This window comes from Ixodes scapularis, unplaced genomic scaffold, assembly GCF_016920785.2.
Source record: "Ixodes scapularis isolate PalLabHiFi unplaced genomic scaffold, ASM1692078v2 PGA_scaffold5__190_contigs__length_132052651, whole genome shotgun sequence".
NCBI classification, from domain to species: domain Eukaryota; kingdom Metazoa; phylum Arthropoda; class Arachnida; order Ixodida; family Ixodidae; genus Ixodes; species Ixodes scapularis.
The window spans coordinates 94,811,995-94,872,942 of NW_024609880.1; the positions used below are offsets into that span (position 1 = coordinate 94,811,995).

Genomic DNA, 60,948 nt, shown 5'->3' on the forward strand with positions numbered 1-60,948 from the left:
CAGTATTCCAGCAATGAGGTTGAGGGAATGAAACATTAATGTTTGAAATGGCAGGGTTTTTTGTTTTGTACTTTTTATTTTGGTGGCACTGTTTGTCACAATATATTTTTCCCTTTAGTTTTAGGCATTTGCCAGAAAAGTGGTGTGTCAACGAGCCCATGTTCAGGGAAGTATAATGTGTGCAAAAGAGGGCTGTTTTTGCGAGCTTGTTGTTGATTGTTACTGGCCGAACCGCTCAGCTGAACTGATAAGGCTCAGTGTGGCAAATTCCACTGTCTCCCATCTGCTTCGAACATGTGCATCCACTCACATAACTGTTCTATTGTCTTGGCAGTAGTTGTTGGAAAACTTGGAATCTGGTGATGTTTGGCGATTGTGTGCATTCTCCAGTACTTTTTCTATGGGTTTCAAATGCTTAACAAAAGTAAATATCGTAAACAACTTAATTTTTTGCAAGGACCTAATTTTCGTGAACGGTGGGTCGCACAAACAAATTGTGCAAAATGTCAACATTTCGGAAACAATATTTTGATGTGCTCCACTCTGTTCAGCATGAGCATAATGTGAGGTAGAACACACAATAATGGGTTCACAAATGATCCAATCATTGTGCTGATGTGCAGTTTATATTGATTATGTACTCGAAAACCATGACTCGTAAGCCTTCGTGACCAACCTATGCTGCGCCTTCATCGACTATTCCTGCAGATGTGTAGCTGTAGCCGGATTGTAGTGTGTATTGACGCTTCTCTGAGCCCTCGGTGATAACTGCTACAACCACTCCTTCGTTTATTAACAGAATTCATCACCAGTACATCAGGCAGTCCCGTAATTTTAAGGAGGTCAGCTGGGGCTGTGCTCGGACACAGAATACTTTGGCCCTATCACTTCGGGCCATTCATTGTTTTGTTAAAAACTGAACCTGGGAGCGGAGTTGGTGAAGTGGAGAGGACAAAGTCGGATGCGAGTGCTAGTCCCTCTTTAGGCCTTCCAAAAAATTATTAAATTAAAAGCTCGCCACACTAGCATGGAGGTTTTCTTCTTCTTCTCTGTTGTGGAGGTTGGTCCCGATGTAATATCCTAAACATTAGCTAAAGTCGAATGTGCAAGATATCATGATTGAAAAAAAAAAAAAAAATAGTTTGAGAAAAGGATTTTTTTTTTTTTTTTTGGTCAGTTTCCTCGATCATATGTGAAAATTTTTAAAGCAGAGTGATTGTTGAAGGGCTTTGTTTCTGGGTGGGAACGTTACTAGGAACCAGAATGGTACTGATTTTTTACAGATAGTGTTTTGTAGGCCGCCTTCAAAGGCAGTGATATATCTCCAGATTAGGTGGAGCCAACAACTGCACGCCCATGTCACCTGGCGTGTCTCTGTGTCTCTACTTTCTTGTGTTTTCCATAATTGCTTTGACACTAAAGTTGAGCATAGCTTTATTCACATTCATGATGTAAGAATAGGAGAACTTTTTTTTTGTGCAAGTTTAAGAACGAAAGGTAGAAAATCAGGGTACGAAGAATACCATAGTGCTATGCTTCATTTGACCATGAGAACTGGAAAGAGATCTTGATTCAACTGCACTGCTATGTATTAAACGACACCGGGACGAGAAAAAACGAAACATGTACACGTAAGTGGATTCTGAAATGGCGAGCAAGCCGGAGTGAATGAGAAGCATGCTCCAGCTGCGTCCCAGTTTTTCGGTGCAGCGAGTACTGTGCAGCAAGGCAGAAGAATGTAGAGGTTGAATTTCGCAAATGGCGCAGCATGCTAGTTTACTTGAATTTTAAGAAGGTATTCCATGTTCTATTTTTCCCTTCAATTGTGCTAGCGAAACATTGAGCGACTATATTAAAGAACAAATATGTGAAACAGATCCAAAGGATGTGACGCTCATTCCAACTGCGGTTAATTGCAATGAATGAGACCAGCTGCTGTGGAAGAGCTTTGAACGAGAAGAGGAAAAGTGGGAAAGGGAGCACCGGAAAGGGAGGGTGGGCAATATTTGATCCCAGCTCGAACATTGCTTCTTGAAATGTCGTCATGCATCAGCTCGACATTGAAACATGATTGAGGTTTCAACATCAAGTTGAATTGACGTGCTCGGAAAATGTCAGTGACTAATTTTATGTTTATAAGTTTTTATTTTACAAATTTATTCTATTAAATATTTATTTATTTATGAATACTGTCTACCCCTAATAGGAGCTGTGACCGGTATGGGGTAGAATTTCACATGCTCAAGTTTCACATGTTACAAGTTTATATAAAATATACAATAGGGAGCAAAAAATAACCGGAACAATACCACCCATTAGACCTACAATAAGTGTGTAAAATCAATAAAAAAAATTAAACACTCTTCACTTTTATAGTGCAAAGAGAAAATTAAACCCAAACAGTCAACACTAGTTATCACCTCTTGCAATGAGAACAAGAACAAAACAACATATTTAAAAGATACATAAATTTGAAATGGCATATTTGCAAATTCCCATGGGACCGTCTATCGACACAATATTCTGCAGATGGTTATTCTAGTTGCGTATAGGTCTAGTGGAAAACAAACACCTATATGCTTCAATATGATATTTCGGGAATTTACATTGGTTCTCTGGTGCCTATTTTCAGTGCCAAACAAAAACATTGGTGTTCATCTAAAGCTTATCTCGAACAAAAACGTGACACAAGGATGGGATTCCCCAACCTCCGAGGAACTTGCGTACGACTCCTTGAACACGTCTTGGCACTAATAAATGAAAGGACTGAAGAAAGAAAGCAGCTTTACAAACAGTTCAATGCAGCTGTCCTAGGTCAACAACGGAATGAAACTGTAGATAAAGTGTTTTTTCCGCAAAGTTTGTTATAAAAGGTACAGCCATTACCATCCATCTATCCTGTTTTTCCCGTTCAGGGACAGCTCCGATTTGGGGTTTGCCGGTTTTCTCATATTCTAATAAAACCAGTTTAGAGGTTGATTTTCGAGGTTTATCAGTATACACCGAAAATGCTGAACACTATCTATAATTAGGGTTCCGCATTTTCGGTTTTTATTTTTTTTTCAAAATTCAGCATACTTTTTTTGGTGTTTATTTTAAGATTCAGTTTTCGTTTTTTTTTTTTTTTTTTTTTCGGTGTATATTTATGCCTACAAAAGTTTACCTTTTTTTTTTTGTGAATATGAAAGAAACATTATTGGACAGTGGATCAGATGATCCTTGTAACTCTGATATTCGTGATCCCTCAAGAAATAACAGCACAAATACATTGAAAAAAAAAAAAAAAAAAAAAGTACATTGACATTTTATTTGGCAAATATGTGCAACTGTAAAAAAAAAAAAAAAAAGAAACACGGAAGTACAAGCAAGTCAGTGCCCTAAAAACATGCAGCTTCACCTTCTGTACATCAGGATTACGTGATCTTATTATAGTAAACACATATACATACTTTCTCAGGTTCTCCCCGTTGATCCACGCTCATTCTTTCCTGTTAATGACCCTGGCCTTGGAGAATGCCCTCTCAAGAATAACACTGGACTCTGGCAGGCTTAGGAGATGAAGCGCTGTCTGATCCAAAATCGGCCAGTCAACCAAATGGGACTACTAATAAAGACATGGTGCGACGCCTTGAAGCACAACATATTTCGTGTACTCACTAAACTCTGGCTGCAGATCTTGCATGAAGCTAAAAACCTTATACTAGCCCACACCCAAACTTTTTTTTTAGGACCGGGAACTTGATACACTAAGCCCGATCACAGAAAGGACGCAGATGTCTTGCGAAGGACAATCCAAAACCTCTTTTGTTGGATGTTGAACCTTGAAAGAGGGCCCCTTCCCACCTCCACGCTCCCCCCGCCCATCTCGATGCAACTCTAAAAAAACTGACCATTTTCGGTCAAAATAAAATTTTAGAGAGTGGATTCAGCTTACTTTTATCGGTTTATACCGGAAACGCCAAACCTAAAAACAGACCTTTTTCGGACCGAATTTCCAAAAATGGATTCGGCATACTTTTATTGATTAAAACCGAAAACTCCGAACCCTATCTATAACTTACAAGGTGGCAGCCTATGGACTTGCAACAGTATTTTGTTTACTGTAATTTATTTACAATCAGTTTGACTGCGGCTGATCCAAATAGGAGAGCAGATTCACAAGACACTGCCAAGACCGGTTATAATAAAGTTGGTATTAACGAAAAAGCGGCTACAGCAAAGCGATCACGATTTCCCATTCCCTTTTGCACTTCGTTAATTGAAGTCAGTCATTACGAAATAGCAGATATAGTGAAGTGATTTCCGATTTCGTTGACTTCGTTATAACCGGTCTCGACAGTAACGCTTTTGTTTGAGGGCACATGCGAACGACACTGTTCCCGACAGGTGGCCGGAGGCGCTGGCTTCGTGGGCAGTCACCTGGTGGATGTGCTGATGCAACAGGGTCACCAAGTCACGGTGCTGGACAACTTCTTCACTGGCAGCAAGCGCAACATTGAGCACTGGTTAGGACACCACAACTTTGAGCTCATCCACCACGACATTGTCAACCCTTTCTTCATCGAGGGTGAGTCAGGAGCAGACGTGGCCCCCGAGTTGTGCTCCAGACCAGCTTTTCATGTCCATGTAGTGAATGGTTATGTGCCGGTGTGGAGGTTTGAAAGTGCTTTGATTTCTTCTGTAACAGAAGTGTCTCTAAATCTTGTAAAAATGTGTAAACATATTTGCACTCATGCTAGAGTTGTACATGAGAAAAGTGCTTCAATGGACATTTTTGCTTTTCTTATCTACAATTTTGGCATGAGCACAGATATTGTTATGTATTCTTACAAGCACTTCAAGGGGGTATCGGAGGTTGAGTGGCGTTATTGCGCTGAAACTCGGAGCACGTTGAGCAACCACTCACACTGCCCCTTTTGTTCTGGATCAGCATCACACCAGCATGCATTTGCATAATCACTACTGCGTGAGGCGCATTGAAGACCCCCAGGAGGGGCTAGCAGTCGTACTGCACTGGCTAAATTTCTCATCAAAAGAGGAAACGCCAGATGCCGGATGACTAACTCCCTGCCGCCTAAACAAACACACAATCCAATTACTTTTACATCTTTGCTGTTGGTGTCGACATTGATGGCCATGCTGCTCATGAAGGATTGCAAAGGGAAATACATCCGATACTTTTAGAAAGAGAGTGAAGCATAAAGAAATGTGAGCTTATTAATGTTAAATTACTTTCAATGCAGAAGACTAACATGCGTGCCTAATATTTGTTTTATATTTGAATGTTCTATCTGTTCTTGTTTGTGGAGTCAGAACCCTGTTTGATAAAAAACAATTGTGAAAAACTCAATGGTACAAATGTGGAGCCCATATTGACGGCCGATTGATCGGTTTACCCCCAACAAATAATTTAATTCCTGCATGATATCTCAAACATTAACACTCATGTATACTAAGCCTGCGAACTGAATAGAGTACTGTCGTTTACAGTATTCTATTTTTTTCTAAGCCTCCTTTGAGTCTGCCTTTGCTAGTATGATACCAGGCAATTCATTGCTTAGATAAGGTCTTGAAACTGCCCTTAGCCTAGTCTCAGTTTCGGTAGCAAAGGCAAAGTGCTCAATGTAAAGTTACAAAAATAAATTGCAAAACGCCATTTTTTTTATTTTTTTTAAAATATGAATTGAATAAAACAAAAGACGAACTGTGTTACAGTGGACTTCATCTATAACCTGGCATCGCCCGCTTCACCTCCTCATTACATGCTGAACCCTGTCAAGACAATCAAGACAAATACCTTGGGCACGATCAACATGCTCGGTAAGTTGAAGGGCGATTTTATCTAAGCTTAGCTTGTGGCTCAAATGGCATGCCTGGGGGTGATGGAAATGGTGACTATGCCCTAAATAATGATGGTCCCTTTTTTGTGAATGAGCACTTAGTTCCAAGTTTCAGACAGGTGCTGAAAATTCCCATTAAGGTGAAAATTTTCGTTAAGCTCCAATTGGAATTTTCCTATTGGTACCAATTGGTCACTGCCAATGGGAATCAATGGGAGCCATTTGGAACCTATTCAGGTTCCAACTGGAAAAATAATTTCAATTGGTGAGACCCATTGGTGAGACCCATTGGTGAGTGTGCTTCCAGTAGGAACCCACTAAAACCAATTGGTTCCAGTTAAAACCAGCTGGAATTCCAGTTGGATTTAATGGGAATTTTTAGCTGGGTATCCACAACCATCTCTTAAAAACTCCAATTTGGCCGGCTGTATGTCTGAACACAGCGCCATAATTTTCGCACACACGTCTGCTAGTAGAGACCAGTGAGGTTGTTTCTGATGTTGGGACCTTTCTAAAATTGTGATGAATCTGGTCCTGACCAAGTGGTAGCCGGTATATCACCAGTTAGTTCATGCCAAGTGTGAAAGGGATCTGGTCTCTGCTCTTCATTCGAATATTTATTCTTTAGCTGGAATCAGTTCACTTTGTTTGTTAGCCATTTAGTTTTAGATTCTGTATTGTCATGCTCACTGAAACAATTTAACTCAATCGGTGATGGGCTTTGTTTAGACATATGAAACGGAAGCTCAGGAAAAGAATGGAGTTTACTTTCATGCACTTTGTTTTTACAGTGCAATCCACTTATATCGTTAATGAGACAATCCTAAAATTCAATTGATATATCCAATTTTCATTGTATCTGGACTAGAAACTCCAGAAACTGATTATTATAAGCAGTCACATTGTTTTACGTGGTATCGTTACAAGTGGATTGAACTGTGTCAGTGTGGGCAGTAGGCATACCTTTGGGAAGAGAAGACAGGATGAGGATGGCAGGGAGATCTTTCAGCTATCTCGCCTCCAGCGCGACCTTACCACCTTTGATAACACTCCGACAACTCATGAGCTTCAAACATGCACACGCAGCCAAAGTAAGACGGAAGGCAAAAAGCTTGTGGTGGAGGCCGGGCGACGGGAAGAGGCGCCCCTCTCACCCTGTTCATGACCGTAGTAGCATGGCAGATGGATGTGAAACAATCTAACCAACTGCATGCGTATGTGCCCACAGGACTGGCGAGGCGCGTAGGCGCCCGCCTACTGATCACTTCGACGTCCGAGGTGTACGGGGACCCCGAGGTGCACCCCCAGCATGAGGACTACTGGGGCCATGTGAACCCTATCGGCCCCAGGTCCTGCTACGACGAGGGCAAGAGGGTGGCTGAATCCCTCTGCTACGCCTACCAGAAGCAGGTGGGCACGGAGATAAAGGGGTTGCATCCAGATTTCTTGGAGCTCAGGCTGAAGCAGAATTTGGCACACTTAACAAACGTGTTCTCCACTTTCCAGGTGCCATATTCGCATAGAAGTAACATGCGTGTCATTTATGAGTGGGGTATGTGTGCCTGCTCTTCGGCGGAGCACGTATATAGTCTGCCGTCACGACCGACAGAAGACTGACGTAAGCACCAGCGCCAACAGTAGTCGCGTTCAAGTGTAGGGCAGTCTACTTCCGGTATGTGTATTGAGATACGACCAGAAGTACACCGCCCTAGACTTTTCTACACTGGTGCAGGAGGTGCAAGTAAATCGAACACAGCTAGTGTTGCAGTGTCGACAGCACTTGTGCTGGAAAGTGCCGTTGGCTCCGGGATGCTGTTGCGTTTTACATACGCAAGGTTTGGTGCAGGTTGCTTTGTTGTAGAGGAGGGTTTTCTTGACCTTGTCATCCACTACATTTCTTAGCTAGATTGAACTCAATGATTTCCTGCGTGAGCTTGGCGAGCTTCGCAATATACACAGGGCTCATAAACGTTGTAGCTGTTTCTCTAGTGAGTACTGTGTTGTGTGCATAAAACTTCTGACTGGTTGCAACTGCGTTGCAGCCACTTCTTGTTGGTTACTACACGCACTGGCAGGGTGGTTATCATTTGAGCCTGTTCTCGTTTCGACCTTCTCACTTGGCCCTTCTCAAAACAACCATTCTCAAAAGGATCTTCTCGCTTTGACCCGTCGTATTTGGCCCTTTCCCGTTTCGTCTTTCGCATTCCAACCCTCCTCATTTGGCCGTTCTCGTTTCGCCCTTTTCACCGGGCCCTTTTCAAAACAGCCATTCTCAAAAATATCTCGCTATGACCCATCGCACTTGACTCTTTCTATACAAAAATTGTTTTTTAGGGTAATATTAATATATTGATATACTTTGTGTGTGTGTGTGTGTGAGCGCATGTGTGTGTGTGTGTGTGTGTGTGTGTGTGTGTGTGTGTGTGTGTGTGTGTGTGTGCGCGCGCGTGTGTGTGTATGTGCGCGCATGCCACACTAGAGGCATACTCTCTCTGCTAAGGATTTTAGCAGTGCGTCGAGGTCGTCGTGAAAAGCTACTAGCTGACAAAGCTATTTATCGCAGCCAGATCATATTCCGAAATGTCACGTTGTTTGAGGTCTTTCGACTTGGGACAATGCCACCACTTCTATAATGCAGTGGTTCTCAAAAGGGGGTCTGCGAAGACATCCTAGGGGTCCGCAAAGCCCTGTCTTATCAGTCAGGCACGGCAATATTAGTTGTCTTTCTTCACATTGAAAAGAAACGTTCCAATTTTCGGGAGAGTACTCTCATGTGTATATCCATGAGATAAGTCTACTTTACACTAGCAATTAGTTATATCCATTTATTAAATCATTATCATGCTAACCTATACCTTTCTATGCCCCTCACCCCGAACGGGGTCCTGCATCATCTCCGCCTTTCTACAAGGCGTCTGCGAAACATCAATGGTTGAGAACCACTGCTAATATATATGCTATTTCTGTTCAAACAAAGTTTCCAAATTAAATTTTCATCGCTTTTTTTTCTTGTTTGCTTAGAGGAAGGCAAGCAGGCGTCAATGTATGATTCTCAGTGCGTACCTCTACACATAACATATATCTGATGGTCTGTTGGGGGTCCAACTAAGGTAAGGCTCATCAACAAAGCCGCGAAGGCATAATGACGTTAGAAGCATGCCGAACTAGTGTCATTCGGTCGTAGCGCGAACGGGCGAAATGAGAATGGGTTTAGTTGTAAAAACACGATTCGGATCTTATGAGAAGGTTCAAACGAGAAAGACCAAATGAGAAGGGGTCGAAATGTGCACGGTTCAAATGCGAATGGGACGTTTTGAGATACACTCGCACTGGCACACCGGTACCAGCTAGCCCTGGAGCACTTTCGATCTGCATGTAATTATAGTTGGTGACAGGTTGTAGACAAAGAGTGTTGCACTTGTTTTTCCGAGATCAAATCGATGCACTATCTATGAGAATTGGTCGCTCGTAACACTATCAAAATTAGGTCGGACTCTTGGTGAAAGAGCATTCTGTAAAACAGTGAGGAAATGTGTGAAGATCGGAAACGTTTCAGAGGTATCGGTTAAGCGGCGACGGGGTGGTCTCTCATCTTAAGTGGTTATGAGTGGTTGCAACGCGGTTGGTCGCACTCAACTATGAATGCGTGAGCCATCTTTTTTCACGACTGCAGCAGTTGAGGGAGTGCGCACCTGGAGACTCCGGAAAATACAGTCTCGCGTCTTGTTTCTTTAGCTTTTCTGCGTTTGTAATCTCGGAGCTTTTCATTTCCTCGACTCAGGAACACCTGGACATCCGCGTGGCCCGAGTGTTCAACACGTACGGCCCCCGGATGCACCCCAACGACGGCCGGGTGGTCAGCAACTTCATCCTGCAGGCCCTGCAGAACGAACCCATTACGGTACGTCAGCGCTTGGAGCCCGCTCACCGCCTAACCTTAAGCTCTCCTCCTTTTTAACGCAGAATGCATTTGACCGAAAGTGAGGTCAGCATTTCTGTAAACATCGCTGTCACACTGCCATAGCATGCCGTCACCTTGGCACACAGTTGCACACAATTACAGGGTTACCCGATAGATGGCGCAAGTGTGCCAGTGTGTGCTATCGTGAGCGGTTAGAGGAGAAAGCGTCGTGCTCGAGCGCACCCAAACGCGAGCGTGTGAATGAGCCTTAACTTTTTTTGTAAGCATAACGACTGTATTTGCACTGCGCTCACGTGTGCACATACATCGCGATTGCATTCTACAAAAGTTTACCGATGGTAAGTTCAACAGACTTATGGAGCCTTGTATACATATTTGTTGCTAGATATGTCAAGACATGAGTTTGTGCTCCTGCCTTCAGATTTACGGCAGCGGCAAGCAGACGCGCTCCTTCCAGTACGTGAGCGACTTGGTCGACGGCCTGGTGAGCCTCATGAACTCTAGCTACACGCAGCCGGTGAACCTGGGCAACCCTCACGAGCACACCATAGAGGACTTTGCCAAGATCATCAAGACTCTAGTCGGTGAGGAGGCTTTTCTCGTGCATTATAAATGTGCTCACTCTTGCTCTTCTTCTCCCATTGCACTTTGCCTGCTCGACCCCTTTTTCACCACAAACTAGATGATTGTGTCGTGATTGTAAACTGTTGCGGGTTTATATTGGCAGAATCAGCCATTTCCACGAAGCTCTCTGCTCGCCATGATTGGTGGTTTCCTCCTTTCCACTTGCCTCCTCTCCAGCATTCGCTCTGCTAAAGTGGAAAGAGTGGAGGGCTTTGTGGGAGGATCTTTTCCTGCTATCCTTGACCTACAACAGACACAGCCACCTGGTGATCACTTGCCCGATTGCTGTTTTGTTTGATCATTCCTTGGTCCACAGTATTCTCTCGGGGGCTTTTGATGCTGTGATGCATGGGTGACTAGTTGCTGTGTTCTCTTCGTAAAGAGGCAGGTGGAAAATTTATTAGAAATAGTGTCAGATTTGTTAGGGGTGTGTACATGTAGTACTACAGTCGAACCCGGATATATCGAACATAAAGGGGATCGTAAAATAGTTTGATATATTAAATTTGATATACAAAAATATGTTAAATTAAGCTCTAGTAGAAATTTCCTGGCGTCTCTGCTAATACCGAAGGTCGCGACAAGCGGGAGCCTACCAAATAGAGCATCCAAGAGCCGCTAAATACAGTAGACCGTAGTTGGCGGAGACTGGGAGCACCGCCGTGCTTACACTCGTGCCTGGACGGGACCTCCACACAGCATAGGCGACAAAACACAAAAATAATAATTAAAACAAAATGAAAGAAAAACGAAAAAGCGAGACTCATAAAAACAAAGCATAAATTTAAGCAAGCAACAAAAAAGAAAGTCACTAAATTCAGGCAGCAAAAAAAGAAAGGCAAAAATAAACGGGCAAAGCAATAATGGCAAAAGAAAAAGGTAAACAAAGATAAGGTGTTGGAAGGGCAATTGCACAACCGTTGTCGTCGACACTTAACTTACCTAAGATCGTTTTTTTTTTGCTCATTTTGGGGCAGCATTAGCAGTGCTTAGGGAAAGGGTGCAGTTTACCGTTCAGACAGCGGACACTCCCTGCTCTCCCTACGCGCGCACGTGCCCTTCCCCTTGCTTTTGCCATCCTCTACTTCTTTTTTTTTTTTTTTACCGCATGTATGCTGGCTTGGCGTTGTGCCAATCCGCAACTCAAGCGGGCAGCAAGGCTTCGTTTGCTATATCGAGTGTCCCGCCATGAGAGTTTGATACATAAAGACAATACTCCTATAGTATCACATGTGATTTCCAAGGGGATGTTTGGACAGTTTGATATAAACAACAATTCGAAATACCCGAGTGTGATATAACCGGGTTCGGCTGTATGGCATAAGGGAAAGCTAGATTTTTTAACCTAGAGTTCATGCATTGGGCGAGACATGTTCTCTCTCTGTTGTGCGTAGAAATGAGGACTATATTTTCAGTGTTAGGTTAACTCCCTTGCATAATATAAAAGGTGTGGCATGCTTTCTGGGGCCTTCTTGGGGAACAGCAGCATAAATCTAGATCAGGAAACATTTATAATTGTGAAACCTCTTTGTTACTCTTTGAAAGAATGAAACACAGGAAAAGTTATGTCCTATTGAAGAAAATTGGCACCCTGATTTAGCACATTTCTTACATTAGAAGTACAAACAGAGGGTGAAATTGAACCTTCATATGATTTGTTTTATCCAAATCAAACAAAAAACATAGGTAAGTCTGTATCTGCACAACGAAAGGCGTGACCAAATTCCTAGTAAACACTTTCAGGAAAAAAATATTTTCTTAAGTGGTTTGTTTTAGAGGACAGATTCCTTTCACTCCCTCGTCACGCAGATCTACCTCTGTGTGGTGCCTATGAACAACAGTTTCTAAGTATCATTTTTTATTCACTTTGGCTATCCAATATAAGTAAGAAGCATAAATCCACTTTCTAGGAGGAACCAGTAAGATTGTTTATACCGATAAAGTGGAAGACGATCCACAGAGGAGAAGACCTGACATCACGCGGGCAAAGACCGAGCTCAAGTGGGAACCAAAGGTGAGTCGGCGTTCCTGTCCTGAATTGGCTAGTAGTCCCTTTGCTAGTTTTTGTGTTCCCTTCAATTCAAAGTGCATTCCAGCCAGACATTTGCTTTTGGCCATGACCGACTGCATTATGACAGCTTGCGGCTGCTTATGACAAAAGAAATCTAGTAAATGCACTGGCGCACTGGCACTGTATATCGGGGGCTCTGGAAACGCTTCTGACATGAAGATAGTGCGGAAATTGTGAGATTAAATCTATGCGCTGTCTGAGAGAAACTGTAGTTTTTCACGCTGTCAGAATTGTTTCAATGTCACGGTGAAAGACTAATCCCTAAAAAGATAAGAAGTTGTATGCAAATCGAATATGATTCAAGACTACCCCATAGGTTGCAGTTCTTGCGTCTATTCAGTCACAAGCCGTTGCAACTCAGTCACTGAGTGTCTACTGTTACGTTCAGTCACAGTCGAGCACAAGCGTGCGGACTAGCCTTTAACATTGATACTGTGCTGAGCAACATAACTGACATTGTCACGTTTTCAATTCGCAGGTTGAGCTGCAGGATGGCCTGAAGAAGACGGTGGAATATTTTAGAGAGGAGCTGAACAAAAATAGCAAGTCTTTCAGAAATCCACCATCAGTGGGTCAAGCTTAGTCATTCGAGAGTTAAAAACTGCCTTTGAAGAAGTGGACAATTGGTGGTGGGTGTTTCGCTTGCATTTTGAACAGGTATTTATAGGTGGAGCAAGTTTTCAATATCACATTTGTCCTCGAAGATTGCCCAAGCAGCTTTGGAGAGCAAGGTTTATTTTACTTTCAAGTACTGTGCATAGATGACCCATTGAGGCGCACATCTTTCATTAGCATTTTAATATGCAGCATTCGATCATATTCCTTCCCCTAGCAGCATATTGTAGATTTTATGTAAACAAGTGATGACTTTTTTCATGAACAAGAATTGCGCGAGTTTGATTCTGAATTGTAGTAAATACTGCTTTATTTAAGTGTCTTCTGCTAAAGATGTGCACCAACCTGCTTGGTGCAAGTATTGACGCTGAGTATTTTGCACTTGAAACTTAGGCTGTACCTCTCTTTTTTTCTGTTTCGGCAGTCTTTTGGGGCAGAGTGGTTAAATCTGTAACCAAGAAATGCTTAAAGAGCAGGAGTGGGCCAGGGTGCTCTGAAGCACCTTCTTACCATACCAGTGCTTGGTATTGTGTGAAATGAAAGGAGGGTTTATTGAAGCGGCACATTTAGTATGATAAGCTTGGCTCTAGCCACATACTTATTTGTTCTGCATTTTATTCAGAGTAGTTTTCCCCTCTATTTTATCTCCATGAACAAAGCAGTTCTGAGGTGGCGCTCATCTGTTCCACTCTTACGTTTTCTGGCAAAGTCTTAGTCCACATCATCTTGTGTTGTGAGCTTGTCCAGGGATTTCAAGATTTGACAAGAGAGCTCGCTGTTTTTGCTACTTTAAATTGTCTGAGCCGATTCTTTTTTCTTTTTTTTGGGGGGGGGGGGGGAGATATTTTTTATGGAGTGTTTGATTTGCATTGCTGTGATATTTGTGATACAGTATTTCACACACTGTCATTTGGAACAGGGTAATGAGTGTCCCCTTTCCAGGCAGAGTGGCCGCAGCGGTAGTCATAGACACGGTACAAAGCTCGACGTTGTTGCCTTTGAAACTTCGCAGATCTACGAATCATTATAAACATGAGACAAATAATTGTCAAATATATTTTTATATTTAAAAAACAAAAAGCGTCTGTTTTTTTTGTTTTTTTTCTGCAGCGTGGGTTTTTGTAGTAGTATGGTGCCCGGAGCACGTCTCCGCGGCTCGTATGTTTAGCGGGTCCTCAAAAGTGGTTCCTCGATTTTCGCCTGATGACGGCATAGATCAAAGTGTCATGCTCGCCGCAATTCTGGCGATGGCACAGCAGCTAGGTGGGTGTGGCGGACGCCTGTTCTGCTAACTTTCCAGCTATTGACTCGCATAATGAAGCAATCGATAAAATCAAATTTCGAAATAGTCCTGCTTTCAAGTTCGTTTGGTGGAGCTGCGACCGGGGCCAACGACAGCCTGCCCTTGGCAAGTGCACCAAGTGACGACGTGGGCGGGGCTTGCGGCACCCTTTTTTCACGCAGTCTTTTTTTTTTTAATTCAGGCTAAAAACGTTAAAATTGGTAGATTAAATTCAAGAAATGCCTAAGAACAATTACATTTTTGCAAGTTCTTTTTTCAATTGGTCTGGCCTCTGATCATAACTGCCTTCAACACTTCAATTGCAACATGAACTGCAACAGGGTGTGTAGTTGGGCTAGTTTGTTGGTCATGTTGCGAAGTTAATAAAACAGCGGGAAAAAAAAAAAGACGATAGACCAGTGGAAAGAGAACACAGACCTCTAAAACCAATAATTACCCAAGTTACCATGACTATTTATTCCTTCGTCTAATGTCCGTCGAGCCTGGTAGATACATGGCGACAACAACAATCGTCTCGCACTTTCTTTTAGAGCGCAGCTCTTAGGGGCCCGTTTCCGGCTTGAGCGGCGTCGGCGTCGCCGTCGCCGTTGGCGTCGCCGTCGGCGTTACCGCGCGGTGCATCATGGGAAATGTCCCATAATGCACCGAGCGAGACCCCACCGGGGTCACGTGACCTCGTGGGGGGCACGTCACCCCCCCCCCCGAGGTCACGTGACCCCGGTGCATCATGGGAAATGTCCCAGAATGCACCGCGTGAGCTCCCCACTGGGGTCATGTGACCTCGGGGGGGGGGGGCACGTGACCCCCCCGAGGTCACGTGACCCCCCGATGACTCCCCTGAGGTCACGTGACCCCAATGACGTCATCGTCACTGATGACGTCACCGGCATCCACATCGTCATCGTCATCATCACTGATGACGTCACCGGCATCCACATCGTCATCATCACTGATGACGTCACCGGCATCCACATCGTCATCGTCATCATCACTGATGACGTCACCGGCATCCGCATCGTCATCGTCATCATCACTGATGACGTTACCGACATCCGCATCGTCATCATCACTGATGACGTCATCAGTGACGTCACTGATGTCGTCACCGGCATCCACATCGTCATCGTCATCGTCACTGATGACATCACCGGCATCCGCATCGTCATCGTCATCATCACTGATGACGTCACCGGCATCCGCATCGTCATCGTCATCATCACTGATGACGTTACCGACATCCGCATCGTCATCGTCATCATCACTGATGACGTCATCAGCGACGTCACTGATGACGTCACCGACATTCGCATCGTCATCGTCATCATCACTGGTGAAGTCATCAGTGACGTCACTAATGACGTCATCGGTACCCGCATCGTGATCGCCAATGATGACGTCATCAGTGACCTCAGTGATGACATCATCGGCATTGGGGGTCACGTGACCCCCAAGGTCACGTGACCCCCCCTGGTTAGTTTAACCCCCCCCCCCCAGTGCCCTTCCCTCCTCCTCAAGAGCTGCGCTCTAATTTGGCGTTACAGGGAGTTGTAAGCAGCTTTCACTTTTTTTTTTTTTAAATCTGATTGAATTAAAATTAAATACCCTGTATGATAGCCTCCTTTATTCTTCAAAGCCTGTCAATTTTTTGACGGAGCCACATGAAGCACTTGGCCGCTGGAAAAAGGCAAGGGGCAACGCCGAATGGTTACCGACACTTGTAGAGTGCCCCCTCAGCCAGCGCCACGCGGCAGCCTGCGGCTTCTGCGCGAAACATATCTGCATTTGGATGTTTGCATTGCCTCTGAGACCCTATTGGGGGGGGGGGGGGGGGGGGCAAGCTTGCCCGCGCGCCCCCCACTCTGAGAATTGGGGAAGTGTGGGGGGGAAGCAGGGCATGTGTTTTGCCCCCCCCCCCTCCCCCCCTCGAAACTGCCGCCACTGGGCAGGGCAACCACTGGCCAACTGCCGCCACTGGGCAGGGCAAACGCTGGCAGCGCCCAAGGGTCCGGCCGCGGGGGGGGGGGGGGGGGGGGGGGGAGGGGGGGAGTCTGGTTTATTCTCCCCCCCCACACACTCAAAGACAAGTTGGTACGCCACTGCCCTATTAGTCTACCCCTAGGCACAGTCAGCGCGGGGGGCACGCTAATCGCCGAACGCTCAAGGCACAAAATTCTTACCTTTCAACCGAAAAAGAAAAAAAAAAGAAAAGGAGCGCGTTCGGGTTACCACATCTGCAGTTCTGGCGATGCCTGAGCGGGCCCCCTTTCTAGTCTGTGTTGTTCCTGCTCGTTCCCCCTTCCTTGTTTTCCCTTTACAGCGGTCAGATTCTTTCCCGATTTGACAGGCTTTGTAGAATAAAGGAGGCTATGCCGTTCTAGTTCTTACCAATTAGGTGAAAAATGCCGAGTCACTGGGTTGTGGGTGCTTGAGCTGCGCCTGCTCCGAACGCAGCCCAGTAGACACACGGTAGCTCAGAGAATGCCATGGGACGCACACGGCCGATGTGTGCTGTTCCGTCGCCGACGTTTTGGCGTGGCCAGCTGTTGAGGAAAGCAACACGCGAGAGACGATGAAATCTCGCTTTATGCGCAGTTAAACGAAGAACTGGTGTTTAGGCTGCGCTGATCCATTCTCCCACAAGTTGTGCGATGCGTTCTCTTGCTTCAGTGAGTTCCGGCAAGTCCTTGTCTGAAGGTGGGTACATGTCGGCGCAGTGAGCTGTTCCTGCGATCAGATAAAAAATTTCCAATTTATTAAATGAAATGTAAATGTACGTAAGCACATGGCGCGCTGAACGCCGTGGTGCTATATATATGTGCCTTGCTGAGTGCCTATCTAGCTAATTGAAGCTTTATTTATTTATTTAATATAAAACAAAGCGCCTTGTTAGGGCATTATTTACGGTCCCTATTTCTAAGTAAATATATAAATATATAGCGTTCGCTTAGGAAATAGAGCTTCAGAAAACGGTAAAAATATTTTTATTCGGCCGGAACCGTATTACAATTTACCTTCGATTAAAATGTTAAAAAAAAATCGTCATATGGTCGGTAGGGACGGGACTTCAACGTGCTTTGCTGTCAATGCATTAGAGGCCAGCGGCTGATAGTCTCTTAAAGGGATACTTCAACAATATTTGAAATATTCCCGTCGTGTTCAAAAATAGGTTGAATATGGACCACAATATCCGTAAATGATTATCGCACGTTTCTAATCTTGAGCCTGGTGGCTGTATTTTTAATTGTAAACGGCCCACTCTGGCAAGCGCTCGGAGAAGGCCCAGCGGAGACCACGTGACATCTAACGCAATCGTGACGTAGGTCGTCTCAAGACGAGCAAAGCTACAGCGAGGCTGACGTCGAGAGGATGGCCTGGTCGTTCCAGCCACCGAAGCGGCTGCTTTTGCACGAATTTTGAGTGACGGGTTAATCTTCTATAATCTTGTAGGGGGACAATAGCGACTTCTGCGACACACAAAAGGCATTCTCGGGAAGAGGGGAGTTCCTCGTTCCCCTCTTCTCTCGTCATGGCCGGAGGCGAGACAACCTCCGTCACTAGCTGTCAAGGTTCATAGACGGGCATTTCAAGCGAGGCGTTAGCGACATCCACCAGGTGCTTTTTGCTAATCGTTTAATTCGTTTTAAAATTCCTTTTCGTGACTTTTTTAACAAGATATTGGTAGTTTCCATGTGATACTGCTCCTTTGAACATATATAGACCAAAGAATGTTTCGAAGTTTCGAAGTTTTATTCGACGATTGAAATGGATGTCAGGGCTAGGGATGCCGCGAACCGCCCCAGGTTCGATTTCGAAAGGTTTCGATATTTGCGAAGCAAACTGAAGTTCGATATCGAAAAATTTCGATATTTTCGTATTGACCGAGGTTCGCATTCGAAAAATTCGCAACTTTCGATCACAGTGAAGTTTCGAATTCGAAAAGTTCGAAACTTTCACGGTTTCTAAAATTTCGGATTCGAATATTTCGAATATTCTTTTACTTCAGGTTCGATAAATTCGAAGATTTCGATATTATTTAGAAATAAAATTCGAAAATTTCGAACGCTTCGAATTTTTATAGACATGAAGTTCGAACAATTCGAAGATTTCGAATTTCTTTCTGCATAAAGTTCGAAAAGTTCGAAGGTTTCGATTTTCTTTTAACGCTAAATTCGAAAAAAAACAAAACAAAAAAAACTTCGAAGATTTTGAATTCCTTTCTAGTCCAAGTTTACAAAGTTCGAAGTCCGGTTTTCAAATTCCTCCACAGTTTGTTTCAAATAACGTTTTCACGACTCACTGGTTTCCACCAAATCAAGTTTAGAAAAGTTAGGGTGTGATATCTAGATTCTGCGAAGTTGGTCAGGCAATTAAATGAGACGACGAGTGTCCCGGATGTGCTGGAATATTTGCCAGTGCAGAGTGACGTGTGACCATAGATCAGTAATTGGGACCGCCAGCCCGGGGGGGGGGGGGGGGGATCGAACGCCGCCCGAGTGACGCTGGCATATAGTAAGTTAAGTTTGTAATTGTCCTGGGGGTTTATTTTCTGGGACGGAGGAATCGCCTCGCAAAAGCCGACACAACTCGAGGTTCAGGAGCGTTCTACCATACAAGTGGCGTCGGAAGAGGAAAAACGGGGGTAAAGAGTGTAGCGGGGGGGTCTTCAGTTCCCTTCCCCCCCCCCCCTTCCAGATATTTCGGACTCTTAAAGGAAACAATACGGGAAAGAGGGCGTGGTCGAGCTTATTTTAATCTGAAATTATTTATGCATATGTATAGCTACTGTCGCTCTTCACTGCATAAAAGATCGCGTAGATGGTCATTGTTAGAAACTCGTTGTCAGAAGGCACTACTCGTCACATGCTTAGTGGTTCGGAAGTTCAAAGCTGTCTTTTCAACCTAAATACTTGTGCCAATAGTAAAAAAAAAAAAAAAAAAAAAAATGCAAGGATAAAAAGCTGGAAAAAAAAAACTATCAAGAATTTGCCGGAAGTGTTGTATTCTTGCATATTCAGAGGTTCAGAACTTCGAAACAAGTTTCTTTTACCAAAATGTGTACAGGCTAAAAGAAACACGTCCCAGGAACGTGAAGCGAAAAAAAAAGAAGTTTTCTTTTAATGACGTGCTGAACTTGAACACTATTAGAAATCTTCTCAAATAAGTTAATTAATTCCTTAACGTGAAAAACCAATAAATACATTATTTTGTATTCTGCAGATGGTAATGATATGTACTGTATGTAGTGTTAATTTAAATGCGATACCTCAAACAACTTAGACAAAAATAGATATCAAGTTTAGGGCATAATTGCATGTAGATACATGTTTGGACATTTCTTCGAAACTCACGTTGTATAACAATAATCGCATCTTAAGACGGCACTTACCTAGGCTATACATAGATCGTTCTTAAAAAAAGTATAACATCTCTACCATAAATAGCTTCGGCTACAGCGCGCTTCAAATCTGGCACAAACGATAATCGTCAAAAACCCGTCGTCCTTCCTCGCTTCTTCGGGAATTTATTTCTTTAAAACTAAGCATGCCAGAACATTGAAACAAACGGCATTGTCTTTCGTAAGGAACGCAGCACCGCGTGTAAACGTTAGAGAAAAAAATATTACGAATGTACCTCACTACTTGAATTCAAATGAAGCCGTCCGCCGGTCATTCGAAGTTCGACGAACGTCGAACTTTTACCCTAAAAGTTCGAAGTTCGTCGACCTTCTGACTTTTCAGGATTCGAAAGTTCGAAGCTTTTCGAATTCTCTTGATAAATAAGTTCGAAAGTTCGAAATTCATCGAATTTTTTGGTCAGTCAAGTTCGGAAGTTCGACAAGCATCGAACTTTGAGGCGCAATAAGTTCGAGAGTTCGTAAAAGATCGAATTTTTTAGCGTAATAAGTTCGACGGTTCGAAAAACGTCGAACTTCTTAGCTTAACAAGTTTGAAAATTCGACTTCTGTCGAATTTTACGATGTAAACAATTCGAAAAATCGAAATCTTTCGAACCTTTCGAACCGCTTGATTCGATCATCGAAACTTCGATTCGAAAAAAGTTCGCGGCATCCCTAGTCAGGGCACGTCTCAGATACTGTTGACCAAGTTCTAGCCCGAACAGAAGTTTGGGTGCCGCACCAATCGAGCAAACAGGCGCGGTAATAATAGCGCTGGGAATAGAGTTCCTGTATAGGAACTCTATTCCACCGAGGCGGCGGCAGAAAGGTGAACTAAACTGCGCCGTCGAAGCGTGACGACAACGGGCTCCTCGTCTGGCGATTGGTTCAAACGATAGACGCGCTCTTGGTTTCGATTTCGGTGGTGAGATGTGATGAAATTTTTTTATTTGAACGTTGGATAATCTTTTGAAGTTCCTAGTTGGGAATTAATAGGTTTCATACCGTGTATAAAAGCATAATCTGAAGCGATCCCTCCGTTTGTCACTGGTCGAACGCATCCCGCAATGCTACCTCGGGCGCGTAACAAGCATCGAGCAACCATGGACAAAGAAAAAGGTACGAGCGCCGGGGGCGGCGGACTTTTGGTTTTGGTTTTGTGCGTCGTCTCGTGTTCGCTTTGCGAACTGGTGTCTCACCAATCATGCCACGTTTATGTGCAGTAGTAGGTTGCGCGAAAGGTCGGCTAAAGACGTGCGGTCGATCGGGCGACGTTAGTTTGCATAAACTGCCGACCGATGCAGCAATGCGCAGCATTTGGTTGCGCGCCGTCGCCTTGCGTAGAGCTGTGGACAGCGGTGTCAGGATTTGTTCGTTGCATTTCCGACCAGAAGACTTTGGGCAGCACCTTCACGTCAGCCGGCGTCTGGGTAAAAGTGGGGCGGGGAGTCGCTCTAAGGCGGCGACCGAGGAGTTGGTGATAGGTCTTGGGCGCCCTCGTAAAGCGCCAATCCAGAGTTCTGCGTCCTTAGCAGCATCTCCCGTTCAGTCGGCGTGAGGTCGCTGAACGGGAGCTCAAACTCGTTTGCGAGCGCGCCGTTGTCGTCCATTTCTTCCAGGTTTTCTTCACAGACCGCCGTGCACTAGAGCCAGCTAGAGCCATGGAGAACGAACCACGGGAACCACACTGAGTGTGCACTAAATCCTACCGATGCCGACAGTGCTCCCTGACGTCACTTCTCTTTACAGAGACGAAAAAGGGAAGAAATCTGAATGTTTGTTTCGGTTTCGCAAATTTATTTGCAGGTACAGAAATAAGAGTCACAACGTTCTAGAAAAAATTGTGTGGCATGCCAGGACCCCAATGCTTCCGAAAACACCTTCTTTAAAAAAAAAAAAAAAAATTAAATTGCCTTCATGGTCATTTTAAAAATATTCACTCCCTTTCTCCTGACATCAGGTGAAACCATAATGATTTTGAATGCAAGTATTCCCAGCGCTGCGGGCGATGTAGCTAAATCGAGAGGCGTGTTGACTCTCGACCGTGGCCTTCACAAGGCGCCAAGACGCAGCTGGACCGAAAGGCGAAATCAACTTGGAAGGTGTCCAACTCTGTTTAAAACAAACTCGCATAGTATTCCCGCATGGGAATACTATGCGAGTAGTGGACACACCTTTCCCGATTCTTTAGCTTTACCGACCTTTGATGTAGATGGAGGTGACGTCCTCGGCGAGGTCTTTGGTGATGCCGAGGGCGTGCCAGGGGTCGATGGAGCCGTTGGGGAAGGTCACGTTGCGGACGCCGGGGTGCAGGCCTCCGTAGAAGGTGTTCGTGCGCTCGACGGCCCTCTGCAGCAGTGCCTCGTCGAAGTGCGCCCCGAAAATGTCCCTGCACTGCTGCACGAAGAACCTGGGGAGGGATGCGCAAGAAGGGGATGTGGTTATCTCTCATCTTCATGCAAGTTTCATAGCTTTCATTATCTATTTGTTTACTTTTATTATTAAATCCGTTAGCATTTATAGCCCCGGTACATGCAGCCGCCTTTCGTTTGGACGGTCGTGGTTTCGACTCGACTTGTTTCGTGAGGCTGCGGCGCGATTCCCGCCATGCTTTTTTGCTCTGCTCGTCCACTTTGCTTCTTACGTAAGGGGAAAAATGTCATCTGGCACGCGTCCAATGACGTTCTGGCACGCGTCCAATGACGCGCCGCGGGAGCAGAACAGAAGTGGATCGAGCGGCCGTGCCATTGGCACGGCCGCTTGTTATTTAACAACACTGCATAACCCCCAAGGGTTTGCAGCGTTTCTTAAGTTATCAGCAGACGACAAAATATCATGTTTTTGAACATGCGATAATAACATATGGTCATACCATAATGTTATTATGGTCATACCATAATAACATTATGGTCATACCTCTATTCCTATTTGTTTGTCAAAGTTTGGATTTTGCGGAAAGAGAACTCTACATAAAAGTTCTGCTTAAAAACATTAAAAAAAAAAACAAAAAAAAAACGGCGGACGATTGTGAAGGTCAACCATTTCGTCGTTTACCCTGAGACTGGGTTTTTGTTTGAAGAGCAGAAGTAACAGAAAAAACAGACAAGTCTCAAACTCAGCTATACGTTTATTCCAACAACTTCCTCTTATATAGTTCGTTTTCGTCGTCAACAACCAATCACATACGACTTGTCCTTTGCACCGTGACTTTACAGGTTCCACTATATCACAAAAGAAGCGGACACTCCCAACGTTTCCAAGTGAAAAGGTTCTAGCAGAAGATATGCCTCACAACATACACAACATATGCCAAGCAACTCTTTTGTGTCCTCACAATAAACAGGACAACAGCCCACAACAACATCCCACTCAAAACTGGTCACCTCGAAAATTGTAGAAAACAGACAATACACACCAGTACACACCACAGACAATACACACCAAAGAAGCCTTTCAGGATGACTAACTTTTTTTTTTTTTTAGTTAGTCATCCTGAAAGGCTTCTTTGGTGTGTATTGTCTGTGGTGTGTACTGGTGTGTATTGTCTGTTTTCTACAATTTTCGAGGTGACCAGTTTTGAGTGGGATGTTGTTGTGGGCTGTTGTCCTGTTTATTGTGAGGACACAAAAGAGTTGCTTGGGGCTTGTGAGGCATATCTTCTGCTAGAACCTTTTCACTTGGAAACGTTGGGAGTGTCCGCTTCTTTTGTGATATAGTGGAACCTGTAAAGTCACGGTGCAAAGGACAAGTCGTATGTGATTGGTTGTTGACGACGAAAACGAACTATATAAGAGGAAGTTGTTGGAATAAACGTATAGCTGAGTTTGAGACTTGTCTGTTTTTTCTGTTACTTCTGCTCTTCAAACAAAAAAAAAAAAAAAAAAAAAAAAACAGTCTCAGGGTAAACAACGAAATGGTTGACTTCCACCAGCTAGCCTGTACTTTGACTCTTTTCTCGTTGATTGTGAAGGGTGTGCGTGTATACACTGGAGTTATCGGAAGAACTTAAACTTACTCCACCGGGAACAGAGACCCAAACGGCTGATTTCGGAGGTCCGAAGACTGGAAATACCCGAACTCCACGCAGGTCTGGTAGGTCCACTGACGTCCTGGAAGACATGTCGTTCGCCAAAGTTCCATTATTCCCTCAACACCCACTTCATTCGGACTTGAAATCTTCGGAAGATATCACGGCGAAGAAAAATGTATGTGGTTTACGTACTTAACCAACGACTCTGGAAGTGCTTCACGTTGTGGTCACTCTGGCGCCTCGTGAGCGTGTACGCACAGCCAAAGCACGACTGAAGGCAACAAGCGCGTGCTGAAGGCGTCCGAAAAAGAAGCCCCGCCGTTTTCATCTCTGTTTCATCTTATGATGTACCGCAGGAAAGGCTACAAGCGCGAGCTCCTTGCTCTAGTGCAGCTTTCAACGCTATGAGCTCGCGCTTCTAGCCTTCTCTGCGGTACAGCATAAGGTGAAACGCAGTATAATATAGTTAACATAACTTGTTAGCGGCGAGATGTTTTGGTGGCGCCCTCCCACGGTTCCCCCTTGTGACGTCATTACCTTGCAAACAACAAGTTCGATGGTGTTTGTTATTAGCATGGTGCAAGCTTGAAATCATTGCGCTCTCAAAGGAACACGGCCAACACCGTCAAAATTAAAGTTCTTTCATTCCTCTTATTTCCGTCGATGATAAATCCCCTTTCCGACGTCATAGTCAGCGTTCGGCCAATCGTGGAAGGCCGACCACAGCGACGCTTTCAGTCGCGCACGGGGCTAATAGCGGTGCAAAGAAGATCGTATACACTTCGGAGTGGTTTACCTCCAGCGCCTTGGGTGCTGTTGAATTCGATCTCGCGCATAGAGTTGATGAAGGTGTCGTAATCGTAGTCCAGGCATTTTTGACCCGTTGCATTCAGGAGCAGGCTGTTGACGGCCGCGAACTTTTCCAGCGGACTCAGCTGATCGTGCGGGTCGGTCATCTTGTCGCAGAGCGTGTCGATGGTGATGCTTCCGTTTCCCCCCTGTCAAGAAAACAACGACAGCAACAAAAGGAGTCATCTTGATGACACAATGAGTGCTTGCACGATTCGCGTTAATGACAGCCAGATCGTGAAGAAGAAACATTTCAAAGCAGACTCATAAAAACGGGCGAGCAAGTGTTCCAGAATGCGTCTTCGGTGCATCGGAACGCGAGAAAGGGCGTGCCAATGCAGCCAAGTTCGCACTGTCTATGGTTGAAGTTAGGAAGGGGGGGGGGGGGGGGGGGGGGGCAAAAGCACGTGGGCGAATTCAATGGGTAAACAGCTTCAAAATGGCGCGCAAGGCAGTGGAGACATATATACAAAAATGGCCTTTAAATGCCTATATATAGTGGCATTTCCTCGTTTCCTACAATTAAAGTAATTATGTGCTCGGGGCGTGGCCTCTCCTTATTTTTTTCTGGCCAACTTAATCTCACCTCGAATTCCCTGGCGTCTTTGTTGTACTGCACGATGCCTTCGAAATTGCCAGCCAAGCTTTGGAAGAAGTTCGCCACGTCATTGCGGTTGTATCCGTTGAAGTAGGTACACAACCTGCGATTGACGATCGAGTAATTAGCGGTGAGACTTCAGAATGAACTGCTGAGCAATCGCAATAGTAGCTCGCGCCATTTGCTTTTGCATTACAGGAGGGCATATTCATCAGGTGGCCAATTAGAAGTATACGTAATTCTGGACGGAAATGTCATGATGGTGTACGCGGTATCTCTGGCACTTTGTTGAGTAGTTGAGGTGTGGTGCACAGAAAGGAAACATGGTACATGCACGCTCACTTCACAGTTTTGTTGGGACTGGAGGCCACTGGGGGCTTTGCTGTCCTTGTTTCGTTTATTTCTAATGTTCGGAGCTCGTGCTCTCAGACCTACGAGCTTGTCAGTAATGTTAGGGCGTATTTTGGGGTATCGTAATAAGCATCCCCAAATAGTAATCTTTAGTTTTGAACTTAAGATTCACTCGTTAAACTGTTCAGCGCAGTTGGCCACCACAATACCTGAATACAATTACTTCAAACGGAGCGACCTGAAAGGAAAAAAAAAATTAAGAAAGGAGAGGGTGAGGGTACTGGTTGACATAACTAAATCGGAGGCGAAGGAAGAAAAAAAGGTTCAACCAGTCATGTCAAGTATTCACCAGCTCGCATGCACGTTCACTCTTCTGTCGGGTTGCACTTTTCGTACAATTAGTTGTTTTTGTTATTTTTAAAACCTGACCCACACATTATATCCAGACGCGGCGTTCGAGGACGTAACCGTTCGTTTACTTGAGTAGTAGTTGCGTTGAGAAAGAGGAAGGTAGATGGTTATTATGGTACCGATAAGCCGGGGTCACCCTGCTTATACATTATACACAAGACAGTCTGCATACGGATTCGAACACGAGTCACGGCGAGATCCATGCTTCGAATGCCGCATGGCAGTGAGTTCAAGGAGAAAACTTGGCATGCGGCATTCGAAGCACGGATATTGCGGTGACTCGTGTTTAAAGACTGTCGTTTGTATTATGCATGAGCACTGACCCCGGCTTTAAGTTCCGCTTACTTGAACAGGTCCTTGAGCTGTGGCCAGTTTTCCGGTTGGCTGGACAGGTAGGTGAGACGGTCGACGGCCAGCTCGATCTGCTTGTTGCACTCAGGGCCCGTGGTAGCCAGAGAATCCCGGACCACGCGCAGGTAGTCTGAGAGCAGACGGCATCTAATAAGTCTCGCTTTGCAAATATCAACAGCGTGAAAGAGTATACATGGCTTGTACGTGACGCCATCGCACCATGCTGGTGGTTATTCCTACTTGTTCTTGTGTAGAAAAACAAATTCGGGGGTAGTGCGAAATCTAGGATGGAGAGAGAGAGAGATAAAATATTTATTTTAGCACGCCTAGTCTGAAGAAGTTAGGAGCTGAGCAGGTGGATCTCCACGATGGCCGTAAGTGTGCCGTCAATGCAGGGCATGTATGGTGGTGGGCGATATGTTCGTCGGTATCACATTTATGTCACCGCTCTCTAAATGCATTTCTACATGCTCTGCAGCAGAAAATCCGCGCGCTATGTTTCCTAATTTCTGTGGTTCCGTTTTGCGTATTTCTATTAGTATAATGTATCAGCTGCACTGAAAATAGATCTTATACAGCCTTGGTTTCCTGTTCGATAAAAATAGTGCTCGAGATATGACATACATGTCCCCTTCTGCCCATTAGAGCCCGCCTAGATACAGGCCCATTCATGAGGGTGAACCCACATGGGGACCACATGGGGAAACCATATGGGTCATTGTGTAGACTCATTTCCCACATTGGTGGCAATTGGGGCTACTTTGGGGCTATTGGTGCCCAGAGTAGCTACAATTATAAGGCTTGTTGTTGGGCTATTAGCGGCGAGATCTTTTGTTGGCGCCTTCATATGGTTACCTTTCGTGACGTCATTACCTTGCGACCAACAAGTTCGATGGTGCTTCTAATGAGCATGTTGGAACCTCGAAATCATAGAACTCTGAAACCAACACTGCCAACACCGTCAAAATTGAAATTCTTACATTACTCATATTTCCGTCGATGACAAATCCTTTGCCGACGTCATAGTCGGCATTCGGCCAATCGTGGAAGGCCCACCACAGCGATGCTTTTGATTGCGCACGTCGCAAATATTCGGTGCATGATGCACAGGAAACTTGTAAGCACAAACAGACGGGCACGAAGAAGGGGACACGGACAACCGCTTGTTCGTGTCCCCTTCTTTGTGTTGCGTGGTGCGCAGCGATTGCGACGTCACCTTTAAAGTCAATGATTGCAAATAGGGGGGCACTGGACGCGACGGCCCCGACGGCCAGGTGCGGGTACTTGAGCTTGAACCAGGCGGCCAGCGACCCCGAGTACGAGCCGCCGAAGACGACCCACTTGCTGTCTTTCTTGAGCGAGTGCTTGCGCACCATGGCGTCGCGGAAGGTGGCCGCATCAGCCAGCGCCTGCTCGCTCGTCAGGTGGGCCAGGTTGTCTACAGACATGTCCCTAGAACACAGACGACACGATTTGTAGGATAAAAAGAAAAGCACGATAAGTTACGGAAATAGGAAGGGAATGTATTTAAAAGGTTGAGTTGAATTTGCTAAATCATCAAGCGAACTGATCTTTCGGCAATCGAATAGATCGATCCTCCCGTTGTGCCAGCTCTGTCGCCTTGCATGCATCATGGGAACTGTATTGGTTTTCTGCGCGTGCGACAACCCCGCTTCGGATTTGGGCGAGCAAACCACGAGGTTTCATGATCTATTTCGGTGTCTGCTTCCTGTGGACTACAGTTATGCCGGCGTCACGCACGCGTAAAACGCTTAGTGAGATCGTTATGTATATTCAATATGTAAATGCAGCAACAGGAACCTTCTGAGAATTATACGAACTCATAAATTTTTATTATTGCCCAGTGGAGATGGTCACATCCACCATAGTCACACTTCTCCTGGCTATATTCATTTCACTGAACGCACATACACATACACGCGGAAACATGGTTAAGATGGTTTCCTTCGGAAGTCGAGGTGCTGGAACAAGGTCGTTGGCGGATTTTTGGTGTTGAACCAGAAAAGGTCCGGAGACACTTCCATTATTACAAGCAGGTGCATGCAAAGCCAACCTTGTATGCACTGATGAATGTAAACCTCAGCACGTAAAGAGCCCTTGTACCTCAGGAAATTAGATTCGTTAAAGCGCTCCCTATTCTCCATCAGACGGAATATTTCAGTTCACGATGTTCTGGTAGCACTTTAGTACTACGTTTCCAAGTAGTGCCACTATGGCACTACTTGGAAACGTTCAAATATTTACATTTATTGTCACTTTTTGTAAGTAGTCGATTAGCTAGTGATATCGAAAACCTTGTTCAATGGCATGGAAACGTGGTTTCATTTGCCCATGTTTTTTTGTAAGCCAGGTGGAGATTTTCATGTGTCGTACACAACGGACGAAGGCACACAGACTAACAATATCTAACACAGGAGAGGCTAGCTAACGAGCTCTTCGGGACTTATAAGTGCCCACGTGCTTTAGAAGCTACTTCCAGCGAACGAGCTAGCGCGAACATTACACGTGCAGAGAAACCCATTTTTTTAAAGTAAAGATACATTTTCGCTTACTATGTTCGGCAGCGTGATGTCATAACTTGAAGTCATTGGAGTCGTTGTCGTCTCTCTAATTCTTTATTGCAGATTTTACAGATTTTTCACCCTTAACGAATGTAAAATCTATAAGAGAAACTCTCTCGTCAGGAAAACACCACCGTGGTTGACATGCCGATTGGCGTCACTGCAACCGCGAACCAGTGTCGGTACCTTTAGTCTGTTACAGGTTAAGAAACCAATGTCAATTTAGCTCCGCTTACAAAGCTCTCCGCCCTTTCCTCTTTAGCAGAGCGAAAGCTGGAGAGGAGGTGAGGAGGGACTCAATCGCTTCCTCTTCAGCATTCGCTCTACTAAAGCGGAAAGAGTGAAAGGATGGAGCCTGTCAGTTTGCGCGCTTACTTGGTGGGCAGGCTGCGGCCGTAGAATCGGTGTTCGAGCTGGAAGACGAGGGCGCCGTATTGTTTGGCGAGCAGCATGATGTGGGTGGGCGCCGACAGCCAGCGGGCCGACGCCGCTCCCTCGCCGCCCAGCAAGAGGAAGACGGGTCCGCCTGGGCGGTAGAACTCGTCGCTCACGAAGTACCGCTGCGGGATTAACGTCGAATCTTAACGCCTGGGTGAATGCCCCGAATGAACACATTCCATCACGCTAGTTACATCAAATGATTCCAACCGGAACGCATAAAAGAAGCAAATCCTAATAATACGAGGAACGTACCATATTTATTTAAAATTTAAATTTTTGCTGCAGATCCCGATCACTGACAAGTCTGTACATAATTCCACCTTCTCGACGACAGACCCCTCCGTTGCCGAATGCCCTTGCTGCACCTGTGTGGCAACCTGGAACCACTTTTTGCGAGTGCCTCGCCCAGGCCTGGACAGCTGCATCCAGCTTATTAATGACCACAAAATGGCGTCATCCCAAACATTTATTTTCGCTCCCAGCAGGTGATAGCCATTGGGGGCTTGGTAAGGCTATACCCATGCGTGATGAAACTTCTGAATGGTCGTACGCCGTGCCGAAAAGACGGCCCAACCCGATTAGACAACCGCCCAATCACAGCCTCGCGTGAACAAACACCACGCAGCGAATAGCCGGCTTCTGATCGGGTTCGGCCGTCTCCTTTGACAGTATCACCACTCGAAGTCCGCGCTGCTGCTATTGACAGTATCACGAAGGAGGAGAAAAAGGAAGGCTCCGGCGAGCAGAGCCTCCTCCAGCGAGAGTCCCTCCTGGCCGTTGGATTTGGCCATCTTATATAGCCTGCGGGAATGGACGCGTCTGGGGTGGGATTGGCTCCCGGGGAGGGTGGAAGGGGGGGGGGGGGGGGGGGGGGGCGGGGGCGAACGCGTACAAGTATCAAGATCCCGAAGGGTGTTAGGCAGATCACCCGAGAAGGATGAGAGAGAGCCGTTTGCATGGGAATACGGCCTCGCCTCGCATCTGGGACATGCCCCGAGATGGCGACGCCCCACACACTAAAAAAAATCAGTTCGAAAAAGAACTTTTTGGAGTTCTTCGGCTTGTCCATATTTTGCACCCTAAAAGGTTCTTTTAAGCACCTTATAAAAAAGTTCTTCATGAAGAACCTTTAAGGAGTTCTTTTAAGTTCTCTTTTCAATGAAACAGTTCTTTGGGAGGAACTTGTAAAAAGTTCTTTTCAGCCCTTCTCTCGCTAAAACAGTTCTTGGTGAAGAACCGTTTAACAGTTCTTTTAAGTTCTCTTTTCAATGGAACAGTTCTTCGTGCGGAACGTTTAAAAAGTTCTTTCCAGCCCTTCTGTCGCTGAAACAGTTCTTTTTAGTTCTCTCTCGGATAAAGCGATTTTTCATCAAGTACCTTTGGAAGGTTCTTATAAGCTCTTTTTTAATTAACCAGTTAATAATATGAAGAACCTTTATTGAGTTATTTTAGGGTCTAAGGAAATAAGTTCTAAATAACCTTTCAAGGGAACTTTTATGTTGGGTGTGCGAATACCCCCTCGGTTCAAAAAGAAGAGCGATATTTCTAGGTTCAACACTGCAATGAAAGTCATTGTGTACAGTGGACTTCTTGAATCTAGAAATATCGCTGCGCTATTTGAACCGAGGGGTATTCGCACACCCCAACAGTAAAGTTCCCTTGAGAGGTTATTTAGAACTGTTATTTCCTTAGACCCTAAAACAACTCAATAAAGGTTTTTCATGATTTACTGGTCAATTAAAAGAGCTTATAAGAAGCTTGCAAAGGTATCTGATGAAAAACCGTTCCATACGAGAGAGAACTAAAAAAAAAGCTACAAAGGATTTCTTTTCAACCACTACTTGCTCACCCCTAACTTTTAAGTTACTTTTCACCGAGAGAGCTTTCTATTATGAACCTTTTCAATGGAAGGTTTGTTGCAAAAACCATTTTCGAGTTAACTTGAATAACTTATTCGCAAAAAGCGACTTGGGCAACAATTTTAGGTGTACAGTAGCTTTTTTGTAAACCACTCTTTATTAACTGTCTCGAACTGTTCAAAGACGCAATATACACCACCTAGACGTTTTGCAAACGTCAACAGACGTGCAAAACAGGCTTTGAACGACAAGGCTCCTTTTCTGGGGCACTACATCTACTGCAGAACCACTGGCTTGAATTGGTATTCAAGTACACATTCATCGTTGATATCAAGACCAAGTATGAGGTATAGGGAATAAAGGTAGGAGAAACAAAAGTGATGCTCTGCAATGTCCAACCTGTCAATGGTGAAATGAAGACAAGATACCGCGGTTCACAAAAAAAAAACTGACGTTTATTGAACATGACTAGATTGAAACTTAGCACATGAGTAGAATTCTTCTCCGCCTAAAATATAGATCAAATATGACACGGCCTAGTGGAACACTGAAATGAGACACTGAAATTTTGGCCTTGAGAAAATGGAGACAACGTTCTAGATGTCTGATTTCATATATGGCACGTTAGCGAGCTCAGATCTATTATTTGACCACTAACAAAAGAAAACAAAAACTGACTTGGAAAAACTTCAAAACCCTTTCTTGTTGAGGTATACTTTATGGATAAAAATGCTATCTTGGAGACGAGATGGACGAGGCAACCACTCAGGTGTGGAAGCAGGAAAAAGGGAATTGCGGCAAAACAAGACTTCTGGCCCCTTCCTTCTCATGATGCCCCTCTCCAACCACACACTGCGAGGGCCCATGGCACAAACAGGTGTTAAACCCAGACAAAGAGCACAACGGCACTGCAAGTAGGCAGCTGCAAACCAGGCTGTTAGCTGAATTTAGACAGTGCCTAAGTCTCTTAGTATACCCTTTTTAGGTTTGAAGTAACTCAAAACCAGACAAAACTGATCCACCATTCAGGCTGTCTATTGCTTTGAAAGTTTAGTGGAAAAGGTGTTAAAATTACCACTTCGGGAATGCAGAGGGCCGGGTACAGCTAAATAACATCAGTGGTGGTCTTGCCAGCAATGTCTACCCTCCTTGCCTGTTACGTCTGTGCCATTATTTGAAGTAAGAGCTTCACATCTGTTGCAGCCTTGGAGCATTCAGCAGCCATAATCACTAAGTGGTCTGCACAGTTGTCGGTACCTTCTACGTCATGATGTGGAACCTGAAAAAAAAAGTGCCATGCACAGAATATGAGATTTGAAGAACAAAGTTGGTGTACCAGACGAACTCCAGCAAGTCTTATTTTATGTTATGTAAAAAAATTGTAATTTAAACAGCGGGTGCACGGGTCCAAATAGATCAAGTTATATGCACTCTATATTTTAGCTATAATAAGGCAGTTCAATGCAACAAAAGAGATTTAACCGAGAGACAACCAGAGAGTATTTGATATATCTGACAAGCCATGCAACTGTGACTTTTAGAGATTACATTTACAGCAATGTGATTCGTTCAAGTCCCTTTGGAGCACCTGTTGCAGTAGTCAGAAGTCCATTTAGGAGTAGCCAAAAGTATGTTTAGGAGCTGCTAAAAAATGTATTGGCATGTAAGCAAAAACTTCGTCTTTATTCTCACCACTGTGAATATTATCATACGGTTAATGTGTTGGCACGCTCAACTAAAACTCTATCTACTTTTCCCTCCCACTCCTGTGCAACCTTTTGTTAACATCAATTGCTTGACAAGTTTGATTCTCTCGAACAAAGCACTATCTGCTTAGTTGCACATAGAAGCACCAGACATGGCAACAACAGTCTGAGTGATGATGGATAGTATGAACTTCTATGAATGGTGGTTTTAGGTACGGAATCAAAGTAAAGCAAACAGTACGTACCACTAAAATAAAATAATGTAAAAATAGAAACATTTTGAGTACTCAAAGTGATGTTTTGTTACAGTTCTAAAGGTTATAATAAAACAAAGATTTCGTCATTTGATTGTGAATATCAATGTCGTATATTTAAGACTTCATAACAAGAATCTGCATGCGAACAATAAATATGCCTTTTAAAAACAATCAAGCCGAATTTGGTAAGGTCATTCCCAAGCTTCTAACCATTCCTCTGGACGGGCAAATGAAAACTGTATAAAGATTCCTCTCATTTTTGCAAAATGTAACAGGCTAAGCACTTTGAAGCATGTGGTGCAGCAATTACATAACTGCATTTAGCTGAATAACTATTTAAGAACAGTTCCCGCTTCCAGGTTAGTTTTATTTCTTTTAACTGTATCAGAACCAGATTATAACAAACTTATCATGGTCCTTTTGTATTTTTGAATACAGTCACTGCGTTGGCGTTTTTCCTTTCGCTTTCGCCCACCACCTTTGCCATAGTTTTCCTTGTTTTGCTTAACTTCTGGCAGATGCATAAGAAGCAACCTTTCTTTTTTCGTTTTGTTAATAAGGCTGTGCCGCAGTGAATCCTGCAGTGAGACTGACGAGTAGCGAGCCTGTTACAATGCAGATAATGAACTTCGAGACAAGCATTTCAATTGTCAGAATGAAAACAAGTTCTTGTAAATCTTACGCAGCGTCCAGTGGAGTCGGCCAGGAAGGGGTATGCCGCTTGGAGGGCACGCATGACATCATCTAGCTAAGACCGACTTGGCATTCTGGAAAGAAAAAACAACAAATGTTAGCCTCTATTTTAAGATATATAAGTGAGGACTTCAAATGCTGCTGCTTTCGGAGTTTTGCTCAGAATGTCGTCTGCCAACGCAACGACCAACTTTGTTCGTGCTTCATTTCGCTGTGGTTGAAGAAACAGTTCACTCTTTTCACACAGCCTCTGTAACAGTAGCGAGGGAAATTATGGGAGATTATATATCTGTGGCCATACATCCATACAACCTCTGTAGACCAAACTGAGGCTGCTGTGTTACTAGCACGAGGCACATTGGAGGGTTTAGGCAAGCTGAAAAATAACAATGTAATTAGTGCATCTCGAATTTCACAAATGGAACGCAAATTTCGAATTGAGTAACGTGCCCCACCTTTCTTTTATGTCTCCTTTTAGCTGTTCAATCAGTTTTAGCAGTTTGACTCGCAGTTTCATAGCAGGGAGCAACTGCTCAACCATCCACACTGACAAGTTTAGTAACGTCTTCCCATCAACCTCCTCTGCATAAAAGGAGATAAAATATTGCACATACAGTTTATATCATACATATATGTTATATATGTTAATGACAGAAGTTATACCACATTTTTCTACCCTTTTATTCTGATGGTGTACACAAATATAGTATAAAGAGAGTGAAAATGGGGGGGGGGGGGGGGGGGGGGGGACAGCCATAAAGCAGTGGCATGCCTCACCCACACACTGCTTCCATTTTCTGGTTCCCCAGATCCTCCCTCCACATGTTTACGTTTCATGTGCTTCCTGAACCTCTCAAATGCATTAAAATATCGTCCTGACGGAGAGTACTCACCCAACTTGCAAACAGAGTTAAAGTCCGGGTCACCATGAGCTATCAGGACATGATTTGTCAGATAACTCCCGATGTGGTAGCACTGCGAAAACTTCGAACACTCGTATCCGCTCATGCTGAAATCGCACAAACGACGACAAATCTCACCAATCGCCGAAAGACCCGGAAGCAGTTCCTCGCTCACAAAACATGTCCAAATATCCACACTGCACTACGAGTTTCATAAAAAAATATTCGCGTGTACATGGAAGTATGGAAGGATAGTACCATCGAGACCCCGATCAGCCACCGTTACCGGCGTTACCCTCAACTTGGAAACTGAAAACGCGAGACGAAACCGACGACGCCAACCAACACAAACAAAGAGGACGGAGCATTCTGCTTACCTTCGAATCTCTGGGCGAAGTTTCCAAGGTTTTGCTTTGTCAACCAATCTGACACGTCCTGGAGCTTCCTTCTAGACACATATGTATGTTCTCGCACCGTGACCCCATCCATTGAATGCCGCCGACAGAACCAGATCGAAACAGTAAACAGCGAACACCGAATTGTTGGCCGCCGTTACTTTCGCCTTTACAGAATCTCACGCAGGCAAACGGCGCGGCGCAGCGGCACCACCGGCACTCCTTCGCGCGCAACCGCTTCTTCTAAAACAAAACAAAAAACAAAAAACAAAAAAAACGTTATGAAGAACTTTTTTCCAGGCAAACGTTCTTCATCGCCCGGTCGCCTTTCTGCTGCGCCAGGGAGCGACACTGTTTGAGCGAAAACAGTTCTTCACGAGGAAAAAGAGTTCTTGGGGCGGCGAAGAACCTTTCAAGAACGGATTTTTTTTAGAGTGCACGGCCTGCGTGAGCTAGGCCTAGATAGGGATGTGGGGAACACGTGGTTCCCACACAGTCTGTACATCCAGTCAAGCATTTGGTACCGGGCCCCCAGTGGCCATCACCTGTTGGGTGGAATAAAAAAAAAAGCTTTCAGCCTTTCCCCTTTGGTGAAGAAGGAAGACCAGTGGAGCTGTGCAATGCATGGAAAGTAATGGCCGGCCGCAAGTCGGCAAGCAAGAGTAGAAAGGCTGCCGCCATCTATGAGCGACGGCGGCAACCAGATACGTGGCTTGCCGCCGTCGCTCATAGATGGTGGTAGGTGTCCAGAGTTCGGTGTCTTCATTTCTTTGCGGGGGACGCGATCCTGGGCAAACTAGCCCTTAACAGCTCTGCTGTAAAAAAAAACCCGCGAAGTCGCCATTTCGCGGTCGCTGGAAAGCTGGAAGGAGCTGCCCAGTTGTGGGAATGAGACACTCCCAAAAAGTGGTTCCAGCAGTCCATGGAGAGGCTGTGCCACAGAGCTGGTGCATGAGCATTCGGCTCGAGGGGGAGGCTGTAGAGAAGGTACAAGTCGTGTACAGACCTCTAAGTGGCCTCTAATAGACCTGTACTCATGTACAGACCTCTAAATGACCGGTATCTGCAGCAAAAAAAAAAAACAAAAAAACTTGTAAATCATTATGAATCATGCCCCGACATGGCGACGATATAATGAATTAAGATACATCAGATGAAAAAGAAGCAACAACGCGCAAGTTCATATGAACATTATCCCACATGATGGACAATCAGAAAACATGGAACAATCGGACACTCAATTCAGACATAGGCGAGCCTCTCGAATGCCCGCCCCGGCCACACGCACACACACACGCACACGCACGCGCCCACACACACACGCACACGCACGCGCCCACACACACACGCACACACGCACGCGCCCACACACACACACACGCACGCGCCCACACACACACACACACGCACGCGCCCACACACACACGCACACACGCACGCGCCCACACACACACACACGCACGCGCCCACACACACACGCACACGCACGCGCCCACACACACACGCACACACGCACGCGCCCACACACACACACACACGCGCACACACACACACACACACGCACACGCACGCGCGCACACACACACACACACACACACACACACACACACACACACACACACACACACACACACACACACACACACACACACCTTTCACCCACCCCCACCAGATATTTCAGGGAAATAGGGGGGGGGAGCTTTCCCGAAAAAGACGTTTTACTATGTACGACACTGGTACCTGCAGGGAACCATGGGAACCAGGCTATCCGTAAAGTGAAATTAGTCTGACATAGTGTTGCAAAGTGGTGAAATACGAAACCATATATACATTTTTTTTAATATGATGAATTTATTTAGTTTGTGACGTCCTGGTTAGTAAACCACGACACCAGACAACATTTGGCTGAAATGGCAAAACTGCCTCGTGAACTGAAAGCGGCCAGTGCTGCGTTAAAGTAGCCAGGGCTAGGTGGCGCGCTGCGCTTGGCTTGATTGAGGTAGACATGGAGCAGTAGAGGGAATACAGTCATGGGGTGATTTCAGATAAGATCGACCAAAGGGTGGCTGGTCGACATTTTTAAATCAACTGATGTTTTTATATGACATTGTCTAGTGTCTGGTATAAACGAATCCACACTTAGTTTTGACCAGAAAAAAAAATTTGGAGACAAGAAAAATCGTAAGGCAGGGAGAGGTGGACAGTTGCAATAACGCGCACTGATGGAGGGGGCAAGTTTGAAAGTGAATAATTAAAACAATAAAATTAGGAGAATTTTAAAACTTTTTACAAACAAACTATGGGTACAACTTGCTTGTAATATAAAGTAATAATATTTATTAAAAATTTATTTAGTTTTCTAAAAATTGCCAAACATGCCTGCTCGAAAGACAAATGGCAAACTTTGGAAATCTGTATCTCATGAAATAATTTAGTCATTGTTACATAACTTGCAGACATTATTTTACTAATATATGGCTATTATTGAAAAAATAAATAAGGTATCTGAGTGGCACAATAGTTACAATATATTTAGGCAAACATGGGAAGAAAATCAAACAAAGAAAAATTCCAATGCGAATAAAAAAACAAACACCACCTTCGATTTTTTTTAAAATTTGGGTACCCTGTTATACTCTATTTCGGCATTAATTTCTATTAAAACATGTTGCATCATTGCACTGTGAAAGAAGAAACAACTCCCCAAAGTAGGGTCCTTTTTCAAAGCCTACACTTAGCAGTGTCCTATACAAGAAGTGACTCTGAGTTCCAGTTTCATGAAACTTGCACAACTCTTTTATATACATTTATTCAGATGAGGTCATTGATAAAAAGAGCGTTCGGTCACACAGTAAAAGGGAGGAGAAACTATATACAGCATTTTACATAAGCGTACAAAGTGGTATCATATTAGAGACTAATGATTTGAGAAAAGATGATGCAGTGTGAAGTTGTACCTTCCGGTATATTTTACATCTAGAGTAAAATAAATAACTTTACTTCCACACACAAAAACAAAGATATAATAGTAAGATATTTAGGTTGGCTGTGTATTTACGATTACAAACAATTTCGGGTGACGGATGCCATAGTGCCTAACTGCAGCAGCTTCGATGCTCTCGGTGTATGAATGAATCGTGGCAAGCCGATATATTTTATCCTGCTCGAGGATGACATTTTGGGATTTTTTTTATAGTGATCAGATAAAAATTATTAGTAACCACCAAAAAAAAAAAAAAAAAAAAACAGTAGGTTAAATACCCCGTGAAGAAAAATGTGATAAATAAGATGTCCCTGCATTCAAAATGAGCAGTCCTTGGGAAATCAAATTCGGCACTTTACGCTAAGGTTTTCCTCGCTGTACCTATTTAATAAAGTTGCTTCCAAGCAGATCCGACTGTCCGTGCTACATATACGTCACAGGTCCCTTCTGTTGATGACTTGCTGAGCCGCCACGCGTGCCAAGACTGAATGCCAGGGAAGGCGCGCACCGTCAGCCACTCTTCTTTTTTTTTTGTTCACGATACCGAACAACCTCATTTTCGTCCAGATATACAAGATGCACGCCTTTCAGTTTCTTTGATAGAACGCTCACCATTGTCCTGGCCGTCTGAATTGCGCTTACTGAACGTTCTCTCAGGTTGTTCAGCGTGGCCTGGTGCTTCACGAGTCCGCCAACTCCGTCACATGCATTTTTCCCATGTCCAGATGCAGAAAATAACCACTGGGCTTGTGGGCAATCGTCCTTTGCAAATTGGTGAAGCTGGTAGCGATTCTTGAAATGACTGGCGGCGCCGTCACTTACGTACGTCACGTACGAGTATACCGCAACGTTGTCTTCAACCCACTCCTTCACTTTTTCTAGAGCCAAGCAAGCGTGAGCGGCGTCGTGACACAGGTCCTCACTGATGATGGCAAAGCTGTTTGTAGATTTTCTTGTCGTCACTACACATGTAAATATCAAAACTTGTTTTTTTTTTCCAGTGATATGCTTGCACTTCGTCAGGAAGCACGATGGTCCAGTTTTCAGCAAAGTCAAAATGAAAGACAATGCTCCCGCGTTGTATGCACTGTTTTTCATCGTAGATCGCTTTACCTTGCGTTTGCCGGATATGGTTGTGAAGTACCCAACTTCCAACCGTCACTTGGATGACTTTTAGGAAAGTCTCAGGTTCCAAAGTTTTTTTTCACAAGGTCGCCGGACTCCCATGTTGCAAGCACAATCTCTTCATCCTCCGGGATATCAAGTTCCTGGAGTGTAAGAAACTGGCCTTTTGGGCAGTGATCACAGTCTCCTTGAAGGCACAGTTCTGTTGCTGGGTCGCACAGAAATGCCGAGTTCATTTCACCAGTGTTGAATGTTGAGCCTGTAACGTTCTCTAGAGCGGCAATACAAAGATAATAATTGGCGCAGCGCACACAAACGCACACTTCCTGGTGTGGAATACATTGGACCCATCTAGGGCGCAACGAATAAAATTTCGTTAGCCCAACGCCGGAATCGGGATGCTTGTCTTTGTATATACGGAAGGCCTCTCGTATTGAGCGTGTCATGAAGCGCTTTGGCACGAACGTTTCCTCTCCGTTGAGCATGACAGAGATGACGTCCTTCTGGTTGGGACTTTGGCGCGAACATTGTAGCTCGTCTTTCGTAAAGTACTCTAGGGCAGCAGACAGGTTCTCAGGGCTCACCTTGCACCTCGTGTAAGGATCCGGCTCATACCACACGCCATGATTTTCCTTGAGTTTTCTGGATTTACGGATGAGGTACATTGAGGCCTGTGGAATCATCTTTTGAACCTCATTCTTCGTCAGTGTTGACGGCAGGAGTGTAAGCAGTTGACAACGTTCCCGGAGAGAGGTGGCGGTTTCAAAGGCCTGCCGAAAGTTGTCCACCCACTCAGTGCATGTGGAGCATGTTGGTTCGGACGACCCCGATGGTGCGTCCCTGTCGTACGCAATACGTAGCCTTGAGCGTATATTCTTGACAGCAACCTGCTCCAGTTCTGTCTGCTTTCTCTTGACATAGGCAGGCCTGTCCCAACTTCTTACGACGCTTGGTTGTCTCAGCGGCGACACATCTGTAGGTAGTATGCTGCGATTTAGATCTTCAATTGCTTCTTCAGCTGGCACAAATATGTCAGGGCACTGCGAATTCGCTTCAACGAGTTTAGGTCCAACTCGCCAACACTTCGAAAATTCCGCTGCTTTGGTATAGTCTTTTTGTGTTTGCAAAAGTAATCTGCACAAAACACTCGTTCGGAGCTCCAGGACGTCTTCATAATGTATACATAAATAATATAAATTAAACCCAAACTGGTGGCATATAATTGCCAAGTGAAGGAACTACTGGGTGCACAAGTGACAAGTCCGAGGCTGAGGAGCTCACTCACTGCAAACGTACATTTGAAAAGAGAGGTCACAACTGAGGCTGTCGGCAAAGCTTGATCCACGTCAAAGGAAGAAAGAGGGAAAGTCTCCAGACAAAAAATTGTGGTCAGCGGCCTTCAAAAAAGACGTTCCGGAATCGCAGTGTCGTCCCTCCACGCGCTGATATGAAAGCACCCGAGCTTCTACCACGTGGTTCATGACACAGCCTGAGCCATGTCGGCGACCGGTTCGCGAGGGGTTGGCGGTGGGGTTACGTTGATGGTCACTCGGATTAGCCCTTGCTGTACTGAGCTACCGCCTGCAGTGCCTTATCGCCGGCTGGTGTCAACAACGAGAACACACAACCCTGTCTACACCAAAACTACAAGCGTTCACCGCACACGCGTCGCCGCCGCTTTTAAGCTTTTGTGAAATTGCTTTCTTTTGCCGCGGAGAACCGCCTTATCTTAACTGCGCGCCTGAAATCCTTCCAGGCGGGCGTACACAATATCAAGCGTTTCGAGAAATGCCCGTGGAGTAGAACTATGGGAAAATTCGGAGCCCGCGATGTCGATATCGTCGCCGTTGTGTTAGTACGCCGTCGCGTACTGCAGTCCCCCGTTGGGGGAGGGGGGGGGGGGGCGGTCTTACTACGATAACATGGCCACAGCGTTTACACTCTATGTATTTACGCGAGGCTCGAGTATTTGGGGATAATGCTGCCGGTTGGTGTGCCCCTTTGTGCCTGATATTATCGCCCGTGACGCCAGCGAGTGAGATGGCGACAGGCGTGACTGCTCAGTAAACAGGCGTCGGCGGCCATGTTTTGCTGGTTGAAGCGAACCCCCTTGTCCTTGACAGCGAGCGGGAAAATGCGAAAAAAAGATTGTATCGGCCGTTTTGCCAGAACTAGCGACGAGTGTCGTCTGCGGTTTCCGGCAACTATTTTGCCATAATCGTGAGCTTAGCGAGGAAATGATTTTTGCTAGCCACAGAACACTACCACGCAGAAAGGGAATGCTTGAACATGTTTTTGTTCTGGATATATATATCAGGGATATATATGAGAGAGAGAGAGAGAGAGAGATGAAGGTAGAGCGGAAGAGGGAATAGCATATAGTGTCGCAGGAGAATAAAGTAAACAAAGTTCCTAGTGGCCGATGGCTGCATGATCTTTTCTCGGATCACTAGTCCGTAATATGATACCTCTTTGTACACAGTAGTTTCTCCTTAATTTAAGTGTGTGAACGATTTCTTTAGTTATCATTGGCCTCATCTGAATAAAAATATATAAAAGATGTGTGTTGGTTTCATGAAACTGGAACTCCGAGTCAGTTCTTGTAAAAACACTGCTAAGTGTAGGCTTTGAAAAAGGACCCTACTTTGGGGAGTTGTATCTTCTTTCTCAATAAAATGATGCAACATGTTTTTAATGGAAATGATTGCCGAAATAGAGTATAACAGGTTACCTAAATTTAAAAAAATCGAGGGTGGTGTTTTTTTTTTATTCGCATCGGAAGTTTTCTTTGTTTGATTTTTTCTCCATGTTTGACTAAATATATCCTAACTATTGTATCACACAGATACCTTAGTTATTTTTAAATATTAGCTATATATTAGTAGAATAATATCTGCAAATTATATCATAATGATTAAATTATTTCATGAGATACAGACCTCCAAAGTTTGCCATTTGTCGTTCGAGCAGGCATGTTTGTCAATTTTTAGAAAAATAAATAAATTTTAAATAAATATGATTACTTTATATTACAAGCAAGCTATACCCATAGTTTGCGCCTAAAACGTATTAGAGTTCTCCTAATGTTATCGCTTTAGTTATTCACTCTCAAACGGGCCCCCTCCATCAGTGCGCGTTAATGCAACTGTCCACCACCTCATGCCTTACGATTTTTCCTGTCCCCAAGTATTTTTTCTAGTCAAAACTAAGTTTAGATTCGTTCATACCAGACACTAGACAATAACATATAAAAACATCAGTTGATTTGAAAATGTCGACTAGCCATCCTTTGGTCGATCTTATCTGAAATCACCCCATGGGCGTACCAACCCCCCCCCCCCCCCCCCCCCCCCCCCCCACCTCAATTCTCAGAGTGGGGGGGAAAGGCACGTGTCTTGTCCCCCGTAACCAGCCGCCACTGGGCAGGACAAACACTGGCCGGCGGCGCCCAAGCGAAACCAAGGGCACCGCCCACCGGTTCTGGTTGCAGGCACGTAGCCAGGATTTTGTTTCGGGGGGGGGGGGGGGGGGGGGGGGGGGGCCGCCGCCCCATGACAAAATGCTGTATGAGTGGGAGGGGGGAGAGGAGGCTCCAGCAAAATGGGAAGCTTTCGGGGGGAGCCCGGCACCCATGGGCCTCCCCCCTGGCTACGTGCCTGTCTGGTTGGGTATGGTTTGCACCTCCATTCAAAAACAAGTTGGTACGCCACTGAGTACAGTACAGTAGCGCTCCAGCTGGCGGATAACTTTCCGACCTGTGCGATGACGACTATATTTTTGTGTGCTCTTAAGATTGGCTTTTTGTTAAGTTATTTTATCAAAAAGTGCATGTTTCAAGTCCAAGAAAGATTACTTTTTTCTCGCTGACGGCCAAATCATATAAAAGCTGTATATTCCGCCTAGTGATGAACTATGCCCAAGACTTATGGTCATACTGCTACTATTTATACCCTATAGCTGCTGGCCCGTTTCGTTTCACTGCAGCTCCGTATCGTTGAGCACGTTGATCAATGTGCATATATATGTACCTGATTGGGTTAATTTATTTATCTATAAAATTTGTATTCTGAATACGAATGCTTGATTTATTTTATGGTGTTCTTGTGTTCATTTTGATGTCTGGTGAACTCTGGTGACATTTCAATCAGAGTCTGGTATCGCGACCACTTTTTGATCTGGCGGCGCTGTGCTGACCTTGGGTAGTGAATATAATTTTCTCATGATTTGTGGGCGCCTATTTCAGTATACTATTACAGCTCTACGGTTTGCAGAATTTTCTTCGCTTCGGATGGTACCAATATATGCAACTGCTTGGGTGCAACTCTCATAAAGACTAATGGTCGGACTTTAGCGATCAGATCAGTCAGTAACTGAGAAGCTCAGATCGAGTGCTAGACTGCACTTTAAGGGCTACGTAGATGAGAAAAAAAAATCATTCGCTTTTTGATAATCCAGCAAACCAAACTTATGTGACATGCCGTCATCGTTTCGCTCGCTACGCTTCTTTTTTTTTTCTCTCGCTATTTCAAAATTTACGCATTTTTTTAATTTTTCGAACATTCTCAGGACTTTCAAAGAAACTTCAACATAAAATAAATGAAACACACAAAAAAAAACTAGCTAACTAACTTGCTTGAATGTTGAAAGACAGCCAAAAAAAAAAATAAAACTAAAAAGAGTTTTTTTTTCTTTTTGTTTTTTTTTTGCTTATCGTAATATCTTGAACTCTATCTTGAGTTAATTTTTTTTTCTTTTTAGCGTCAATGACTTTAGCTGCGTAGCATATATTCGGGCCCCTTAACTCGTCTTTATAAATGCAATGTAGATACAACAGCTCGAGAACCGCATTCAGTGTTCCTTTCTGACGACTATCGGCGCTGCTACTCGTTTCACGACAAACACACGTATTTTTGGCGTATATATACCTGCTTCCAAGTGTCCGTGTTGGCCGGATCGAAGTGACACAGGTTTTGGGTGAACCACAGCTCCTGCGGTTCCTTGCTGGCAAATAGCAACTGGGACTTGGGCAGCCCCAGCATGCCGTAGCGTCCCCTGGGCCTACCGCGATGCATCAAGGACGTTCCATCCACGGTCTGGCTGGCTAGGCTTAACGCCACGACTGCGACCACCAGCAACATCTTGATTCTGACCACGACGACGGCTGGTCTGGGCGAATCGCTTTCGCTGGCCGACGTTGCCCGATCGTCCCGTGTTCCCTTTTATCGAGGAGTTTATTTAGTTCTTTTTTTCTCTTCTGGTCACTCTTGTCGCGTTGGGACAAGATAGTTGGCACGGAAGCCGCTGATTAGGAGTCGGGTCTGTCGCGGTCTCTCGGACGATGGGACGACGCTATATATCGGCGTCTATCAGCTCATGTGACCGAGCACCCTCCTGGAATGAAGATCGCCATTGTTTCAAAATCGCCCCCCCCCCCCCCCTTTTCCAAAAAAAAAAAAAAAAATTGTCGGGGCAGATTATTTTGCCACTTCTGATAACTCATCTGATTACTGATAACACTCTTTGAACATGATTGAGGTGTGTCCGCAGGTATTTCTGTTCATAATGTCTGCACCGCAACGAACGAACACCTTGTATTTTCTACGATGTACGAGATGAGGTACTGTGGCTTTAAGCCGGGGTCTCACTTCTTATACACCGTACAAAAGACAGTCCGCATACAGATTCGAACGCGAGTCCCCGCGAGATCTGTGCTCAAGGCACCTAGCATTGAAGCCTACCCACTATTTCTTCCATCACAGCCAATCAGATCTCGGCGTCGTTCTGACGTCACCGCAGCTCCTGCCCAAGAAGCAGACGACTCGCTCTCCGCTTTGGATGACGCTTATATGTATCGTGAGCTTCGAGCGTGCACGCGCAGCCGAAGCACGGAGGAAGGCAACGAACGCTTGCTGGGGGTCGCGTTTTATACTCACGCGCAAGGTTTGTGTCGTTTGAGCTTTTGCTGCTTTAAAAAAACGTACTGCTGCGGACCTCGCTTTCTCAAAATATTTAACCGACATAGCATTCTGGCCCTGATATTGTTCCGCGAGAGACAGACAAAATCACACGTATTGACGTTCCTTTCTGTTACTCTATATGTTTCGTGCTTTTGTTCTAACCGACAAGCATACGCAAGCGTATCCTTGTCGGTTAGGAATAATATATGGGCGATTTCATCTCAAATCGTGCGAGAAATAAATCCCTAGATAGGTATGAAAAACAAAGTTGTGACCAGAACAAAACTGCAAATTAACTACGGAACTTTGTTGTTGTTGTTCTGGAATTTTAGGTTTGGAAGGGACAAAAGGCAGGTATAGCGATTTTTGCAGTTTTTTCGAGTGAACATTTTGGAGGCCCGCAACGTTTAGATTCTTTTTTTGCAACAATTATAACTTGTTTTTCTGCTTTACGACCGTATAGAACGGTTAAAATGCTCTAAAATGTGTTTTTTCTTTCAATATTATTTTCTGAGAGACTGGTTTCTACTGATGGGAGAGGACTTCACATTGGCATCACATTGAATTGAGACGACGCTTTTTGTCTTTTTCTTGCTGTCCCTTGCACTTTTGGTTCTCCTAAATTTTCTAACCAGTCTCAGGTGGTTAAAAAAATGGTAATCTACCCCAGTTCGCCTGCGCCATCACAGTCTTATCGACAGATGAGTGTTCGGCGTGAGGGAGCTCAGTTTTGTAGGTCATGTGGTAAATAAAAACGGTTTGTTGCCACTTCAACAGAACGTAAAGGCAATCCAAGAAGCCCCCACACCAACAGACCTGCAAACGCTTCGATCCTTTCTAGGCATGACTGGTTGCTATGCCAAATTCATCAAGAGCTACGCCGAAGAAGTGGAGTCACTAAGGAGCTTGTTAAGGGATCAAAGACCCTTTACATGGCCACAAGATGCTCAACCAAGCTTTGACAGACTTAGCACTAGTGTCAAACTGCTCCGCACTCTCCGCTTTCAACCCAGCATTACCGTCAACTGTGACGACTGACACCTCAGGATATGGATTGGGAGCTGTTTTGCAGCAGTGGGACAGAAAGAAACTGAGCACTTTCGCACTCGCGTCCAGGACACTGTCTACGCAAGAGCGTGAATACTCAGCCGAAGAAAGAGAGGCTCTTGCATGCGTGTGGGCCATTGAACACTGGCACATATACTTATGGGGTCGCCAGTTTACTCTGCAAACTGATCACCAAACTCTGGCAACGTTGCTCGACACCCAAGGAACGGACCATCAGCCGCTGAGAATTGTCAGGTGGGCGGCACGTTTGTATATCTGCAGTTTTAACGTCACCTACAAAAATGGGAAAGACAACGTCCTTGCAGACGCCCTTTCTCAATTGCCACTCCCGGATTTACATCCGAAACACGAAGAGGAAGATGTTGTATGTCATGTGACCAACTGCACCACTAAACCTGAACTTCAACAGGAGACGTCCAAGAATCTCTGCACCCAGGAAATATTGACTGCAGTGCGGAGTTTCTGGCCATCAAAAAGCTCTCTGGACGACCAACTACGGCCATACTTCAAGGTCCGTTCAGAGTTGTCCGAGATGAAAGGCTTAATACAGAGAGGGGGTAGCGTCGTTCCGCCTCCCGCACGTAGAGCGAAGGTCATCGACTTGGCTTATGATGCTCATCCAGGAATGGTGCGCACAAAGCAACGCCTACCCCTACTCTACTGGTGGCCAGGAATGGACGCAGCAGTGGAACGTACCATCCGATAATGTGCGGTGTGCCAGACTGCTGACAAGTCGTCAAAGACGTCTGCCACACCACTTCAACCAGTTCCCCCACCTTCAGGGCCATGGGATAGATTGGGGATAGATGTGTTCGAACCATTCGAGCGTGCTCCACAAAGCTGCAGGCTCATGGTAACAGTCGTGGACTACTACAGCTTGAAGCTGAGCTAGTTGGTTCATGGTTGTTAAAGTGCCAGCTGAACTCACACAGAGACGAACAAAAAACACCAGCGGTGTGTCTGTCTTTTTTGTTCGTCTCTGTGTTTGTGTGTCCTTAAAACGTTCAGCTGGCACTTCAACAACTCTACAGCTGCTGGCCAGAGGTGGCATTTGCAAGGAACGTGACGACCAGCACCCTGATAATATTTCTGCGTTCAATATTCAGCAGAGAAGGGTATTCATTAGAGGTGGTTACTGACCACGACAGTCAGCTTACTTCAACGCCTTTTAAGGACGTTCTTCGAGAGAGAGGAATCCGTCAGCTCCATTCGTCTGAATACCACCCTCAAGCGAATGGGATGGTTGAAAGATTCAACCGTGTACTTAAAAGTTTTGTTCAAGTTGCAAGCTTGGAAGAAAGTCCTTTGCAAGAGGCAGTCACAGAATATCTCGGAGTTTGTAAAGCAACACCTCATTCATCCACCGGTTCTACACCAGCCTACGTCTTGCATCTTTTTTCACGAACAACCAGCGGTCGACACCGATTTCACCACTACGCAACTACTCGCCTTGCCGCGGCAGATCCTCCGATTACACGCGCGCTTCACGCCGACGCCGCCCTCCACGATGGCTAGACGCATAACCGAGGATCACGACAACAGGGAGTTTTCATAGATCGTTTCCGCTGTCCCGCAACGCTCTCCACAACCAGCTACGCTAGCCGGAACTCTACAGTGGAGGCCATGGGCGCGCCGGCGCAGTAACTGCTGCTTCGTTGCGGAGGGCTTAGCGGAGGGGGAAACGTCGGTCTACGAAAACTCCCTAACATTAACAACATTTGCGAGGACGCAAAGATTTTGAGCTGGGGAGCGTACGCGAATATGCTGGCGGTGAAACCCGCAAGGAAAGCCTCCCTGCTTCGACCGGATGATCGGAGCCCGACCAGCTAGACTTCGACCCCCGACGCCGGCACCCCTGCGTGGGAGGGTATGAGAAAGGAGGACCCCTAGAAACACGAGCGACAGGAATAGAAGGAAAACGAACGCGAATATAGCCCTCTTGTATCAAATTATTTCTCAGAGTTGTCATTAAATCGTTTTACTCTACAAAACCGTTCATTCCGTTCTAACACTTCTACATTGAAGAAAGGATAAAAACACAGGCGAGCTGGTGAAGAGCTTCCATAGTAACCAAAAACGCGACACGGTAGTAAAAAAAAAAAGAAAAAGAAAAAAAAAGAAAAGCAAAACGGACAAAAGCAACAAGTTTCAAACACAGCTTCTAGTTTATTTGAACAACGAACGCCACCAAAAGAGAAACGGAAACACCTAGCCAAAGGCTGAGGGACGGTTCGCAACTTCAAGAAAAGCATTCCTACGCACCACAAAGTAGTTCCCAAAAGTAATTTCTTTTAAAATAACTGTTTTGTGTGTAAAAACTGCGCAATGTTCCAGATGTGTACTGCTGAGAATGATTTGCAACTAAAGGAATCAAATATCTGAAGTTTATGTCTTATTAATATATGTAAATGCATGTGGTTTGGCGAAAACATGTACATCTGCTGGCAACACGGCTGCAGAGCTCGGTTTTTCTGCGTGATTTCGTTCCCGTAATCGCCGAATCATGTGCTTCGCTGCCTTCCTCACCGAGTCGCTTCAAAACGTCCTTTCGCAAAGGCACGTTTGGGCGTCAGGCGCGAGAAGTCGTGATGAATGTCCATTTTCAAATTCGGCTGGAGACTCCGGCCGCGTCGTACCGCAAATGCTTTGTAAACAAGCAAAGAGTCCGGGCCACAATTCAGATACACGGCGAAATCAGGGCACCCCTTTACCTGCCGATCACATTGAACGCCGAGAAGCTGGTGGAAAGGACTGTGCCTTGAGTCCTGGTATATCCAAACAATACAAGGAAACATCAACGGCCGGGTGATCGGGGACCTTGCAACGTGTACTTACAACTCGAAACTATGCCGAACAGGATGAAAGCTCGGACACAGATGCCAGCGGCCAGCCTACGTACTGACATCCCCTGTGACTAAGTTTCAGGACGTGAAAGGGCACTTTTTCAACCTGTAGCAGACGATATCGTTGATACACCCGAAGCAGACGAAATACTCGGCGAACGCGGGCGGCGCGGCCGACCGGCGGCGCAGCGGAGTGATACGAAAGTGCAGGCAAGATCGCGTGACCTATTGCCGGCGTGTGATTGGCTCCGGCCACACGTAGCTTTGGCTGCGCTCGGACGGAAGCTGAAACGAAGTATAGGTCACCGAAGCCGGACATTCGGACAGATCCAAATGATTTATGGTGCTCCCTCCTTTCACACCAACCAGCCACCCTGACGACCTCGCAGAACTGATGTGCCACTTGCGATAACAGGCAACTCCACCACAATTCCCTTAATACTCTTGGAAAACCCGCAAAACAAAAACCTTAGAAACACACACACACAAAAAAAGAAAAAAAAAAAAAAAAAAAAAGAAACGCCTCATGGCCAGCTTTCTGGGACACGCTGTTTCAGTTCCAGATTCTCACGACAGGTGGCGTATCCACCTTGAACAACCTAAAGCCCCTTGATAAACGTGTTTTCACAAGTACCGCCAACCATTGTTGTGGAAATGTGCAAGACACGCGCCACGAGCAGGTGCTCCGCCGCCATTCGCTTCCAAGGGCCGCTCATTTCAGTGCTGCGCCGCCATTTGCTTCCAAGGGCCGCTCGAGACCTGGGCCACGTGCGCTCGCGCATTTGGCGCTACTTGCAAAGACAAACGAAAACATATCGAGGGGCTTTAGAACAACCTAAAGCCCCTTCATGTTTCAAAAGTAGCGCAAGGTTATTCGTTGCACGGGACACGTGCAACGTGCAGACCTTGGGAAGATCGTGGCGGCACAGCGCAGCACTGAGCTGGATTTCAGACGCCATGCTAGCGCACACCAGCTCGGAGCACGTGGAGCGAAAGCTCGTGCTGCAGAACCCAGAATCCTGGGTTCAATCCCTACCCCTGCCCGTTTCGATCTGGATGAGCATCGCACCGGCATGCCGGTCGTGTATCAAGATGTTTCTCAAAATCTCCATGCCAACACCCATTTCTGCGGTTATCGCCCAAGAGATCAAAAATGAGGCCGTAACATAATTATTGAGTAACTTAATTGCTTGAGTGGTGACATCTCAACCATTTTTCCGCCCAATCGTTTTTTTTTTTTATGCATTTTGAAGCGTGCGCAATCTGGTGTTACTCAGCTGGGGCACGTAGCTTCGGCTAATGCATAGGCGCCATTTTACCGCCCAAGTCACGCACCAAGTGCGCGAGAGCTCGCGCTGGCACATTCAGGGCAACAATGAATATCTTCACCCTCAGACAGACAGACATGTAGGCACCCAAGATAAACGGAGAATTTGAAGCGCGCGACCGCCTATCTGAACCTCCTCTCCTGTGCATCTCTCCGGCCTCCCACCCTTTTTACCGTTTGCGTCTGGCCAAATACTTTACTAGGGGGAACACATTCCACTCCGCTCATTTGCATTAGACAGAACGCCTACAGCGCCGAATCCAGCCCTGACAGAGGGAAGATCCGCGCCGTCTTCTTCTTTTTTTTTTTTTTTTTTTTTGGGGGGGGGGGGGGGGGCAAATAAGCTATCATCATCATCAGTCGCAAACATTTCATGACTACGCGCTATGCTACGCCGGCGGTCGGTGCGCCAGGGCGAGCCAATGTCTCGAGGTGTGAAACAACGTCAAATGTGTTACGTGATGAAGTTCGTTTGACACTTTTTCGAAACGATGCACATGATATGTGCATCGTTTCGTTTTCAGCAAACATTAGTTTAGTTTAGGTTTCTGATTTTGACTTTTTACGAACAAAAAGCTTCCCAATTATGGGTATTTTGCCGTTTTGTTTTGAAGAGACAATTTGTTATTTTCTCTATGACGCGTATGTTATTTCAATGATGTGCGCCACTAGAATGATGTAGTTTTGGAATTTGTATCCTCTAAACGAGGAAACACTATTGTTCTTTGCTGGCCAACCGGCTGTTGGCTAGCAAAGCATTTTCTATTTAGTCCTTAGTTTTTAGTCCTTATTTTTTTGGTTCTGGAGAGCCGCGGCACCGCGGAAAGGCAGCAGGGGTGCTATGTTGCGCTTTTTGCACTCCCAGGAGGCTTGGAAGAAGGAAGTGAAGTCAACGACTAGAGCAAACGCAGATTGGATGTTGACAGAAGAAAACAAAATCAACATCCAATCTGCATTTGCTGCGTTGTTGACGTCACTTCCTTCTCCCTAGTCTCCTGGGAGTTCAAAACGTGCAACATAGCCCGTACCATGGAGGCCCGCGGTGCCGTGCCTAGTGAACATGATAATGTGATGAGCATATACATGCATGATGACGACGACATAGATTGTTGGTATTGGGGAGGATCGCAGTCCGATTCGCAGAAGTCCAGATTTCGTGGAGGTGGGTTGGGCGGGTCAGCAGCGAGCCGTGGGGATCTGGCACGCCGTTCGATCGGTGCCTGAAGGAGCCCTATGATGGCGCTGTTGCTCACTGGTGTCCATTGGGGTTGAAGCATCCGGCTCCAAGGAGATAGCCCAGTCAAAGTAGAAGATGCCGCTTCCGAGGAACCAGGGCTCAGATTGAGGCACCGCCGTCGTCCGGTGTGTCATCCTCTCAACGTCGTTGTTGTTGTGTTCTTTATTTATACGCGTATATATGTATAAATAAAATAAAATAGACAAAACACACACATTTGAAAGGCCAGGGGCGCGCCGTTCTAGTTATATTTTTAGTTATTTCTAGTTAAACACGCCTGAAAAAAAATTTGTTCAGTTTGTGTCTTTAACCAAGCTAAAACTTTACGTACACAGGCAAATTCAAAGCAAAATATATACAACGCAAGTGTTTCTAACCCTATATAACAATTGCTTATTTTTGAAATCCAGGGCATAAATTTTGATTGTGAACATCTAATTATTATATAGTCATATTATGAACCGCCTCATTCTCAGTCAATATGCTGTCACAAACGATTCGTACAAATATTTTTTCGATAAGCCATGTAAAGGTAGCTTGGCCGCAAGCTTCTTGGTGCACGGCGGAGTGCCAACTTTACAGGTGCAAAAAGCGGGCCGAATTTGGAAGTCCCGAGGAATAAAAAGTAATAATTAAAATACCTAAATTTTAACTGCGGTGTGTCGGCTGCTATTATTCGGCAGCTATCGTATTTCTCGATAACTTTACGATTCTTCATTTCAGTGAGAAGAAATTTAAAATTTTGTCAAAGTAGCCCATAGGACCCAATGCAACAATAAGATATCGGGCCCAGGAATAAAAAGTATACAATCCTGTGGTTCAAGTAGGTATTAAATAAGAGCGTATTAGTGCCCTCTATAGGTATCCAGGGGAACTTAAGGATTTCTGCAGCAGTTCGGCTGAAATTATCATTTTACCGCGTTTCGCTGAGAATAGCCAAGAGAGGGCGTAAGGGAACCGTGTCCAGGAATGCTGGGGATGCACTATCCAATGCCAGGGGCTGTGTGCTGCTTACACAATATCCAGAGGTCAAAATACGCAAGGTCTCCCTGACAACGGGAGACCATGCTATAATTCGGTGAAACGTGGGCGTTCGCTAAAACGTCATTCAATCAAATCAGTGCCTCCTCAGAACTCTTCTACCATTTTATTTCCCTCTCTGCAAACCCTGGGTATCCCCCGATTCAGGCTGACAGTCATTACAGTCTACAACATGTTTAGCGAGTTCCAAGTACTAAGCCTTATCTTGTACTGCCATTTCATGTTCCAAGAGCTTTCATTTAACAATGACATGTTTGTCCAACATAGAGGACAACTTACACCGCAACGAAATGTCGTACACCACTCTGTACCTGATAAGTTACATCAGGGTTTTTATGTTCTATCTGGCACCCTGAGGACCACTAGAAATGGGTTAACCTTTCTAATTTCTGCTGAGCTTTGAAAGCTAAATTTACACCGAACATCTTTGCCACTGAATAAAGTTACCAGACATTCCATGGTCGTAAGGCACATACACGACATCCTTCGCATTTGGTTTTTCCACAGGAGCAGGATTAATCCTCCCTAACACCTCGAGCACAACTCTAAAAATTAGATCCTGGTGATGGCCCGCTTCCAAAAGACGCATCTTTTGCAACTCAACTGCCTCTCCAACCCAATGCATACAGGATTTTTTACATGCGTTATCCATCACAGACGCAATTACAACCCTCTTAACTATTTTCGCATGACAGCTGTCAGCCACCAACAGAAGCTTTGCTAATTCCTTGCCGTACCTCCAGCACAGGCCCTCTGCCGTGTGCAACAGGAGGTCTAAGTAGTGAATTTTGTCCTGAATGGTACTTTCCTCCCTGAACGTCAAGTCCCCAAATCCTGGCATTTGTCTACTATGCACTTCTTAACCGTCTCTACCAACCCTTCCTAGAAAGCACAAATCAAAATGTCGTCAGAGACGGACAATGACAGCTCCACTCGGCAAAAATATTGCACAACCGCGTCAACGTGAACATCCATCTCGTTTAAAAAAATCTCGGACAACACTGGAGCAATTGACGACCCTACTGCACTGGCTAAATTGCTCATCTACAGCGAGTGACTCGTCGCAACTTTAAATGGCTGACCAACGACTCTCTGTATAAATATCCCCATAACCCAAAACGATACATACTCCATCTTTTTGGATAAAAAAAGAACCATCAATGATCAAAGTCTACAGCAGTGGATTCTAAATAAAACTCCGGAATGCTAAAAAAAAAAAAAAAAAAACTCTTTACAAATTAATTTCAGAAGCAGACTGAAACCACTAGGTTATCATCACACCACCTCCTGACCTTTAACAGCTCCGACCTATCCATAGAGTAGTATAAATCCTTGATGTCTAAAGTTGTCACATCACACTTTCTGCCATGATGCGGATTCAATATTTCAATCAATTGTTCCGAGTTTTTGAGTGACAATGGACTGTTGAGCTCCACTATCCTGCCAGGCATTTCTGGATAAAAACCGACAACACCTTCTGCCAAGTTCCATTTTCGCTCACAACCCCTCTACACCAGGATGTACTTGTTAGAGTTGTGCTCAAGGTGTTAGGAAGGTTTAATCCGGCTCTTGTGAAAAAAAAAAGCGGTTTTGAAGTATGTTGTGTGTGTGCCTTACTACCATGAAACCTCTCATAACTTCATATCAGTGGCAAACAGTATTGGGCAGTACTTTAAGTGCATTCAGGGATGGGCAAAATACATGCAAATATGTATCGAAATACAAATACAGAATACTTCGTCAAAAATGTATTTAATTACATATCGAATTACATTTCCAAAAAAGCATTTAAGTACAAGATACAAATACAACCAAATGTATTTGGTCTCCTCCAAATACTTTTCCAAATACATTCCTCAAAATTTGCGTCAGCGACTTCAGGGCACCTGCAACGGGTTTCTGGGTATCTCATTTTAATTTTGCATCGCACACTCGGGAGTTAGTGTGCGAGGCTCTAGTAACGTAATAGAAATATAATCACAAAAAAATGTAATCAGCTTGGACGTAATAGGTGAAAAAAAGCACAGAGCTTCAAGCAGCTTTTTTTGCCGATTACATTTTGGTATAGACCAACAAAGAACCGAGACTACCAAGACGCGCAGCACTAGGTAGAGATTTTTTTTATTGTTACAACTCTCACCAGTTACGAAAATCTGGACGACCCGCGGATTTAGAATGTTCCAGACAAAAATATGGATGGAAATCAGGCTGGAAAGCATCACAAGTTGTCACAGGCACTTATTTAGCCAGTCTGCCTGTGAACGTCGATTTCGTCACTATTCTTGCCCTGGACTAGCACCGTAATCACAAAGTCACTAAACGCTTGTGCTTGATTGAGAGACACTGCATTCGGTAAAAATAAATTTGAGGGATGTATTTTCGCCCACAAAATTGTACTTGATTACAATTATATTTGAAATACCGACGTTTTAATATTTAAATACACACGTCAGATACATTACCCAATTTGTAATTAAATACAAATGCAAAATACACAAAGTATTTGGAATGCGTATTTCAAATACTTGTATTTGAAATACTGCCCATCCCTGAGTGCATTGTACTTAAAGTACTACTTTAAGTAGTTTAAGAAAGCTTGTACTTTACTTGAAGTACATTCTTTGAGTACGTGCTTGTACTTTACTTGAAGTACATTCTTTGAGTACGTTCTTGTACTTTACTTGAAGTACATTCTTTGAGTACGTTCTTGTACTTTACTTGAAGTATTTTTTCCGGTCTTTTCCGAGCAAAGTACAACTCCCAACTTCAAAGTACATTTCCAAAATAGACACAGTGACAGACAAAGGACACGAAAACGTGCTTTTTGGGCAAAGTGAGATTAATCGTGTTTTTGGCATCTACTGCCCAACCTTTTTTCTTTCTGTCGGGGGGTGGATTGATGTCTTGTCACAATCGGTAGAAAATCTCCAAGCTGCCCGCTGCCTGCAGGAGCCAGCTTCCACGGAAGTCGTCTCTTTTGTCATTCTCAGACGGCAATAACTATACTCCATTTGTTGTGTAAAGCGCTGAGAAAGGCATTAGGACGAGCGCATTGATCTGGGCGGTGCCTCCATGCACTCGGTGAAATCAAGCTCTTTCACGGACCACGCGCTCGCGTCCTTGGCGGCCCCAGTACTGTACTAAACAACTTCGGAGGGCGACTATGAGAGTTCACCAGCCTCCAACAAAGAAATGGTGTATCGGAATCTCATGAAAACGTTCTATTGTCCTTCGAGGCGTCATCCAGTCATTTCTCCGAGTGAAGTAATGGTGGCTATATGACCGACAGGAATGAGTGCCTTATAAGTTGAATAACTTAAATAATTCATCAGTGAGAGTAAAACAACAACTCTTTACACACTTGACTTTATACAATATTCGCCACCCTTTACAAAAATAACTGATGCACTTCCAATTGCCCCTAAAAAAAGCATAAAAAATAACCTAAAAAACACAGTATAGACGAACACGCTGTTTACAAACAAACCCACGTTTGCCCACACAAGGTGTGGCAACTGCGCATGCGCAGAAACCAAATGTGGAAGGAGTGAAGCGTCTGCGCATGCGCAGTGCCGCTGGCAGCGCCACCGGAGCAGCGTGACGTCAGGGCCGCGTGTTGGTCTATAGGGGATGAAAGGGTATCATGAAAGATTGTGTTAAAAATTACTTGTACTTTACTTTGAAAGTACGTTGTACTTATAGTAGTCTACTTCAAGTACATTGTGCCCAGTGTACTTACTACTTTACTTGAAGTACATAACCTCTAAATTACTTTATACTTTACTTCAAGTACTTGTTAAATGTACTTTACCCAACACTGGTGGCAAAGAGGTTTGATGTAAATTTAGTTTTCAAAGCTGAGCACAAATTAGAAAGATTAACCACTGACAAGCTTTAATTTTATATGTTTTTATGCCCTAAATAATTGTACTTCGAAAGCTAGCTCGATTTCAACTTGGCCCATTATTGTGAAAAGTGCGAGACTCAAGAATTTTTATTTCAAACATAAAATTAAAAAGAAGAACATTTCTAGAGAATTTTAGCTCTTCTATATACGAAGTCTTGAATCAGCAAAAAGAAGTTATAATTGTTTTTTTAACAGATCTAAACGTTACGAGACTCTAAAACGTGTCACTCGTGAAAACTGCAAAAATTGCAAGACGTACCTTGGGCCATTTCGAAGCCTAAAACTCCGGAATAACAAAAATGTTCCTAGTTCTAACTTGCACTTTGGTTATAGTCACACATCTTCCACCAACATATTTTTTTTTTTTTTTTCAGAAGTTTCTGAGAACCCGTCATTTTTTCTTGCACGATTTGAGATGAAATCCCCCATAAAACAGAGCAATGAATACTTACGCCTATTTCAGAGTCTGTCCCAATAGGAGTGCTGAAGTATGGGTATAATTAGTACAGGCAACACAGTTGGGCGGATGACGACAACCAGAGCAGCTGGCTCCGCTTCGCTGACCCACATATTCGGTATCGTAAATAACCGTGCTGCGCATCTCTGCGCAATTCAGAGTATACAGAACATGAAAAAATGAAAAATATCTTCAAATCTGCTTTAATTGCTTTAGCTCCAGAGTCGAAGGCCTTTTCCCGTTTCGTGTAATCACTACCGCGTGACTCGCGCGTCAAGGACCCCGATTTGCAAGCAGTTCTACTGTACTGGCCAAGACAAAACACCTGCACTTATTCATTTGTTTTCACGGAGTACACTCAGAACAAGTTAGAAAAACAAAACTTCCTGTGTTAAGGGTTTAATGAAGAATTGAACTGGACGTGCAGCCACTGTTCCAAAATGTAAAAAAAAAAAACAAAAAAAAAACTAGGATGTATTTATGGAATATATAAACATAGTTCCAAATATAATTACATTCCTCGTTATGTTATTGAAAATAGCAGATGGTATACTGAATTGGAGCCCAACAGTGATGCACCACAAAAATAACATAGTATTATATATATATATATATATATATATATATAAAAAGAAACAATCTTCCGCATGGTAAAGAAGTTTTGCCGACACCGGGTAGAGGACGAGGCCGTAGTGCTGAAATGTTTGCGTCAGCAACGAAGGCCAATGCTGAACATAGAAGGAAAACGATTGTTGTGTCAGCGCACGTCATCGAGTCAAGTTAGAACCGAACGTTGACGTAATCGCCGTTTCCAATCTGTGCCCAGCGTTGGACTTCGCTGATGACGTTATCTCATTTAGCACTACGGCTTGGTTATCTCGGAGGTGTTGCTGAAGCCCCATAAGCCTCCCCCCTGGCTACGCCATTGGGCAACACACGCGCATGCACACGCGCTCGTGCGCACACACAACAATAATTCACTCGAAACAGATATGGCACACCGATGTATCATTCATAGTTTTATTGATGTCTTTCCGGCAGCACTACATTCTGTCCAAATATGTTCTGCGGGGTACATGGTAACTGGGCCGGCTTCCTCGAAACAGCGTCTCAGCTGAGATTGGGAGAAAGAAAGCACTGCCAAAGCCAAAGCACGAGCTGAGCGGGACTGAAACCGCGCCTGAAGCCGCTTGCGCGCCACTGCCTTTGCAGTGCTTTCTTTCACACAGTCTTAGCTGAGACGATGTTCTAGCAAGCCGGCCCTGATTTCAATACGATGGCCTCAGGAAGGGGTTGTCGGCGAAAAGATCAAACCGCGTAAGGACCCGACCGGGAAAATTCCTGAGCTGACGGGAAGACAGTCCCGTCACCGGGTGTCGTGTAGACCGGCACGAGCCAGAGGCGCTTCTGGGGTCCCAGGACCTGAGCCATGTTCCTGCAGACGCCCAGGTCGTAACGCCCTCGTTCGGACCGCGAAATCATCTCGAGTGTGGTCCTGTTCTTGCAGACGAGAAACAGGTGGTAGAGAAAAAGGAGTAAAAAGGCAGCGCCGAAGAAAAGGGCCATAAGGAAGAGGAAGGTAATGCTGATATCGGGCCAGAAACCCAGGATCATGCGCGTCTCGATGCCGAAATGGCGGTACGTGGTGCACGATATGTAAGCGCAGTGCACGGTGGAGTAGAACAGGAAGAGCAGGAAATACTTGTAGTTGTTGAAGGAGACGCACGTGTTGAACCAGGGGCAGTGGTGGTCCATCTTGAGCACGCACGTGTCGCACAGGGAGCAGTGGTGACAGCGGTCCGGTTTGATCACGTGGCACTTGTAGCAGTACCGGCGCTTGCGGTCGTCGCTGTCCAGCCGCTGCATCACGTAGAAACAGACAGGCACCGGCTTGAGCGGCGTGGACAGCATGCGTTCGAAGGGCCACAACGAACCCAGCAAGGTCAGGTGGAAGCCCAGGAGACGAAAGAACCAGGCGAGCAAGCCGCGTTCGAACAAGAGGCCGTTGCAGAGCAGCACCACGTAAGCATAGTAGGCCCAGGCGAGGATTACAAACTCGAAGATTATGGGCGCCCGGCGCAGCACGTTGAAAACGCTCCTGATTCGACCGCGTGGTGCTGAGCAGGACGGGACGAGGACCCTGAGGAGGCGCAGGAACGAGCCCAGACAGCCGCCGAACCTCGCTCCTGCTTGGGTCTTGCGAGGCAAGGTCTGCGGTAGAAGAGGCTGCAACTTGTCTCCTGCGTCGTGCCTTGGCGATTTCATTAAGGTTCGCCTGCGTCTTCCGATGTGCTCGAAAGCTGATCTGTTTCTAATGCGGAAAGGAACGTTCGGATTGTTGGGACGCTGGATTGTCGGTCAAAATTCACGCGAACACGTGCGACGTGAACTTCCACTTCTTTAGCTTTGGTGACAAGAGTCACGGCCGGACTGGAAGCGCGCGCTCTCTTTCTCTTCTTACGGCCTTTGTAATAGACCGATCTCACCAGCTTGTTTGAGTACGCCACCGCTGCCGCCATGCATCGTGGGAGCTGTAGTCTTTCTGCACGCGCGACGACCTCGCTGGAGCTCTGTGTGAGCAGAGCACGAGTTGGCGTGATGAGCTGTCTCGTGGAGTCTGCACCCTACACGGGCGTACCAACCGGGGGGGGCAAGGCCCCCCCCCCCCCCCAGTTCTCGGAGTGGTGGGGCAAGGCATGTGTTTTGCCCCCCCCCCCCCCCCCCCCCCCCACACACACACACAGAAAAAGCCGCCACTGGGCACGGCAAACACTACCCGTCGGCGCCACAGGGATACAAAGGGCACCGCCCCGGCCCTGGAGGGGGGGGGGGGTTCTGATTTGCCCCCCCCCCCCCCCTCAAAAACAACTTGGTACGCCACTGGCAGCCACCTGATGCCACGCGCAGAGCAAAAGCCGCCGCGCCAAATTCGTCGATTTTTCGCTGTATATTCGTCCCATGGAGTTCAGCCTTTAGTCGTCTCGCCGTTAACAATGGCTGTTTGTGCATCGTGTATAACGTGACCGAAATCCCCTTTATTTGCGCTACGACGCTACTCTCTTTTTTCTCTTGCACGCGCGAGAGGTCTGCATTTTTGTAACTCTGCCTTTATTAGTTTCAGTAATAGCGTCAGATTCGCATGAGCACAATTGACTTTTTCTAGAACATACTGACATCGCAGTAACGTACGTGGTTCGGAATTGCCTTTTGCTTCTTCATCCGGAGACGATCTTAGCGGGATTAGCCAGCCCGTCTATTCGACAAAACGGTTTTAAGCAGGACATTCATGAGAACCGGGAATTGCAACAACAAAACAAATTGATTGATATGAAACAGTAAAGCTGAAACGTGGCTATGTTCTGAAATTTTTGTACATTGCCCTTTTTCAAGGAAAAGGGCGAAGGTACATTCGTGTTTTGCCTGGCTTACATAAGTTCTGTTTTCGACCGCACTCCGCGGGAGTTGTAAGCATTGGCTTACTTAGTATTCGTTTGCACTCTCGCGTTTAGCCACCCTACTCTCGCGCGTCGACGAATCGCTCCAAGGTAGCAGTCGGCATTCTTCAAAGGATATCGCTACTTTTCCGTATAAAGAGGCTTTAGTCGTCAGCGCTGAGAAGTTGGAAAAGACAACGCGATTCTGGGAAATTCTTTTTATTGTCTGGTAAGATTGTTCGTTAGCCTTTCGTTAGCCTTCTCATTAGCCTTTGACATTGGCTGTGTTCCAAATCTTACCCTAATGGATCCTTACTCCGTCAAATCGTGTCGCGCGACAACACAAATTGAAAAGGACTGAACGCGGGTAGGTT

The 60,948-nt window shown here is 45.2% G+C and overlaps 3 protein-coding genes across 3 annotated transcripts in view; 1 reads left to right on the top strand and 2 right to left on the bottom strand.

Annotated features, from left to right (window-relative positions):
• LOC120838195 (UDP-glucuronic acid decarboxylase 1) overlaps nucleotides 1-13,389 on the top strand; it is a 16,698-nt gene extending 3,309 nt beyond the window's left edge. Inside the window, exons 4-10 of the mRNA XM_040208000.3 lie at nucleotides 4,387-4,567; nucleotides 5,716-5,820; nucleotides 7,069-7,250; nucleotides 9,622-9,741; nucleotides 10,184-10,346; nucleotides 12,297-12,400; nucleotides 12,936-13,389. Of these exons, the coding sequence (XP_040063934.1) occupies nucleotides 4,387-4,567; nucleotides 5,716-5,820; nucleotides 7,069-7,250; nucleotides 9,622-9,741; nucleotides 10,184-10,346; nucleotides 12,297-12,400; nucleotides 12,936-13,040 (960 nt within the window). The 3' untranslated portion in view covers nucleotides 13,041-13,389. The remainder of the gene's footprint in view (nucleotides 1-4,386; nucleotides 4,568-5,715; nucleotides 5,821-7,068; nucleotides 7,251-9,621; nucleotides 9,742-10,183; nucleotides 10,347-12,296; nucleotides 12,401-12,935) is intronic.
• Nucleotides 13,390-16,940: 3,551 nt separating this feature from the next.
• Nucleotides 16,941-44,638, bottom strand: LOC120838194 (putative serine protease K12H4.7). Its single transcript, XM_040207999.3, has 9 exons — nucleotides 44,229-44,638; nucleotides 29,318-29,502; nucleotides 27,577-27,812; nucleotides 26,355-26,490; nucleotides 25,236-25,350; nucleotides 24,597-24,798; nucleotides 23,786-23,879; nucleotides 21,972-22,180; nucleotides 16,941-17,099 (listed from the first exon to the last, which is right to left on the bottom strand). The coding sequence occupies exons 1-9, from the start codon at nucleotides 44,439-44,441 to the stop codon at nucleotides 16,987-16,989; spliced, it is 1,503 nt and encodes a 500-aa protein (XP_040063933.1). The 5' UTR covers nucleotides 44,442-44,638; the 3' UTR covers nucleotides 16,941-16,986.
• Nucleotides 44,639-58,448: 13,810 nt separating this feature from the next.
• LOC8041275 (palmitoyltransferase ZDHHC2-like) lies at nucleotides 58,449-59,405 on the bottom strand. Its single transcript, XM_040209457.1, has one exon. It carries the CDS (start codon nucleotides 59,403-59,405, stop codon nucleotides 58,449-58,451), a length of 957 nt encoding a protein of 318 aa, XP_040065391.1.
• Nucleotides 59,406-60,948: the final 1,543 nt, after the last annotated feature.

What these genes read in the sequence shown, in the direction of transcription:
- LOC120838194 (XM_040207999.3), bottom strand. Translation starts at nt 44,441, where the DNA reads ATGTTGCTGGTGGTCGCAGTCGTGGCGTTAAGCCTAGCCAGCCAGACC. An exon ending in AAGACGCCAGGGAATTCGAG is followed by an intron (nt 24,799 to 25,235) that starts GTGAGATTAAGT and finishes TTTTCTTGACAG; the next exon opens with GGGGGAAACGGAAGCATCAC. An exon ending in GGGTCTCTGTTCCCGGTGGA is followed by an intron (nt 22,181 to 23,785) that starts GTAAGTTTAAGT and finishes ATCCCTCCCCAG; the next exon opens with GTTCTTCGTGCAGCAGTGCA.
- LOC8041275 (XM_040209457.1), bottom strand. Translation starts at nt 59,405, where the DNA reads ATGAAATCGCCAAGGCACGACGCAGGAGACAAGTTGCAGCCTCTTCTA.